The sequence below is a fragment of the Symphodus melops genome, assembly GCF_947650265.1.
Source record: "Symphodus melops genome assembly, chromosome: 16".
NCBI classification, from domain to species: Eukaryota; Metazoa; Chordata; class Actinopteri; order Labriformes; family Labridae; genus Symphodus; species Symphodus melops.
Window position 1 is genome coordinate 1736411 of NC_136706.1, and position 69776 is coordinate 1806186.

The 69776-nt window shown below is 43.8% G+C and overlaps 5 protein-coding genes across 9 annotated transcripts; 2 read left to right on the forward strand and 3 right to left on the reverse strand.

Moving 5' to 3' along the window:
- Nucleotides 1-12151: 12151 nt before the first annotated feature.
- enc1 (ectodermal-neural cortex 1) lies at nt 12152-23773 on the reverse strand. The gene is made up of 2 exons (XM_079364418.1): nt 23400-23773; nt 12152-15546 (listed from the first exon to the last, which is right to left on the reverse strand). The coding sequence occupies exon 2, from the start codon at nt 15538-15540 to the stop codon at nt 13765-13767; it is 1776 nt and encodes a 591-aa protein (XP_079220544.1). The 5' UTR covers nt 15541-15546; nt 23400-23773; the 3' UTR covers nt 12152-13764.
- A 4280-nt stretch (nt 23774-28053) lies between these two features.
- On the forward strand, nt 28054-35777 carry hexb (hexosaminidase B (beta polypeptide)). 3 transcript variants are annotated; one of them, XM_079364601.1, is made up of 14 exons: nt 28054-28389; nt 28540-28691; nt 30580-30645; nt 30816-30862; nt 31318-31428; nt 31521-31622; nt 31710-31842; nt 32052-32232; nt 32327-32413; nt 32940-33012; nt 34498-34678; nt 35048-35138; nt 35235-35339; nt 35474-35777. In XM_079364601.1, the coding sequence occupies exons 1-14, from the start codon at nt 28127-28129 to the stop codon at nt 35535-35537; spliced, it is 1656 nt and encodes a 551-aa protein (XP_079220727.1). In that variant the 5' UTR covers nt 28054-28126; the 3' UTR covers nt 35538-35777. The 3 variants fall into 3 exon arrangements, 2 of the variants coding, with proteins under 2 accessions (XP_079220727.1, XP_079220728.1); XM_079364602.1 differs by lacking the exon at nt 34498-34678 and adding an exon at nt 33515-33689 and having other exon boundaries at nt 28055-28389; XR_013780868.1 differs by lacking the exons at nt 35235-35339; nt 35474-35777 and adding an exon at nt 33515-33689 and having other exon boundaries at nt 35048-35137.
- Nucleotides 35778-35798: 21 nt separating this feature from the next.
- Nucleotides 35799-41367, reverse strand: gfm2 (GTP dependent ribosome recycling factor mitochondrial 2). Of its 2 annotated transcripts, XM_079364600.1 has the most exons (21): nt 41029-41367; nt 40751-40886; nt 40586-40670; nt 40369-40414; nt 40186-40283; nt 39978-40103; nt 39809-39897; nt 39443-39531; nt 39283-39343; nt 38935-39120; nt 38776-38856; nt 38538-38686; nt 38032-38172; nt 37837-37936; nt 37561-37747; nt 37407-37483; nt 37198-37336; nt 36706-36891; nt 36422-36537; nt 36162-36344; nt 35799-36074 (listed from the first exon to the last, which is right to left on the reverse strand). In XM_079364600.1, the coding sequence occupies exons 2-21, from the start codon at nt 40790-40792 to the stop codon at nt 35946-35948; spliced, it is 2310 nt and encodes a 769-aa protein (XP_079220726.1). In that variant the 5' UTR covers nt 40793-40886; nt 41029-41367; the 3' UTR covers nt 35799-35945. The 2 variants fall into 2 exon arrangements, with proteins under 2 accessions (XP_079220726.1, XP_079220725.1); XM_079364599.1 differs by having other exon boundaries at nt 40751-41367.
- Nucleotides 41368-41459: 92 nt separating this feature from the next.
- Nucleotides 41460-43723, forward strand: nsa2 (NSA2 ribosome biogenesis homolog). Its single transcript, XM_079364603.1, has 6 exons — nt 41460-41612; nt 42186-42373; nt 42469-42619; nt 42755-42934; nt 43072-43264; nt 43429-43723. Exons 1-6 carry the CDS (start codon nt 41610-41612, stop codon nt 43494-43496), a joined length of 783 nt encoding a protein of 260 aa, XP_079220729.1. The 5' UTR covers nt 41460-41609; the 3' UTR covers nt 43497-43723.
- Nucleotides 43724-45656: 1933 nt separating this feature from the next.
- tor1 (torsin family 1) lies at nt 45657-49470 on the reverse strand. 2 transcript variants are annotated; one of them, XM_079363944.1, is made up of 5 exons: nt 49248-49470; nt 47806-48071; nt 47548-47723; nt 47056-47183; nt 45657-46965 (listed from the first exon to the last, which is right to left on the reverse strand). In XM_079363944.1, the coding sequence occupies exons 1-5, from the start codon at nt 49444-49446 to the stop codon at nt 46721-46723; spliced, it is 1014 nt and encodes a 337-aa protein (XP_079220070.1). In that variant the 5' UTR covers nt 49447-49470; the 3' UTR covers nt 45657-46720. The 2 variants fall into 2 exon arrangements, with proteins under 2 accessions (XP_079220070.1, XP_079220071.1); XM_079363945.1 differs by lacking the exon at nt 49248-49470 and adding an exon at nt 48503-48836.
- Nucleotides 49471-69776: the final 20306 nt, after the last annotated feature.

Here is a 69776-nt window from a genome sequence, read left to right on the forward strand (position 1 = left end):
ATCTGCTCCTCCATCACACACACACACACACACACACACACACACACACACACACACACACACACACACACACTCTCCTCAATATTCCCCAGGAGAGTGTTGAAAATTCAAAGTTGGAAATCTAATTTTTCTGGAATCCTCTCACGATCATTTTCATGGTTTAAAAACATCTGAAGCTGTTTCATGTTTTGTTTTTTTTCACCAACCGTGAGAGCACAATTTTAAGGCAGAGTTCTGTCTCCTCGGCTCGCTCCTCCTGAGACAAAATAACGCAGAAGAAACATCTGTAGGGAAACTAAACATCTGCACGGAGAGGCAAAGCTTGGATGTGGTCACTGAAGCCACCTTAAACTTGACGCGATGAAGCCGCTCTCAAACGTCCGCCGGCATGTGACGCAGAGCTTCGTGTGTTTTGAGACGTTTTCACGGCACGTTGGGGGACCGGGTGTCGGAGTGACTGCGGCTAAATGAGTGTGACTGTGGCTGTTTGGATGTGTGTTGAAGCTCATGTGCGGTTTGCAGTGTTTATGTCTAAGTGTGTGTGTGTGTGTGTGGTCCAGAACAAAAGCGGCGGACACTCATCAGCGGAGTTGGCGTGTGCACAACACATTGGGAGCAGGAAGGAGAGGAAGGCTTTCATCTTCACTCAGGCTTGCTGAGACTCCAATGAGGACCACATGCTCGAGTCGAGAGAGGAATCCTTTTGTGTGATTATTACTAAAAGTTTAGGCCCCCCCACCCTCCCGCTGTCGGAGCCTGAGATACAGCTTCGGGGGGGGGGGGGGGGGTCAATGAAATCTCTCTGAGGCAAAGATAACAACCTGCCACGGGGGAAGGCGAGCAGAGGATAAAACCAGTCAAAATCCTAACCAGCTGTCTGACGTCCCGCATTACTCGGCTAATTACAAACTCCCCTCTCCCCACCTACTGCTGTCCCGGCCTCACCTCCGCTCCGTCTTTACGCCCGGCGTTTAGTGAAGGAGGCTCTCCTAATTGATGAAAGAGGACTTCAAAAACCGCAGCCTGACTTCAAGTGCTTATAAAAATGCCAGAGAAATTGGAGTTCTTCACAACCGTGGCGCTCATTCATTAGCAGCGGCGAGGCGCACAGGGTTTCCATCCCTTCAGCTACTTTTTTTTTTTTTATTGTTTTCTTGATTCCCTCCTCAGTAAGCTCCGTGTTTTGCTTTGCAGATTAAGGTCTTAGCCCCGGAGTTGTTTTCGCAGACATGCCCGTCACAGTTGGAGCAGAGCTGGCCTTTATCTTCCAGGTAGTTTCCAGGGATCAGGGTGGGTCTCTCTGCAGTGCATGATGGGTAATAAAGAGTTTGGATCATCTCTTGTTTCTTGAGGATTCTTGTCATCTGCAGCGCGTGAGAGATTACAATGATCGCGACCTTCTGGATGTTGTTTTTACAAGATGTGCAAAGTAACTTTTATTTATTTATTCATGTATTTCACAGCTCTTTTTTTCTTTGTCAACGACGGGAACTGAGTGAAACTTGTGAGGCATTATTTGACTCCCTGCATGTCAATCCCCTTCTCTCCACTTCGCTGTCCAACAGAGGAAGAAGTTCCAGAAAACAAATAGTAAAAATAAGAGATTTAACTTCCCTCGATCTGCTCCGAACAGCGTCATGGCCACACAAATTCCTCAAGATCAAATTTGATATCAACATCAAGATCGTCAAGATTGAAATCTTTAAGTGTGGGTTCGGCTGTCGACCTGACAGATGAAAATAATAAAAGATTGATGAGTTGTCTTTTAAAAAGCGACTGAGCCATGACATTCAGCTCCCTGTATGGACAGTGTTTAAGTTTATTTGAACATATTTGTACCATGAAGACTCAAAACGTCTCGACAGTAAAGACTTAAGTCACTGGTTATCTATTTAAAGAAAATTTTACATTAAAAGGAATTACATCTTTCTAACTAATATTGTTTTCCAAGATCTAAGGTTTTGTATCACTTCCCATAACGTCCTTGTCTTTTCCCAGGAGATATATTCTCAGGTTGCTTCATAAAAAAATAAAAAATATCTGATGCTGCAAACAGGAAAACAGAAAAAATAGAATTAAATCTCTCAAACGAGCACAAACCGGTGTGACTGAAAGGTTTTTCCCTCCATACTCTTCCAATAATCATCCCACGACCCCGAGGATTATTCTCGGGACCTTTCGAGGGGCTTGACCCCCGAGGTCAGGACTCAACAGACTCAACTACAAAACTCCAAGTGAAGTGTTTAAATCCAGCTACAAATTGTCTAACTTTTTAACCGACTTAGCAGCTTAAAATATCTGCAGACACTTCACCCGTCTGATTTTATAAATGTTATCAGCGAAGTCATTTGCATGTGAACTTTATCGCTTGTTAGTTCAGTCATTTTTTTCGTGCTTTTTTTAAAATAAATGCTTCGACTGTTTCGTGCACTGCTGATTATTCTGAAGGCTCTCTAAAAGCACACATCTCGTCAGAGTGATATAGGTCAACACTGACGTATGCTATCATGCCAGTTCCCTTTGTTGTCTGTTTGAAAAGGGCAGCCGATGAAGGAAGGAAGGAAGATAACAGTGCACACTAAGACCCAGCCACCTCTCTCGTGAATTCCCTTCTTAATTACAAGGATGAAGTTAATTGATTGTTTAGGCTTCCCATTCACGTCAGGAGAAAATAATGTTTAATGTGGAGCAGACTGCACTCGAGGTATGCATCCCACCTTAACCACCGAGCAGTCCTCGTCCTCCCTCCTTCCTCACCCAGCGTCTAACCACACCCCGAGTGAAAATCCTTATAACAGCAGAAATTGCAGGGCAAATGCCTTTCAGCTGCACTGATTAAAAGACCCAACAGACCAGTTTCAAAGAGAATGTAAATAATGTTATGAGCACACAGCGTGCAGTGACTCACCCCCAAACTGTTATTACATCTACCTTATGAGGCCGCGTGGCGTTTCATCTCTCGGTGGTTTTCAGCAATGAGATAAGCCTGAGATCGCTGAGGGAAGCTAAGTGGCCTTAAAAGCACCACTGAGCGGTTAATAAGTATGTGCTAATGACCCCCAAACACATCTTATCGACATGAAAAAAGCCTGATAAAGCTGGCGGATATCCAAAGGGTGAACTGTTGTTTTGATCCACAGGCTCGTAAATCTGCAGCTGTCAGAAAAAAATGTGAGCTAGTTTTCGAGACATTCCCCGATGCTCAAACGTTAGAGATAATTGGCAAATGCAAGCCTGCTAACACAGTTTTTATACCTGTTAAACATCAGCATGTTCGCATGAGGAGCTTAGCATTTAGCTTCCTGCCCATAAGAACAGCTGTGTGAAGCAGTTTTTATGGCGTTGTGAGCAAATTGTGCTTAAACCTGCAAAAAGTGTATGTGCAATGTGCTTGAGCTAGCTAGCGACCTGATAGCTGATGACACCAGCAGTTACTAGCTCAAGCTAGCAAATCTGTTTACCAGCAGAATATTTACTACTGCAGGTGTGAACCACTACCAGTTTCTTCTGTGCTTGTTTTAGCCGCTGAAAATCAAACTTAATATCACAGTGCTGATCAAGTACAGACTCACCTTGGTACCCAGGCTCGAGCCCAAAGTGTTATCTGCTAACTTTTGTTCGCTAACTCCCTAGCATCCCTGAAATGCCACCTCTAAATCATGACGCTTCTGGATCATGTTCCTTGTTCTGCCTTTTTACTTCACGTTTTAAACAATGAATAGTACCGACACTTTAAAAGACCTGTTGTGTTTTTTTTAAAGCAAAATGTCAACCAACGTATTTCTGCAATTTAAGCAGTGTGCTGGAATTTGCCTGCAATTTTAGGTAAATAAAAACATTGGAAATATTAGGGTCCTAGGACTTTTATTTTGGTTGCTGTGATGTCTCAACGATTTACAGTAACATTGGATTTTGTTCGTAATCAAAGATGAATCGTTTGTATTAACAAACATCTGCATGTTAGCATGCTAATTATAGTCTAGCCTTGTGAATACAGCTCTCAGAGCAGCTAGCATATTGACTTTTGAGCTTGAACTTTCCTAGTTTTGATAAATTGAAAATAGCTGTCTTTTTAATCTCCAATGGAAGAACGAAAGTGAGACTATTTCATCACTTTTCCTCCAAGTTTAAGTTTGTTGCCTTGAAAAGTTAAGTGTCCAAAATCGGTCAAGAGGAACGCCGTCAAGGTCGGTCACGTATTTGTTGCTCCCAAGTGTCCTGTTAATTACACCGCTTTACTAAATGTCCTAATCTGATGGGACTCACTTCAGGTGCTCTTCAGGCTGTAAATTAGCTTGTGGCTGCAAAGTTTGAAAAAAAATAAAAAATTCCTAGGGTAGCTGCACATTTTTTAAGGAGGTGGGTCAGAAGGGTTATCCAGGGGAGGAGGCTTAAGTAATGCTACAAGAGACAAAAGGAATGAGTGAAAATAATGAAAAGAAGAAAAGAGAAGCCATTGTGCCTCTGAGCAAACCTCCTCAGACCTAATTACCTCTCATCCATTTTCACGGAGTATTCTCATGATAACACGGGGGGGTGGTGCTCATGCTGTGAAGGAGAAACAGAGGACTTCTGAAGTCACGCACCACTAAACAGTTTAAAAACCATGCAGTGACACAAATGAATATTTAAAGCAATGGAAACAAACCTTTACAAACAAGTGAAACATCTTCTTAGTCCAACAAGGCTCTGTGTTTATCTGCAGGTTAGATGAAGCTCTAATGAAAGACGGCTTGGGTTTAGTTTTAGGCTACTGTTATTTTTGAATATCTACTGACTGTAGTCTTTGTTATATTGCTATCATGTTTTTTATTACTTCAACCAATATAGACTCTAATTAAATGCTTTTATTTTATTTACATGTGGACATTGTCTTTGACTTTTTCATGTTAGAACCTTTTTTGTTAAATTTTGGATTTTCTTTCTCAGATAAATATATTTCTGTACACTGTGTGCCGAACTATTCAGAACCAGTTTATTTCTTCTGTAAAAAGTGGCTTTTTAAAAAAAAGGTGTTTGTGACTTCCTTGAACGTGGAGACAGCCTCAAGATGACCCTCGATGAACTGTAGATTTTCACTTCCTTATTAACTTCAATACCAGAGATTTCCAACGCTCTGCATGACACGGTTTATTTCAGCTGCTGTCTCTTTAAGAACCCCCCTCCCCCCCACGTGCCATCTTCTGATTGGTTACTTCTCTGGAGGCCTTTTGACTCGTCAAACGATCAGGAACATCTCATATTCGGATCAGTAAAGCACAGTTTAAGAGTTTAATAATGCTGCTATATTACAAATTCCTTATCACAAATAATCCAGACTCGCCCTTTACAATAAGACGTGAAAAATAATTCAAAGGATTCCTTCACACAGGCCGGGTCCAAAGAAAGTACTGGAGCACATTCATCACTTTTCTAAGGTGCAGCGATTAAACAATGAGATTTTTTCTACAAGGCATTCAACGTTGGCCTTGTGAGGATTGTGGCCCAGTGGAAACAGAAGATGATCTTATATCTAATTAAAAACTTTTCCATGAGATCTTTGCTTGAAATTTCAGCTGAGTTCATCATACAGCGACACACCGGCCCCCCGACACAGTCCCCTTGCCTGAGGCCGATCCGGTCCTCAGCTGCCTGCTTGAATGCTGATGTAACTCAAAGGTCAGCGTGAGCACAGCCCAGCGGACGGCTCTCTCATTCTGAAAACATTCTGACATGATCACAGTGTGTGTGTGTGTGTGTGTGTGTGTGTAATGGTTTAAACCAGCTCCACCCTGCAGTATGATTTTTGTGTATGTGTGTGTGTGTGTGTGTGTGTGTGTGTGTGTAGGCGGGTGGGTGAAAGCTCAGGAGCTCATAAGGTTTCTTCAGCGCCTCGGGAAGTGAAATCCTCAGAAATCCAGGGGAAATAAGCTGTTTAGGATCTTCTCTCTTCATGCAATATAATTACAGAAATATTTAAAGAATGTGTAATATTTTTGTGGGGTCTTTCACTAACTTGCTTTTTCAGGTTTTTATTTAGATGTTGGGGTTACGCCTGAAGCTTTCTGGTGGAGCTAAAATTCTTCAGACTATATGAATGACACTTTTTGGGTTCATAGTTGATTTTTCACACACTCTTTCTGGATTTTATGACATTGTCGGGACTTTCAACATCAGCTGAATTGTTGAGACGGTCACTGACACATAAGCTACTTTTGATATGTTTGTTGGGACTTCGATTGATGCGTTCAGTTTTTTTTTATATCATGAAAGCGACTGACTGATGCTTTCTAGTTTTAACATCGTCATGGGGACCTTTCCTGACCCTGCTTCCGGTTTAATCCGGACTGTGGGGACACGAACTGACACGTTCTGGTTTTATGTCCTTATAAAGACTTTAAAGACACGTCCTGACTTAAACTGACTTTTTTTTTTTTTTTTGATGATGATGATTGACGCGTTCTGTTTTTCCAAGACAGTGGGAACGTCTATTGACAGTTTCTAGTTTATTGTCCAGTTTGCCTCTCGGACCTTCAGTGGTTCAAAATCATTGTCAGGACTTTTTTTTTATGACACTTGATGGTTTATTTATCAATGTTGGGATTGTTGGCCATCTTAGTGGTTTAAATATTGATGGGGGGAAGTTTGACACAAGCTGTCTCGTTTGTTTTGGGGTTTTTTTATATAATAATTTTAAGGGAATTTTACTGACACACATCATCCTTTTTAAATATTGTTGTGTGGACTTAGACACACTCATTCTTTATGTGTTTCGGGGACCTTTAATGACAATATCTGGTGTAATGGATATACTGTCTCTCATTGGAAAATTTCCTCCTGAATGTGTGTGTGTGTGTGTGTGTGTGTGTGTGTGTGTGTGTAAGGCACTCGCATGACTGAGACGGGGATAATGCCTGCGTTGCCTAGCAACGGTGACATGTAGGTACATTGTTTTTATCACACTCGACCACACATGCAGACTGCCCACACAAAAATACTCGACTACAGTCTCTTCAGCCAAGCTCTGCATAAGCTAACAGGACCCAAAGGATTCACAGTGTTGAAAGGGCTGAACCATCAGCGGTATGTTCTTGGGAGGGCGAGGGGGGGGGGGGGGGGGGGGGGGGGGGGGGGGGGGGTGGCATGGGATAAGACCTACTTCCTGGCGGACAGGAAATTCAACTTCCTGTCGTGATTAATGGGGGGACTGTTGGATCACACGGAGGCGCTGAGGGGGCCTCTACGCACACAAAACTCCCACATTTCACCTCGGATGTCAACCCTTGTTTTCCTCACTTGCGAAACAACAGCTTGGGGAGTAATGTAGATAAGAACAGTTCATTTAGATGTGCCAGCACTTTTGCGACAGTAAAAAAAAAAAAAAAGTTTCTCCCTCGACTATTTCCCCTGATGTATGGGTGTATTTTCGTTTGTGCACGCATCAGGGTCAGGATCCTGTAAAACTGGTGTTTCTCAACCTCAGGAGTCACGTCAGGGCGAAGAATGTAAACAGAGCCGGACTCCTTGGAGCTGCAGGAATGCAGCGAGTGGCCGTGTGCTCTGCAGTCACTCACTAATGGGATGTTAGACTTGTTACAAACCAGAGGACGTCAAACTGAACCGGCCGGTCGCTTCACAATGCATTTCACTGATGAAAAGTGAGAGGGGGGAGGGGGGGGGCAGAGGAAGTGAAAGGGTTGGAAAGGCCATGGAGGGAGGGAGGGAGGAGTAGAATAGAGAAAAGGTGCTTTTTAGGATTTCATGTTCTCCTCCAGCCCCCACAGTTTGCAGATAAAGGTTGCCGTTGCCAAGGTGACTCGACGGAGAAAGGGAAAGTATCTGGCTGTGTTTTTTTCGCCTGCTCATGTGCAGGAAGCTTAGAGAGCCAGAGGCACAGATAAGATGATTTCAGTCCCTCCTCCACAGAACAAAAGCTGTACGCATGATATACTGCCTTAAATACCTCAGGACTCTTCAGGCTGCTGCATTCACTCCGAATCGAGCTAAATATTCGAAAAATGCGGTAATGAGAACGCAGTGCTGAGACTTAATCACGATTAAGTTCACACGTATAACCAGACAAATCAGAGACGTGGTGTTACAGTCAAGAGGAAAAAACTCTTATGTTTATTAGCCATGAATTTCACATTGTGAAAAAAATCACATGTACAAAATAATGCCATAAAAATAGAAATTAAACTCTTACATGACAAAAAAAAAATTTAAACTGACGCACACTGACAGTGTCTTTTTTTTTTCCCTGTCTAATTTACATCATTACATGAGGCAAAGTACTGGAGCTGGATGTCCAGATAAAACACAGGATAAGAGGAGGGGCAAGAGCAGAAATAGGGAAATACCTCTCAGCAATTAGGTGCAAATTGAAGGGGGCATTCATTACTCGCTGTTGCCGGGGAGACTTGGGCTATATGGGAAGGAGACGCTCTTATCTGATTGGTTGGGGCCAGAGGCTCTGTGTTCAGTGGTCGGAGGAGGTCAACATTATAGAGCCACAAGGGTCCCTATAGAAGCCCGGGAAAAGGCCAATAAAAGGAAGAGCTCTTGGGTGGCTTAAGGAGCCGAGAAGGAATTTACCAAGCTTCTTTTTTGTGTGTGTGTGTTTCATCCCCACAGATTTGATTGGTTTCATGACTCCACGAGGAAAAGACATTTAAAAAGTATGTACATATAACCCACTGAAACATTACCTCTTACATTGAAATTCAATGATTTCATTAATATTCAAATGCAAAACGTCAATGTTCAGGTCACGTAGACGGACAAACAGACAAAACACTGATTAGAGTGAACGACTATGAAAGTTTGTTTTAAGACATTCTCTCTTTTTTGGTCTTTAGGAACTTGCAATTTTTTTCCTTTTTTTTTTTTTTTCTCCTCGATGTGCATTATCGACACTATGGTAAAAAGCACTGCGGTGTCTGCCCTTATCAATGCACAGCTTACTGGATTCATCTCCTGCTCGGTCTAATGGTGAGGAAGACTGCGGGTTAACGCTCTCTTTAAGAAGCCACGTGAGACTCCCAGCTGTCTGGACGACAGCTGCACAGACCTTCACATTCTTCACCGTGTCAGGGTCGCTCCCTAACATCTCTGATAAACACCCGATCACACACACGCTGCATCAGTCCAGCAGCCGTATCTGTTTATGGTTTCATATCTGCACGCTTTGTTGAATCAGTCCTGGCCCATTACGGTACGACTGGGAACGACCAAAGCAGTCATTTTGACTCCTTTTAAAGGCGAGTGTGTTTGTGTCTAAGTTATAAAATAAAAATAAAAAAAAGTTAGGGAACTTCTTCATATAGCCTTAACTGCTACCTGTTACTTGTCCTGCTACTGAAAATAGGCCAAACTATTCCTTTAACTTGTAACGACCTGCTGCTTCCAGGTGTTGGAGGATCCTGCGAGGATCTTTGGATTTTCATTGCTTTCTAAATCAGCTTTATTCTTGCTCATTTTTATTGCCCGTTCAGTGGATTTTGCATGACCTGTCCAAGCATCAAATATCTTTTTCTTTTTTTGATTTCATTTCAATTATTGCAATTCATGTGCAAATAATCAGTTAAAAAAAAGTCAAAATGACCAACATGGGCGTTCCGGTCGTTTTATATTTATGGTATTTTAAGTGATAGGTCATGTTTGGACTTCTTATTTGAAGCTTCACACCATCAGTAACCCGAGCCCGTCTTCCTCTTCACATCCACACTCAGACATGAATAAAATCCTGGAAGAGGATTTATGAAAAAAAATAAAAAACAACAAGCTCCTCTTAGGAAAGACTGAACTGTGCAAAATGCAGCCCAACTGAGATTTAACAAAAAAAAAAATACAACACCTGGCCATGCATGACATAACCCAGACGTACATTCACATAAGAATGCAGGCAGAGAAGAAATAAATAGGATTAAACATATTAACATAACAGAGTTATTATTGTCATATAAATTAAGACTACATTGCAGCAAAAAGAAACTGATTCATCCTCAGTTTAGGGGTTAAGGTGACAGTATTTCTGCGAGCACAGAGAAGAGTTCATGCCGGTTTCACTGAATCACTATGAGTGGACATGCTCTAAAAACCATTCAGCTGTGACTCAGCAAGCGAGACGCAGCTTTTTTTTCTCAGAATAACAGAAGCACAGCCGGTCTATTACAGCAATAAGCATACAGCTGAATGCGACAGCGTTGAATCCTGACACTTAATACCGCCCCTGTGTGCAAAGTGGGTTAGTTAACCGGCGCTCAGCGGGCGCTAATGCGTAGCTGCAAAACAGCAAACACGTAAAAGGTCGTAACCCCGAGGCGACTCGACCTCCTGCCGTCCTCCTCAACCTCGGCTGGTGTCGCTCACCGACACCACAGACCGCCAGAGCCGTCATGAGAGGAACACTCGGAGGTGTGTTTTTGTGTCGAAGCTGTTGGAAACGTGTCTTTGAAGGAAAATAAGAAACTAAAAGGGTCAAAAAAAAAAAGAAAAAAAGAAAGCTTATTAGCGGAAAGTTAGCGGGGGAGATTAGCTCCTTCATTGTGCCTTTTATAAATCAGCTACACTCACTCAAACTAAGTCGCTTAAAGCACACCAATCACTGCCTTCTCCTCCCTCCATCTACATAGAACATCCATCATGCTTTACATTGCAGTCTCTATTAAAAAGAGCTTCTTTTTCTTCTTCTTCTTATTTTATTTCGATAAAAACATTATCCTCACAAGCCTGTGATGACTAAATGGGAATGTGATGTTTGCAGTCCTCGTACGGCTGATGTGCCACACAGTCGGAGTCTGTGCCTTTAAATAACAAGCAGCAGTTTGTTTGGTTTGTTTGTTTGCGTGTGAGCGGCTGTACTGTACGCCTCCTTCTCTCTCGGTGGTGGTGGTGGGGGGGGGGGGGGGGGGGGGGGGGGGGGGGAGAGACGTGACACCATTCCAGTAAAGTGTCCGGCTGTCTCCGTCTGCGTCTTTCGCAGCGTTTGAGATGGGATGCGGGTGTCTGTACATCACTGCTCGGCGTCTCTCTCTCGGAGAAGGATGACGTGCGCTCTCTTCACAGTCGGAGTCCAGTAGATGATGCAAAACGGGGGGGGGGGGAAATCTGCGGAGGAGAAAGGAGTGGCTTGTAAAAAATAAGCAGACGTGGAAGCGTGAAGACGTCGGACAGAGACAACGTTGACAGGTTCACAGGTGACAGAAGACAGGAGGACAAAGAATGCATGATGCTCATTGATCAACAAAGCAACTTCCAAATGGTTTTTTTTTTCTGGCGCGCAGACGGCCTCGTGGTTATTTCACACCTCATGTATGGAGGCGTCACAGTAGTTGGTTGACTCGGGTTCAAATCTGACCTGTGACCTCCTTCTCCTGATTTCCTTCTCTACTCGCCACATATTTGAAAAATGTTTCATCCACCTTCTAGAGATCTGAAGCCTCCTACCGTTTCCTCCGTCTCGCCTTGAAACTTTCAATCTCCAACCTACAACTCCGTAACACACCAGAATTTCAATCTGACCTTTTTTGACTTTTACAGCTTTTACTTACTCCATGAGCCTTACACACTTTGGCAGGTCTTATATGTGTGGTTAGTGTGAATGTAATATAATCAGCTGTCTCTGTACAGGAGGTCTGTGAAGAGTACTTTCTGTCCTCCTTTAGGACTCGGCTTGTTTGCTGGCTTCTTATTCAGCAGCATATTTCTTTAACACTGTGTAAATGTCTGAGCCAACTCCTTGCTTATTCTTTTAGCTTGTGATTGATTTGAACTCTCGTGCTAAAATGAAACCAGAGGATGCTAAACAGGAACAAAATCACATGCAGAGAACTTTTTTTGTGCTCGGCCGACTAATGTTGCCTAAAAGATTAACATTTTTGTTCAAATACTTCCTAAGAAATGATTACATGGCTGTTCATATGATCCACAATACTCATAGTGTGTGTAAATACTTTCCAAATCGAACATCACCAACAGTCACGCTGAACATATGACTTTTTAAACAAGGATGCAAGTGAAGAATTCTGCTTTTGTTTTTTTTTTGTTTTTTGAAGCTTTCCAAGGAAAAGGAGGAATCTCAGACAAAGATGTTCCCCGGAGAAAAACTAAGAACTTCTCTTTTCTCTTCTCCGTCTGTGTGCTCCTTTTATCCCTAAACACTCCGCTTTTTTCCCCTTCCATTCCAACAAATTTTTCTTTTCACAGAGAAGACTGTCAGTTGCAGTGACAGGCAGGCGCTCCAAAAATCATATTCTGTATTAAATCAGTTGCAGGATTAAACCCCTTCACTGAGCACTGCGTTTCATTGGCTTCCAGTTCGTTAAAAAAACGTCAATCTTGTCTCTTACTTTCAGGGATGAGTCACTGAAAAGAAAAGGGAATAATGACTCGTAAAAAAATATTTCATCCTGTGGAGAGGATGAACATCACAGTCTTGCAGCAGCGAGTTTTCTCCAAGCTGTTTCCTGGCATAATCAAATGAGAGGCTGTGCCGTGCTGGACAGCTGGAGAGTCACTCCTAATTCCCTCTTTTTCCCTTCCTCAGGAGCCGAGGGCCTTCAGCCACTTCAGCCCAAACAGATATATGAAAAGGACAGCCTTCATGGATAAGTGAAGGGGGCATCAGTGTGGGCTGCAGAGGCGGCCCGATGCGATGTGATCGGGAGCCTGCGGCGTGAGGAAAGCTCAGGTTTGCCAGCTGACTACCCATGCTCCACATACGTCTGGGTTGTTTATCATCAGAGACGGAGAGAGCAGGGTTTGAACGAGGCCAAGAAGGCGCGCATGGAGTCGAGTTAAACGGTACATTTGCAAGAGCGAGACCGCTCGCTCTGTGGGATGATGCGCATCTGACCGAGCAGAGGAGGTAGCGCTCGCGCGTTCTAGCCCTCCTCGCTCTCTCTCCTGCTGCCACTTCTCTCAGACACCTCTGCTTGGAACCCATGATGAATGGTTTCCGACGCTGCGTGAGTCGCTGGCAGCCTCCCTCTCACCCAGCGTAAAGACCATAACCTCATCAAAGCAAGGCGACTGAGAGTGGATTATCCTCGCCGTGGTGTTGTAGCCTGCTGCTGTGTGGCTTGTCTAATTGGCAGACCCTCTTTTTACCCGCTTAGAGGGATTTCCCCCACAGGAGCAATAAAAGTATCCTATTCTCTTTCAATTACCCTCTGTGTCCTTCGGCCCATCCCCACAGCTACATAACTCACTTAACTAACGCACACAAGCCTCTATCAATCCCCCCCCAGCGCCCCCCCCCTCCCCTTCCTGCTCTGATGGTACTTCCCCTTCTTCTTCTCGAGGACAACGCTTCTCCTGTCTTAATCTGTTTCACGCTTAAAATCCAAAAAAGCCTCTGAGAGGCATCAAACGTACGTTAGTCGCAGATCAATAGGCCTCATTGATTGTCGGCTCGTCTGTGAGAAATCGCAGCAAACACTCGTGTTAAATTGGCTAATTCCATATGTGTCCTTGCCAGATCTGAAGTATCCCTGCCAAAAAGATTTTGTTTTCTGTAAGGTGTTTTTTTTTTTTTTTTTTAGAAGCCAAGAAATCTTACTTTAAAGTTCACACAGATTGGTCTATCCACTAAACACATGAGAAATGCAACATGATATACATGTTTTACAGATGGCTGAGAGAAAAGGGAGAAGGTGTTGATGTCTAACACTTCAAAGAGAACGACATTATTATACCACTTCTACAGCACTGTCAGTAAAGCTAAAGCTTAAGAATCTGAGTTCTAACTCACCTCATGAAAAGGGTGTCGGGAGGATTTTGGGCTCAGGCAGGCAGATGTTTCCAGGTGCTGACAAAAGCAGTGGGAATGAGCGAGTAGGGCACAGTCGTGATGCTGTTCCAAGCATCCAGTGTTGGGTCGTAGCAGTCCAGAGTTTTACACCGCTGCGTGCCGAAGTATCCACCCACCACGTACAGTTTGTTCCCGGATGCGACGGCCTGGCAGCTCATACGCTTGGCCGTCACATCGCCAACTTTAGTCCACTGGTAGGTATCGCTGCTGAACTTATAGGCCGAACACGCCGAGAATTCGGTATCCCCGCCCATGACAAAGATCTGGTTTCCAAGCACGGCGGCGGCGGTGTAGCGCCAAGGTTGCGGGCAGGAAGCAGGGACGGTCCATCGGTTCTCCTGGGGATCGTAGCACTGCACCTTCGGCAGCTTGTCGTGGGTGACGCTGGTTCCGCCAAACGCAAAGAGCTTGAGCTTGACGCTGACCACCGCTGCGTTGCTCACACCCTCTCTCAAAGGAGCGACCATTGTCCACTTGTTTGCAACCGGGTCAAACTGCTCTACCTGTTTTAGGGACACGGACGGAGATGCTGGGAGACAGCCAGTTGCGGCGGTGTGACCTCCGACCACGTAGAGGCAGTGTTTCAGCTCTGCAGAACCGTGGCCAAACCTGGCAATAAGCATGGGCGCTGCCTTGGACCATTCCTCGTGAACCGTGTCGTAAACCCACACATCTTTGGACACACCATTCTCCGAGCCTCTCCCACCCGTTATGTACACCTTGCAGCCGATGGCGCACGCGCTGAACTCTTTCCTCGGGCTGGGAATGTCGGCCTTTGGGATTATCTCTTTGGCTTTCTGGTCCACAAGGTACAGCTTGTCACACATAAAGGTCTGCCCACCCAGAAGAAAAAGAGCATGGCTTGTTTTTCTTGGCCTGGCACACGGGCTGTTAACAACGCCATCGTTCTGCAGGATCTTCAGCTTACACCGGATGGCTTCGTCCACCAGCTCCTTGCTCTTGGCCTGGGCGTTGATCAGCTCTTCTGTGGATACATTCTCCATGAGAAAGATGGCCGGCAGGAGAGCCAGGCGAACCGTTCTCAGGAGTTCTGGGAGGTGGCAGTGCCTCTTTTCCAGGTCGTAATTGATCCAGTTCAGGGCAGCTTCATAAACCAGTCTCTCGTCTTCTGTCTCAAGCTCCTCATGTGACAAAAGCTGCACCACCATGTCTTTGGGCAGTTGGAGAAAGTCCTCTGTCTTGCAAATGGCAGGAAAGTTGCTGAGGCACATGCCCCAGGAGAGCTCCGACAGCTTGGTGCACTGGTGGGCATCGGACAGCAACAGCATGCCGAGGCAGTTTGACGGATGAAGGTTCCTCTCGAGGAATTCAGCGCAGGCATCGCGGATGTCCTGAAACTCCAGCATGTCCCCAGCCTCCAGTAGTGACTCCGCGTTCTCTTCATTGATGACCACACGTGACGAGTAGGCGTAATCTAGCAGGAGCTCTAAAACCTCTGGGTGGATGGAGTCTCTGAAGTCGACCTCGCTGGCCTGGCTCTCCCTCAGCCCACCACTGAACATGGCCTCAAAGTATCGGCTGCAGGCGGCCAGCACGGCGCGATGGCAGGGGAAGGAGCGACTGCCGGCGTGAAGCAGGACGTCTGTGAAGAGCCTTTGCTGCCGCAGCGAGTTGAGGTGCATGAGGACACTGTCCGCATAGGACGACTTGTGGAACAGGTAGATGTTCATCGAGCCGGTGCTGGCTCGGGATTTTCGGTTCTCATGGACGCACACGGACATTTTCATTGAATCCTGAAAAAAAAAAAGAAAGGACAAGAAAAAAATCTCCCATCAATGCATTTTATACGGAAATCCCATCATACAAGGTTCGACTGTTTTCTTTGTGGTTGGTGAGTCACAGTGTGGGTTGTACATGGCAGATTTCTATATGCATTGCTCTCCATACAAACTGGTCAGAGTCATCTTTTATATATGCTGCTGTTTCACATATTTGTGCAATCTAGATGGGGGGAGTTTGGCTGCAATTTTTCGTAATCGAAACCAAGAAATGATCCAACATTTAGCGCCTAAAGCTTCTATTTTTGTTGCAATGGTATTAAGACAGGTGTGAGTTTTACCTGCATCTTCTGGTATCTCTTGTCACTAGAGGATGCACTTTCACTTCGGCCTCAAGCAATGACAGTCTTACTATTCAATGAGAGAGTGTCTTTTACCCTGCCAGGAAGACACCCGAGGGGGACGCTCCTCTGTTTAAAGAGTGACTCACTGCAATTAGGTCTGCTGTAGTCGAGTAAGATTTTTAAATTCTCTTGGTGGCAGTCGAGAGTTTAACAGCAGAATAATGAGTTTCCCGTAAAGACGGGGCAAACTTTCAGTAAATTGTGGGTTTGTTTGATGTGAGGACACAGCATAAGGGAAGAAATTAGATCATGCAGGGGGGAGTGGGGGGGGGGGGGGGTTCAAATAATTGTTATGCTTTCATTTAAAGTCGACCTAAATTTTCAAAAGATTTCCAGTCTCTTTGCTTCCTCTTCTGTCATTTAACTGTCAATTTTATGCTCCTCCGTCTCTAATTGATGGCTCAGCTATTCCCCCCTGAGATTTGAAAAGAAAACGCAATGGACATTTGTTTGTTTGAATGCTTAAGCGGCATCTTAAGAACTGTGAATTTAGGCTTAATTAGGTCCCCCCCTCCTCCCAGAGAGACTACGCTGTTTGTCTTTAAGATTTAGAAAGTCGTGAAAAAGCAGACTGCTGGAGTATTAAAAGACGCCTGATCAAATTGTTCCCTGAGCTGATCTACTCTGCATGCACACACTGTGATATCAATGCTGAAGCATTGCATCTGCAGCTCAACCATAATGTGATGAATGATGTGCATTTTTCAGAGGAGTATTGCAATCCCTCCCCCTGGAGATAGAGAGACATTTAGCAAGAGATCCAGTGATTACAAGTTGCAAAACAGCATACTTCTGGGAGTTAGGAAGGTCAAGTAGATAACACTTGTCTTCCACGCAGACACTGGGAGGCTTTTCCATTTCAATCCCAAGCACTGCTAATCCCCTTCCTTTTTTGAGATAGCACAATTTACATGCAAGAGTCCCTTTGCAGAGCTCTTTAAGAGAAGAGGAAAGAAAGAGACAGCAGGAGTCTTTTAAGCCTCTGAGATATGCACAGAATTCACTCCACTCCCCCTCCGGAAAGTCGCAGCTCCCATCTTCTCTGTCCTTGCCTTGTCCTCGCTCAGAGCTCGCTTTCATTCCATCCAATTTCCAGACATGTCGGGCGCATCATGTACTCCATTTCCATGAGCACCAAGTCGCCGTCTGACCTTCTACATCTGTCAGATACTTTGAGGAGACCAGACGTAAAAGACGTGTTAAGTTCTCCTCCAGTGCTCTCAAAATGTATCATCAAAAACAGCTAAATGTTCGACCCCAAATCTGTTTTTTTTACCATCAATACTGAAGTGAGTTAGCTAAACGACTGTAATAGTTTTCTTACTGAAAGCAAAGACCTGAGGCTGTGATGCTGCAGGTTAAACTTTAACGCCGACAGTAAGAAAAAAAAAATGATGTAAAAACATCCATTTAACTTCTTTAACACTCATCAATGTTTGCTAACTATTCTGCTAATCTGCGTGCCAAAATACAATTATTACAAGTATTGGCTTTAGCAGAGACGCCGTCTCTTTTTCAGTTCTGAGGGAGATGTGTGTTTTAAAGGGATTTTTGCTGCACGCTGGGAAAGCTGGTTGCAAACCATTAAAACTGACTGGCTGGCGTCAAGCTAACCAGAGCTGCCACTGAAAACATGTTTTACAAACCTCCAGGTGCCGAAATAGATTTTGTGTTTTGTGAACCTTCGCTTCAAGCCAAATGGAGTTCAAACGCTCGAGCGGGTCATGAATGATTCCTCGATGCAACTGAGAGGTGAGGACCTGTTTAATTTTCTCCAAGTTGCATCATCTGACCCCAAAAAACCCTCTCGATGCCGTCTGCTGAATAGACAAGCAGGTGTGAACTCTGCACGTACAGACGACCAGGCCGAAGACGCCTTCTTATGCACGTGTCTTTGTTTCTTTCATAGACCCGACAACGCTGGTGTTAAACTCTCCAGAAGTTTAACTCCCTTATTTGTCCCAATCATCCTCGAGCCTTTTGTCAGTTCTGCTCTTGAACGCGTCGCAGTCTCCCCAAGTCTCCGCCTCCGACTGAACACAACAGCCAATGAGAGCGAGCAGACGATGAAGCATCACTAAGCGGATGTTAGAGTGGATCATGAACACCAACGTAGAACTTCTACATTTTCTTCCCAGCTCGGATTTCACACATTTCCTTTTTCTCGTTTTGCTGTAACACAGAGCGCACGCCATGACGGCCAGCTGACGACACGCATCGTCTTCAGTGTTCGTTTATTCCTCTAAAGTCTGATCACCCAACTTCCTGTGAGATCTCGTGTCCGTGGAACCACAACTGTGAAATTGATACTACAAACAGCTGGTGTGTGGTCTCGCGGTCTGGCCGAATGGTCTCTCTCTCCGTGTGTTCGGAGGATTCTATTGTTAAAGTTACACAACACCAAGATAACCTAAAATAACATGAGACAGCAAAAAAAAAAAAAAAAAAAAAAAAAAAAAAGCCAAGGCCAAAAATAACCCAACTCACAAAATCAAAAACCAACAACACAAAGAGCGAGCTTCATAAAAGGAGACCAAGAGGAGCGAAGACGTCAGATCAACACGACTTCAACTGAAGGAAACTGAGAGACGGCCTGAAACAGAGCTGAGGCCTCGAAGTCACCTCGATGACTCATCACAAAATCTGCTTTAATGTCCAAACTCACTCACTTGTACAGGAGGAGTGAAACGCTCCAAAGAGCCGACAGAATAAACAGTCTAATGGGTTCATGTTTCTGCTGCAGCTCGAAGATTCATCTTACTCCTAATAAACTCTTAGAAATAAAATTTTAAAAAAAACATTTCTGATTAATCAAAGAAGAAGGAAAACAAGTTATCACAAGTTTAAAAGAAAAACGATGTTGATTCAACAGGAATTATTACATTCCTGCTCTGACAAAAACTCGCAAACCCGTCATCTCGTGGCCTCTGGCTGAGCTATAACGAGAATCTCTCACCTGCATGTGTCACCTCCCACACACACACACACACACACACACACACACACACACACACACACACACACACACACACACACACACACACACACACACACACACACACACACACACACACACACACACACACACACACACACACACACACACACACACACACACACACACACACACACACACACACACACACACACACACACACACACACACACACACACACACACACACACACACACACACACACACACACACACACACACACACACACAACAAGCACACACACAAGCACACACACACAGAAACTGCAGCTTATGTTCTCTAATTGGAACTTGTAAGCGCTTGAATTTGATGAGCGGTCCTTCTGAATGAGTTAGGGTTAGAGTTTTTGCGTATGCTAATAATTAGCATGTTAGAAGACAAACCTTGAGCAGTGCAGGTTCTGAAGCACAGACGCTGAGAGACACATAGACGCACTGATTGGTCCAATAGGATCAATTTGATATATGTGTTGACTATTAGAAAGTTTCCCGCCCATTGTAGAGATCAGAGCGTCTTTATGAGACGTCAAATTCATCGAGGAAACGTCAGAATTTGAATATTTGATATTGAACGGGGCGGCAAAAACAGAGATTAACCCCCCCCCCAATCTCTGACTCTCTCCACTGTCCTATCTCTAATATAGAAAACCAAACAAATAAACCTGATAAGAAACAGGTGGTATTAAAAAGAAACTGATGGATCAATGATTTCACAGTAAGAGCAGAAAACCAGCACAAAGACAAAAGGCAGAAAACCAGATACTGAAACTATTTGCATACTAAAGGATAAAGCCTGGATTACCAAGTCAGCCTGCTGGTCCTGGATCCCCGGCCTTCATATATTTGTTATTTAAATGAGAGTTTGTCCTTTGTTAAAAACGTGCCGTCACCCAACATCTGTGCAGTGGAGGGAAAGTTGTTTTTTTTTTAAACAAGACAAGCAGCTGTATTTAACACAGCCGGCTGTAGACGCATGGAACTGTCGGGGAAATCAGATAACTCAATCCTGTTTCAGAGCTCGGATCACATTATTGCTTCAGTCTGTTCGTTCGCAGCAAACGAGAAACAAGTCGGCGTGAAATTCCTGACAACTGTCTGGCCGACATTAACGTCTCACGTTTCAACAACTCCCCCCTGCTTGAAAAGAAAACAGCTCAGAGCTGGAATAATCGATTTGTTGACGTGTAATAAAGCTGCTTGTTTGGCTCGTCAGGCGGGAGACTTGAGATCAGTGGGACTTTATCGTCTCTGGGAGCGTCGGTAAGGTCGGACACGAGCCTGGACTCAGACACTGTGATGATGTGGTGTTCACCTTTCTGCTCAAGGAGAAGGTCAAGTTTCCTTAAAGAACTGACTTTACAAAACAACAGACGTTAAAATACGGACAAAGATGCCGACCGATTAAATCTTCAGCTGCTTTAAAAAAAAAAAGTCCCGTCTCCACAAAACCACCGACAAACGAATATCGTGAAGCATCGAGGTCGAACCTCTGAGAAAGTCAAGACTTTTGAGAAAAAAAAAATCTAACTTTATTCATATGTGTTGCGTTACCATGGCAACAACAACAGTAGTCCTAGACAGCCAATGTTGGGTAATTTTTCTTCTCGTTTCCAATCACCAAAGTATTGCAGGCAATCCCCCCCGCACACTGTCTGAGTTGCACAATGTAAGAAACGTTGCCAAAGTTTTTTTTTGTGAAATTCAGACGTTTGACCCAAACCTGAGAATCAGCGCTCTCTCGTTTCTTCACTCGCAGCAGCTTTAGATTAAAAAAAAAAAAACTTGACAAAGAGATCTAACTTTTTTTTTTTTTTTTTTTGAAGATTTTGTTCTTTGGATACTTTCGATCATTTCAATAACAGTCATGGTGGGTTTTTTTCTTTTCTCTCGGGATGAGTCGTACGACCTTATTCAGACTCCTTCCAGCCCGCTCGCTCGGTTACTTTTGCATTCAGGAACATTCACAGTTAGCCCATCGTGCTCTCTGAACACGCCGTTAAAACTGCTTCTTGGTGTTTTCCGTTTGCCAGTATCTTCTTTTCCTGCTCTTTTATTGATATTGTGAATAACGTGAAACGGCGTGTAGCGCTGATGTCATCACAGCGTCTGACTGTGTTGTTGCGTCGTTCTTCTACGTCATGATTAAACACGCACAGATTAAGACAATCAGACTGATTCTGATGTTTGTTTCATGACTTCTTTTGACTCCAACGATGTTGACATTTTTTCTCATGTTTGACGATGAAAACAAGTCAGACTTTGTTCATCAGGTGACCTCTCCTCTGAATCAGTCGCCACCAGCATTTCATTTATCTGACACACAGAATTGACGTTCATGCCACATTATTTGCAAAAGTGAAAATGTCTGTCAACGGCCAATATCAACCGATACCAAACATGGGAACGAGTCAAAATAAGAGTAACTTTATTTATAAAGCACAGGTTTACGACTCAGCATCAAAAGTACAGAGCGAAACAACCCAAACACAGAAGAATGTAAGCAACTGAAAAATAACCCAAACAACCAAAAACAACAACAACCCGACAACACACCGAGCCCAGCAATCATGAGACGCAACATCACGCACCGACATCCTGCCTCGCCGTGCACGCTGCCCCCGGAGGTTCATGTGTGAACAACCAGCTCGAGCGGCCTTCCTGAACTCATCCAGAAACCTTCAGCAGCGTGTGTGTGTGTGTGTGTGTGTGTGTGTGTGTGTGTGTGTGTGTGTGTGTGTGTGAACAGGGCTTCTGTGCAAAGTGACCATTTAGACAACAAGTTGTGTAACGTTTACATAACTCGTGTTGGGGAATATAATTGGCAGAAAGTGTGAGTCATTAAGTGATAGCTGTTAAAGTGGCGGCATGATGATGATGTTGTTGTGGTTTTTTAACAGCATGCAGGAAAACATCTTCTCAAGTCGCTGATTTCAGCAGCAATTAAATTCCTCAGAGATCAACAGAAAAGAAATGCGACTTTTTTTGACAACTGATTGAACCTTTGATTCAGATTTAAGCATTTTTTTTTTTTTTTTTTTTTTTTTTTTTAAAGACATTTTCTGTTTTAGCTTCAGAAATGTGACGCATCCTGTCTGTCTCATGGATCACAGCAAACGGACCTCGTTGAGTGTTTTGAAGCAGTCTGAAGACATTCATGAGGATTCAGGAAACATGTGATTATTTTTTACAGACGTAATAGATGAAATAATTTTCCGACATGCACACATACATCTTTACAGACTCTGTGTTCCTGTGGTAACAAGTAAATATCTGGTTGTTTTCTCCAGAGCTTAACTCATTTATCTCGTGTCTGCAGAGTTGAAAAAGAAAAACAGAAACAGAAATGGGCTCAACTTATCTCATCAGTGAGGACAAAATGATCCCGTTATCTGGAGATAATGAGAGCGATTACTGCGTCGTTTTGGAAACCTGATTTGTTGCAGTGATGCAAAAATAAAAAAAGACGAGATGTGTAAAAGAAGTGAAATGAACTCGCAGACACATGAAGGAAGAACATGTACCGATGCATGTCCACAGGGAGGAATATTTAACAAGTCACTCAGACTGACGAGGAGTTTAAGACGACTTGTCATCCATCTGATCGGTTAGAAGGAAATGTGTTTTCAGTGTGAGCACGAGTGTCTGGGTTTGATGTTTTCAAGAGTTGTCATCCTGGTCCCCTCACAGAAAACAGATCCAGAACCGGAAAGCACATACATGCCACACTCAGAAATCACACAGAAGAAAGGCAGACACACACACACACACACACACACACACACACACACACACACACACACACACACAGCAGACTGCTCTCCATCTGAGGGCCTGGGCTGGCTCTCAGTCTGTTTAAAATCATTGCCAGGTGTTCACAGTCAACCAGAGAGACTCATGCAGGAAGAGGGATGGGAGGGAGAGACTTCAAAAGTAAACACCACAGAGGCTTTTTTTTTTTCTTACATCTGCTGCTTGAGAAGAAGAGGGATGAAACAAGATGCAAAAAGCAGAACAATCCGGCAGCTTATTGATCTGAACATCGGCATTCATCTAAATCTCTCATTTATGCCCGTCCACACACATCTGAGTGATTCACAGCCACTTATTAAACGCTGCCGATCGATTTATAGCACCAAGAAGAAGAGCACGTGATACCTGGTGTGCCTATTAAAATATGTAAAACATCTCGAGCATGCATGGGAGTGCAGGAAAAAGACGCACAAAGGAAGATAGGAGATCCGGAGGATTGTTAGTTTAAATACACATCAAACTGCTTTGTGTTTGAGAAAATGATAGAAACGAGATCATACTGATGCAATGAATGGATGTCGTTAGGAACACTTAGTCCTTTCGCCTGTTTTCTCTTGTAGATTTGTGCATCATGAGGTGATCAGAAAAGGGTGCAGCAGGTGTTCAGGTCCAAAATATGAAACTGTAGTGTGCACAGGTAGTATTGAGAGAAAATGTTACCTCTTTGGGTGAAAGCAGGAGTTCAATAGTGCCCGCAGTATCCCTCGAACATGCCACTTCTGGAAGAGCCACGATGCAAGCCTGCGCCCGGGGAGCGCGTACAACTCCGCGGATATTTCCAAGAAAGGCAGACCGGTCAGGGTGAGGACGCTTCGTGCTCAGAAAGCGACACACAAGGAGATGTCTGCAAACTCCGATTCAAACAAAAAAAACGACGTTTATGAGCGTTAAATGGATGAATACAGAGGGAGAGATGTTTGGAGGCGTCGCTCGTGCGTCGCGGCTCTGCTCCTCAGTGACGGTCCTCCTCCTGCGCTCCCAGTCCTCCTCTCACTGGAAGCGATGGGTGTGTTTACAGGGAGAGGGGGAGGACCGTCACCCCGCAGGAAATGAAGAGAGAGAGAGAGAGAGGGAGAGGGAGAGAGGGTGGGTGTAGAAAAAGCTGTGGAGTGTCTTCCCACACATCCTCCAAGGACCCAAAATATTCATCTTGAAGTTTATCTAACTGATGAAAATTGTTTCGTAAAGTTTATTCAAATTCAGATTTGTAAAAAAAAAGTCCTTAAAGGTCAAAGTCCCACTTTCTGTAACGACTTAAGAAAGTGTAAAAACTTTGAATTCATTAAGTTTCCTCGTTTCGTTAAAAAAAAAAAGTTTGGAAGCTGTTGAAAGTGAAAATATAAACACATTACAATCTGATACACGTTGAAAGTACACAAAGACAAGACATACCACAGAAAACTAGGAAATTTAATTAGTTTAAGGTAATTATGTGTAGCCTACATTTTGAATTTGATACCAGATTTCTATAAAAGCCACATCAATGTGAAAGGTACGGTTTTATTCATCTTTTATTAATTTTGGGGTCACACGTCCTCTCCATGAAACCTCCGAGAACCTCTTTAACAAGTTTTCTCTTCAGTAGCATTCACACAAACCTCTTTTTTTAACAGACGATCCTGTGAATAACGTCCACTTTGTCTGGGTTGTGGCGCCCCCTGTGGACAAACGTGGTATGACATGACTCTTAATTGATCTTGTCCTGCACATGTGTAAAGTGTATTTATAATGAAAAATCTCTTTGAATGTTTCGCTTACTGTGAACTCTGGAGAGAAAAAAAATCATTCTGATACAAACCAGTTAAAAACACACTTGTGCTTTTATGCCCACCTGTCTTAGACACCATTGTTGACCAGCAGAAGATGTTGTGAGAAGATTCATGTAAACAGACAAGGTTCAGTAATATCACCAGATTCAATCACCCTGGAGCCCTGACATCTGGAGAGGGCAGTAAGAGCATCAGGTCAGATCTCGCTCTACTTCAGCCTCTCCGCTAGGCCACAGCAGTATTTAACACACTGCTCTGATTACCCTTCTCTGATTCTGTCGTAGTCTTGTACTCGGTCACTCTCTTCTTTTCTTCTTAGCTTCATCCATCACCGTCCTCTTCAGTCGTTGTACCAAACAGTACGGAGATGTGCTACAGCTGAAAAGAAGTGTAAAGCTGTACGCACTTCATCTGAGAAAACCACAGCCCAATGCCATACATTCATAGTGCTATAAGCGGGCACCATGGCGCTCTATGGACGTAGAAGAGACCTTTATCTCCCTGTTGAAAGTTATTGTACCATTCAAACGAGTTACATAATGTTGCTTTAACGGCCCCCTTCCTCCATTTGGGCCATGGGTAGTCCGTCTCCTCCCTCCCACTTGAAGCCACCCCAGAACAATGGGCAGATTTTTTTGTGCCTATGGTACCAAGTAAAGCTAACACAGTCTGATTTGAAAGTGTGACTTTGGGATTAGTCTGACTTGTTTTATTTCTAATCCAGTTAAAAATCTCCAGTATGTCTGGTATGGTTTTATCCTGAAGCTGAATGTGCCACAGAAGCTGATGAGAGGTCACCATGATCCGATTGTTTCCAGTGTGGATTAACCCTTTAATACAATCCAGCACTGTGACCATTCATGGCACAAAGACATGATTCTTTGTTTTGTGCTTCAGGGACTTGTTACAATAAGAAATCAGTACACTATAGAATATACGGTACAGTCTGAGTCAGAGTAAACACAGACGTATCTTAAATCCTATAGCATTACAAAGACATTGTGGTTTTTGGTCGCTGGGAACGGGAAGTCCATTTTTATCCCGGGTCATCTTGTGTGAGTCAGTTTGTTCTCTTTAAACCAAACTCCTCAGCCGACCCTCCAGGGCACTGTTTTATTATTCTGTTTGTTTTTATGTGCAGTGTACTTACATTGTGGTGATGAGAGTGTTCACACGCTCACATCAGGGTTTCTTTTCCCAGCAGCTGTTAGCATGAAGGAGGAAATGACTCTGTTACAATACAATACAAGCTTCATATTAAAAACAACACCACACTGTGACCCTTGGAGTGGAGAGAATAAACTCGTTACAGAAGCATGTGGCGTCATAGATAAGACAAGAGAGACACCTAGTGGACAAAATGTTCATTACAGTAAAGAGGAGTGGTGAAATGATTGGAAATAAACAATAGATAGGACAGTACTTCCAGCTGAGCCAAAAATATTCTGATGCTTCAAGGTGAAAGGAATAATGAAGTTCATCATTTTGTTTTTTCACCATCAAACCAGCTGATACCAAACCTTCAGACTGCCTCCGACTAAGGGTCGAGTTCATTTTAATATCTTAATTCAATTCAATTCAAAAAACTTTATTTGTCCCCGGGGGGCAATTCAAGGGCACACAGAGCAGCAGATAACGACAGTGCAACTATACTAAAACATTTAACCAAACAACAAAGAATAAAGTGTCAAAGAAGAATACGTGGGTGTTAGTACAGATTAGAATACAGTCACAGATTAATAGATAGATGGATGGATAGATTTATTGATGGATGGATGGATTTATTGATGGATGAACGGATGGATGGATAGATTTATTGATGGATGGATGGATAGAGGCTCTATCCCCCATGGAGTCCAGACACTGGTGGTTGTGGATGTGTCAGCTGATGATGTCACCTGATGATGATGATGGGATGAAGACCAAACTGTGAAGATTAGCCATATTTAAAAAAAGATGGCAGCAATATGAGAGGATAACAAAGAGGGAGTGGAGCACTGCTATTGGATACATGTGACCATGCAGGTGATGATAATGGGTGCACATGCGTGGACGAGCGACGTGTATTTACCGTGTTCTGAAGTAGACCAGCAGGTTTCTGGTTAGCTTTGAATGTTGATAATTGCAGAAGTTCTCTTCCTGTTTGACAATTTCGAAAGTTTGCAGAAAACACAGTCATGGTGTCGGTTCCAGGAAAGTGAGTCAGTGCAAATGTTGCAACCCAGATATTTTAACCGATGTTATCAGGCAGATACAGTATGTTGGTTTTCCTACTGTATGTGTGCTAACTTGTTCTTTTTTTGAAGAACAAGTTACACAGAAAACAAAGGGAGAACTGTCTGCAGAAAACTGACAAAAATGTAAGAACATCTATCTGTGTATAGTTTTTTATACTCCTTATTCTGCAGTAACTCTCGCTTACTTTTACTTCAAATGCATTTTCAAGACAGCCTGGTCATGGCAGAAGATGAGAGGAGTCAGAAGTTTATCAAAGAAATGAAGATAAATACTTTTTTTTCCAAAAATATGTAGATTAATTTGTATGTGTGGATATATGTGAAAGCATAATGTGGTGTCAAATGTTAAAGAGTGCACTAACTCTAATTAAGTAAGAAACAAATGTTCAAATGTTGGTCAGGCTGAGGGAGATCGGACTTCAGAGACCAGAGTGCACCAGGCCCGGGTGCACCAGGCCCGGGTGCACCAGGCCCGGGTGCAAGACTACGAGCATCCTGGCCCTGACTATTAACATTTTGTCTGCTTGACATTTCCTCTTTAACTCTGTATTTACAGACATAGATGTTAGGCATCTCTGAGCGGACAAACATCCATGCTTTTTATTTGACTCCATTGTAATGTGCAGTTTCAGGTTGTTTTCTTAAGATCTCCATGTATATGTAATAATCTTTGGATAACAACACTTTTCCTATCGACTGAATAAGAAATTGTTAATATCATATGCGATTCCTTTGTTGAGATCTTGTGGAAAACGGCTGACATTAACTCATAATCGCAGGAAAACCAACAATGCTACCCCGAGAAAACAAGATAAAAAAGTTGAGATCATGAGCTTACAACAAAATGTACTCAATATTACAGGAAAATCCCAAAACCCGGCGCTTTCAAGTCAGACAATAACTTTTGTGCAGAAGAAAATATTTTGCGCACAAGATAGAAACCTGTGAGCACAAGATGTAAATATTTTTTACTTCAGCAAATGTATGGGTCTCTGGGAAAATATATAAATAATGTACCTTATTAAAAAAACAAAAAAAACAGTGTTGTAATCACAAGATGAACAGTTCTCAAGGAAACAACCGGAAAACAACCGGAAAAATTAAGTATGTTAAATGTACAGAACCGTGGTAGCTTTGGACCTCAGGTAAAATAAACCGCTGCATTTAAATAGTTGTCACTTTACAGTTAATAAACAGAACCCCCCCCCCCCCCCCCCAAAAAAAAAAAAAAAACATAGTGATTCCCTCAGAGGAAAGTGCTACTGTCCCTTTAAATCTTAGGCCACCCTGTTTACTTCCTTGTTTTAAGCCCCGCCCACTCCGGTTTGAGCAGACTCCTGCTTCACCGAGCGGTCTCGTGACTCTGCAGTCTTCTGTCAACATGAACGCGTCCCTGACGGTCTCTGTCCTGCTGCTGACCCTGTCCTTAGGTGTGGGGGGGCTGCAGCCGAACTTCATCGATGAAGAGTCGGACCAGGAGTCCGTGTCTGCGGATTCAAAATACGGCTCTCTGTGGCCTCTTCCACAAAAAGTGCAAATGTCTGAGATTTCATTCAAGTTGACGAGCAACAGCTTCAAAATAGTTGACTCTAAATGGTCGTCCGCTGGTCCGAGCTGCAGCCTCCTGAAAGACGCCTACAGGAGGTAAACAAATCTATTTCTATTTTATTTATATTCTTTCACCTGGACGCGTTTTGTTCTGATTCCGTAAACAGTCAATGCACCGTGCTGCGTTCAGGGACCCGACACTCAGCCACCCTCTCTCTCTCCTGTGTGTGTGTCTGTGCTCAACAGGTACTATGAATACATGTTTGGCAGCTCAAAAAGGCAGCAGCTTAACAGAAGCAGAAAAGCCGGCCCCTCGGAGCTGACGGAGCTGCAGGTGTGGATCACATCACCTGACTCTGAATGTGACAGCTATCCCAGTGTGACTTCTGACGAGTCATGTGAGTCTGCTCTCTTCCTCAATTATTAATCACAATCTTTTCTACAAAGATATTCACTCTGTTGACTCTGTGTGTACAACGGAACTGAAAGAGGATTTTCCCCAAAAATGAAGAATGGTTACCTCTCTCCCCTTGTTTTCACCACACACACCTTTTAGGAAGATACCCCTGAAATTGATTTCTTAAAGTTAATTTAGAGACAAAGTGGGGGGTTTTCTGTGATAGTAATATTTGAACTTTACAACATCTGTTTGTCGTTTTTCTTTTTTTTTTTTTGTGAATACACAAGTTCTGTGTCAGGATCATTTAAATTTGTATTTTTGAGAAAGATTTACAGTCATCAAAGATTGAGAATTAGGTGTTGGTCCCTTAAGTTTGATCCTCCTGTTGTAAACGCTGATAAGTGATGTGATGAATGAGTGGCTTGTCTTTACATGTGCAGATATAATTTTCTTCATGCTTTTTTTCCTGCTGTCAGTCAGAGCTGACACAGCCAAGCTGTACGGGCCAAAATAACCAAACAAGGTTGTGATATTGAAAGTGAAAACATTTGTAGCACGCTGTCAGGACGGATGTGGTTTTAGTTCACAACTAACTGCTCAAAGATATTCTGAAATCCTGGATTGAGTCATAATCATTTAAAGTTTATATACTGAATAAAGTCTACAGCAGGAGGGTAGTCAAGTCAACTTTAATGAGCACATCTGTAACAGCTGACCAAAGTGCTGTACAGTAGAACACTCGGGTTACTAATTGGCGAGTAAATATGGTCACTGATAAAAGTAGAGGTTTCCACCCTGTTTGTTATGTTCGGATGCTCGCAGATAACACCGTCATAGTGAGCGTGTTCCGGGGAATGTGATTCAGCACATCAGTTTATAATTTAGTTTGATGTTGTCACAGCTGTCACTGTACATGTTTAGCCTGACTATAAACATGTACTCTTAACGCAGCTCTCAGGGACTTTATTTCTGCACAATGCAAACAACTTCATTTTTTATGCTCAAAAACTTTGTATCCTTATTTTTACTGACATTGCATTTTTAGGGATATTTTGTTTTACTTCTCGTTTTTCGGTGCTTTTCAAAGGTCACATTTTGTCCTTCTCCAGTTTAGAGAAGTCTCAGCGTTCCTCTTCATCATGTGTGTGAAGTGTGTGGTTGTAGATCGTGTCTATAACCCCCTCTACTTCAGCCCTGCTCAGAACAGGCTGTTTCTGTGTCTGTAGCTTTAAATATGTAAATGAGCTGTGTCTGGCCACGCCCCCTCTCTGGAAGGGCTCGGGTGTTCTCTGGCTCTCTCGCTCCATGTCCTATTGTTTCAATGAAAAGGCCGACTCAGAGGGCAAAACAAACACCTAGCTGTGGGAGTGTCACCCACCTGGGGGAGGGGCTACTGCCCTTTGTGATGTCATGAAGGGAAAATCTCCAAATAGCCTGTTTGAGCTCATATTTACTGAAAAGTGGAGCAGGCAGAAGACGGAGAGGATGGACTTTTCTCATCATTTGGGGGTTTGTAGACAGATTAGAGACACATTAAAGTTAGAGAGTTTATTTGAGTATATAGACACGTTAGTATTTTAAGTTTCTCTTCTTTTTAAGCTTGATGTTCATTCCATAACTCACTTCTTATAAAGACAGTGTTTACGGCTACTTTCACATTAGGAAGGAATCTGAATATTTAGATTATCTGATTAGTAAACGTCATCTGTAATGACTTTAATGTGCTTAGTTGGATGATAGTGTAGGTACGAGGATTAACACAGTTAACACAGAGAGTTCAAAGTTCCCCTGAGTGTTTAAGACCCTTACTCTAACTCTATAATAACCCCCTGCAGAGCTTCAACACTGACAGGACACATGCAATGAACAACCGTTTGTGTCCACAGATGAGCTGTCAGTGGATCAGCCGTACGCCATCCTGAAGGCACCAAAGGTCTGGGGAGCCCTGCGTGGTACGATCACTATTATTTTACTGTTGTTAAAACAAAGCAAAATGTGAATTGCTTTCCCTTTTTTATGAAATTAAAGTCACTCTTCAGTAACCAATGGGTGACGTCCCTGAGAGTGTGTCCATGTTTGATACAGACTGTGCAGACGATGTGTTTGTGTTCCCGAATTTTAGGTCTGGAAACTTTTAGCCAGTTGGTTTTTGAAGATGATTATGGAGCTGTAAGTATAAAACAACTAAATAAAGAGGTTTTTTAGACCATTTTTTAAATAAGAATTGTGCTATATAAAAACTTTGTGTTAATCTTTACTTTGTGTTTGAATAATGATGGAACTGAGAAAAATAAAGTTCATGTATTTTGGGCCTCTGTTTAATGGGTTTGAAGACTTAAAAAAAAAAAAAAAATATATATATATATATATATATATATATATATATATATATATATATATTGTCCAACAATAACAGAACAAACGTCACACAATAAAATTGCTAATGTGATTATTGCAGCTAAAAGTTATTTTTTTTCCCAAAATAACATCTAATATGTGGAAAGTTAATAATACAGTACTTTATGGATTATTATTTGCAAGTCTCTTAAATCTGTTATCAGTTATCATCTGTCTCTCTATCAGCATTTGTTATCAGGCTGATTTTTAAATTTCCGATCTTTCAGAAAAACATCAATGCAACACAGATCAGTGACTTCCCCAGGTTTGCACACAGAGGAATCTTACTGGACACCTCGCGCCATTTCCTGCCCATCAAAGTCATCCTCGCTAATCTGGTGGGTCACTAATGCCTTCCAATGATGTTCTCTGTGTTTTAGATGATGCATGCTATTTTCTAAAAGCCTCTTGACGCTGTTTGTTCACGCAGGAGACAATGGCGATGAACAAAATCAATGTTTTCCACTGGCACATCGTGGACGACCAGTCCTTCCCTTACCTGAGCCGAACGTTCCCACAGCTCAGCCAGCAGGTCAAGAAGAACGATGCCTCGAGTAGATTCTTTAAATGATGTGATCAGATATTAGAGCTTGAATATTTTTTTCTACCTTGTCCACAGGGAGCCTATCACCCTTACACACATGTGTACACCCCGGCTGATGTGAAGATGGTGATTGAGTTTGCCCGTCTGAGAGGCATTCGTGTCATCCCTGAGTTCGACACTCCAGGGCACACGCAGTCTTGGGGCAAAGGTGAGTTTGTTTTGCAAGCGCTGCTCAGAGAAACTTTCTCCATTGTGACAATTTTTCTGATTTTTGTGTGCATGACAATCAGGGTCGGAGGCATAATGTTTGCAGGTTGCTGATGAACCCGTCTCTCCGTCCATATGTCCCATTCGATGCAATAAACTGTAGCGCCTGAACGTGAAATTAAAAACAATGTTTAATCCGTCCTCTTTCAGGTCAGAAGGATTTGCTCACACCCTGTTACTCCGGCGCTTCACCGTCCGGCACCTTTGGACCGGTCAACCCCATCCTGAACACCACCTACGACTTTATGAGCCAGTTCTTCAAGGAGATCAGCACTGTGTTCCCTGATGCCTATGTTCACCTGGGGGGAGATGAGGTGGACTTCACCTGCTGGTGAGACTGTCACTGGCACAGTGTGAAAAACTGTCTATCGAGTGAAAAAGATGAAATCGATGTAATTATTTGTTGCTGTTTTCTGCCCCTGCAGGAAGTCCAACCCGGACATTCAGAAGTTCATGGCTCAGCAGGGCTTTGGACAAGACTTCACCAAACTGGAATCATTCTATATACAAAAGTGTGTTCCTTATTTCAAACTTAAATAGGATGCTAAAAGATTAAGCTCATTTTCACCTTTCATGTTGTGTGACACGTTTAGAGTAGCTTTGCATGATTGCAGCTCAAAACATTGATCTCATACCGGCGTCTGTAGCAACCCTCATTTCAGCGTCTGCCTTAAAATGGTTACTACTGCTATCTCTTTAAGACTCCTCCCCCCACGTGCCTACTTTCTTCTGATTGGCCAGCTCTCTGAAAAGGTTTACGGGGGCAGAACGCTGCAGGGGTGCCAGGGGTGGGCTGCTCTTCAGTGCTTGGAGAGGAGATGCTATGTAACATGTTTCAACAGCCTATATAGAGGCTTGAAGCCGCCTTGTGAGTTCAGAGAACTATTGTTTAGCGCCCTCTGCAGACTTAACCTGGGACTACTCCATCAAGCATTATAACACAATATGTGAGTTTTAAAATGGGGAAAGGAATAATGGGTAAAAAAAATAGACTTTAAGTTCTCCTCTTTATTAAAAATATTTTATTTTATTTCATAGACTCTTAAATATCGTCACCACGACCCAGAAGGGCTACATGATCTGGCAGGAGGTCTTTGACAACGGCGTTAAGGTAAGCAAAATATTGTCTATTGATTTACAGCATATATGGTGTTAAAACATTATACATACAAGACTACAAGAGTCTGAAAATAATTATTTTTAGGTTTTCTTTTTTTCATAATGGCATTTTGTGGTTTTAAGAGACAAAAGCGTGTATTGCTAGCTAGCTGGCAAAGTAGACTTGCTAACTGTATAGCTGCCACGTAATGAGCAGTTAGCTCATACACAAGTTATTGTACACATAATTATTAATTGTGTGTCAAGTGGTGAATGCATTATTTATGAGTTTTATGTATGTAGGTAGATTTGTCTTTTCATAAACATGCTAGTTGTTTCACCCTGTTTAAATTCTTGCAACGTCTAGCTAGCTAGCTAGCTTATTTTATGCCAGCTTCATGGCAGAAAACATGACAGTGGTTCTCCTTTAACCTTAAGCAAAAAGTGAATACAGTATTACCCATAATTCCCCTTGAGTGTGTAACAGTAGGTAGCATGGTCTGTAATTATTCCAGCTGCACCCAGACACGGTAGTGCATGTGTGGATCGGCAGCGGCTCTAATGATGAAATGGGCAAGGTGACGGCTGCAGGGTTCACCACCATCCTCTCCGCCCCATGGTACCTAGATTACATTAGCTACGCTCAGGACTGGCAGAAGTACTACAAGGTTGAACCGCTCAACTTCAACGGTCAGTTTTAAACAAAATATTGCTTCTTGTGACGAATCAATGAATTTGGTGGAGGGAAAAATTCTGATTGGGATTTGTCGTGGGGAAAAAGTATGCAGATTTTGTTCAACAGGCTTACACTGAAATCTGCACTTTTGTGACGAGGAGAGCAATGATGATGGGGCAGTTTGGTTGGTGGTTGTTAAATGTATCGTGGATAATCGTCCTTGTCCTGAACAAGCGACAAAAGCCTGAAAGAAATGTCAACTGACAACGGTATCAGACCTTTTATCAGAATCAGGCAAAAAAAAAAGGAAACGTTTTAATTTCAGTATCATAGGTTGTTTCTCAGTCTCGTTTCAAACAAGTGGTCCGGTTTGGCTCAGTACAGTTTTGGTACCATTTCCACAGCCAACCGTACCTTTACTTGATAAGAGTGTGAGTCGGAGGGGCGGTATCCATTTCTTCTTTTGACCAATCAGTGGACTGCAGTGTGTGTAGCTCCAGCCTTTAGGGTCAGATTGGTATGCTTGGCACCCCAACACATTGGTAGCTTGGTTTCGTACCACAGTGCAATAAATGCGTCCCGAACCGAACCGTCATCAGCCTTTGTTTATTTGTGTTGGCATCAGTCTGACCATTTTAGAGACTGTTATTTAAGGAAATCTGCTGGAGAGTCGGACCATACTTATAAATTAAATACGTTTCCTTAAAACAAACAGCTGAAAGAGTTGGGAAATCCTTGTCTTCATTCCATCCCCATTTTTCCCCCCCTTTTCATCTTACCAGTTCTGACACTGATCCATGTATGTGTGTGTGTGCTGTGTAGCTCAAGCCAGACACAATAATCCACGTTTGGAAAGGAAACCAGCTGCAATACCAGAATGAGATGGCAAATGTTACCGCAGCAGGGTACCAGACCCTGCTGTCCACTCCCTGGTACCTGAACCGTATCTCCTACGGCCAGGACTGGAGGGGCCATTACAAGGCCGACCCTCAAGATTTCCATGGTTTGTGTTTGCATTATTGATTGTATTTAAGCTTGGCTTTTTTTCCCCTCTTCTGCCCATTACAACCTTTGATGTGCAGTTTATGCAGCTCTCCATGCTTATATCATCACATGACTGTTTTATTGGTCTGTTGTTGATCTGACCCAGATTTTCATAGCTGGGTAGTTTGACTTTGGACGCCTATTGCAGTGCTTTAAAGTCGCTCCTGTGCAAATGTGTGTAAGCCTGCTGAACAAAAAGAGGGAAGAAATCTAAATGTCTGACTAGTAGAGATCACTTTTTCTATTGTTTAATTCTTTTATTGCTCTTTTTATTACGAGTTAAAGATTAAATAGACCCGCTGATCTTGTGACGTGGCATTCAAAACAGGAACTGACGAACAGAAGAAGCTTGTAGTTGGTGGAGAAGCCTGTCTGTGGGGGGAGTATGTGGACGGCACCAACCTGACACCCAGACTCTGGTACGGCTCATCTGATTCCTCACCGAGCTCTTCTTCGATACATCACATGATGAAAGCCTGATGGGTGGTTTCTTTTTGTTCCTCCGTCCCTCCCAGGCCTCGAGCCAGCGCTGTGGCCGAGCGGCTGTGGTCTGCCAAGGACGTCACGGACATCAACGACGCCTTTAACAGACTGTCTGTGCACCGCTGTCGTATGGTGGAGTAAGTATCTGAACTCCATGTGTTCTATCTGCAATGTTCGCCTGGATTATCAGATTCTTTTCCTGTGGTAGTTTTGTCTTCCAACACACTACATATTCATCATCTTATTATTTTTTATTATTATTCCATCGTAGGCGTGGGATCCCAGCTGAGCCGCTGTTTTCCAGCTTCTGTCCCCGTGAGTACAAAGGCGTCTGAGAACGAGCGAGCGACCGCAGGATCACACGAAAAGGGAAAACAGGAAGAAGAAAAAAGGCACCAAATCCATGAACAATCAACTCTTATTTGTACCCGGAAATCACGTGCTAAGCTACATACTGTGCTGATAATCTGAGACTCATCAACCTTCTGATCACAGCCACTGTCATGAATTCATGAATGCACTGTTTTTTTATGAATGTTTTTATGATGATTGTGAATAAAAAATGTACACTTTCAGACGCTGTTTAAGAATTTATTTTAAAAGTATTTTTCACGTAGCTACGACATTAATAAATATTATTTTTATGTATTTTCTCATTCACTCGAGCTCCTCGAGCTTGAAGTTGAAAGTACAGCCTCCTCCGTCCATTGTTACTGAACAGTCTCTCAGTGTTGGCGAGGAAATCACAGCAGACCAGCCATCCGTTTAATGAGGGTGTTCTGGTCCTGAGAGTTCATGGTTTCATACGTGTCCAGCGCCAGGGAGAAGGTGGCGTTACCGGACGTTAGCGTGCGCAGGACGGTGGAATAGCCCTTTAAGAGGAAAATGGGTGTAAAGAGTGAGGAAATGATGAGGTGAAAGAATCAATAATCATCTTCTGAAGTGGGTTGTCCGCTCACCATCATGTCTGCCAGCGGTACAGTCGCCAGAAGCACCTTACTGTCATGGCGGCTCTGGATGTCTCGGACGGTCCCTCTTCTTTGAGCTAAGTCCCCCAGCACGGAGCTGAGGTGCTCCTCATCGACGGTCACCTCCAGGGACATCATCGGCTCCAGGACCTGACCTCCTGCTAGCTTCATGGCCTGTGTCCACATGAACGAGACGCTGTTATCAATCACCCCCAGCAGTCCTCCAGTTCAGCTTTTAACATCACATTTACCTTGAGCATGCAGCGAGACAGACAGGCCGACACCATGGTGGGAGACGTTCCTGGCTCCATTGTGACACTCTGGATGAGCGTGGACACACCGAGCAGAGGATAACCTACCAGAGGACCTGAAGAGACGCATGAAGAACATTTAGTGTTTGAGTAACAGCCGAGCTGAACATGAAACATCTTAAAGGGAGTCAGATGCTTCAGATTATCCATGTCGGATAGACTTTAGTTTGATATATTTTAGAGTCTTAGTTAGTTTGTAAGACAGGTAATCAGGTCAGTGATACCTTGAAGGTAGGAGCTGTTGACGCCGTTCTCCACTGCCTCTTTAACTTCTGGAGACAGCTGAGCCTCCAGCTCTTCAGTCAAAGATACTTCACAGGACGATCCAGAAGAGGAAATGTGCACAGGTTTGACCGTCAGCTCCACGCTCACAACGTGTCGTCTGTCCCCGACCGTGCGGTCCAGAGTGTCTGTGTTAGGAGAAGAGACCGACAGAGATCATTAAAGAATCCTGTCCAAACTGTTTGTTGGTGAAATGGTCGAAAAAAAGTCTATTTTTGTGCTTTTTTTATTTTAGAGATGAGACAGTGGGCGGAGTCAGAATCAGAGATAGAGGTCAGGGAGTGGCATGCAGGGGGGAAAGGGGCCTCAGGTCGGACTTGAACCCAGGCAGGAGGGAGGACTGCAGCCTCCATACTTTCTGTACCTGTGTACTGTTTCTTCTTTAATATGTTTAGTAGCACGTGTTTTAAATATAAAGGAGAGGACCGAAGTACCTGTAGTGGAGGCCTCATGCAGAACGGTCTCTCTGTAGGCCACCTGCAGGGGGCCCAGGTGAGTCTCTATGCCGTACTCTCGACGGATCCGATCGTGGATGATGTCGATGTGCAGCTCGCCCATCCCGCATAAAATAGTCTGAAGACGGAGAGTGACGCACATTCAGTCGACTCACACAAAGCTCAGGATAATCCAATGATGGTCTTACCTGTCCAGAGTCAGGGTCCACCCTGACCTTGAGGCTGGGGTCTTCTCTCTGGAGGCAGTTTAGTGCGTTCTCGAGATCTTTCAGGAAACACAAACACCGTCGGTTATTCATCTCCCGCTGACTCACGTGCAGTCCTACAATCACAGTTACTGACCGGCCTGTTTGGACATGGTTGGAGGTTCGATGGTGCAGAAGAAGACCGGATCGGGGACCTCCACCCCTGAGAGGATCACACTGCTGTTTTCTCCGCGTTTCTTCTCCGCTCCGCCGTCGCTCTGCGCTCGGCGGGCTGCAGCCGCTGCCGACGCCTTGGAGGACACGATGGTGTCGCCTGTGACTGTCTGAGGTCAAAGTGAGGGACACAAAGTCAACCTTCCTCCGCATGAGAGGAAAAACAAAACGACACGAGATGACTTTGTGAGAGGTGTACCTGCTTGAGTCCGACCGTCAGAGCGATGTTTCCCGCCGTCATCGAGGAGATTTCCACGTGTTGATCAGCAAACGGCACCAGCAGCCTGCTCATGCGCTCACTACACACAACAACATCCGAGAGTTTTTTTAATCAAAGATGACTTCAGTCGTTATACACTGGCATGTTACAGGAGAGTCAGAAGAAGTGACCTACATGCTGTTCCTGTTGATGTTGTGGACGGCTGACTGAGGCTTCAGCGTGCCGGAGTAAATCCTCAGGAACACCAGCGGGCCGCGCTGCTTGTCATGGAGGACCTTAAAGGCCAGCGCACACAAGTCGTCCTTATACCACCGCCTGAAGGACGACGAATTATTCCCTGAGTTTATGGTCAGAAAATAGTTCATGCATGCGCACAGAAGTGTATTTTATGAGTCCATCTCGCTCACGTTTTAAATCCATCTACCGATCAATCAACAGATTACTTGTTTGGGTCTGAACATATTGAGTTACATTTCATGTATATATTAGTTTTTGTTACCTGCCAAGAGACTGCAGGTGTAAATCAGTCTGAGGCTAACTCTGGTGAAATGCACCACATGGTTGTTTATGTTTTAATTGCACATGGTTACATTATAAATAAAGACACGATGGATGACAGTCCTGCCTTCAATCAGCAGCCCTGCTCTGAGTCTGTTAAAGAGGTTGAAGAGTTCACTCACACCAGGTCATGGTGCCGCTCGTCGGGTGCAGGCAGGTAGGCGTTGATGGCGTCTAAAAGAGGCTGAACGCCTTTGTTTCTCAGCGAGCTCCCGCAGAGAACCGGGACGCCTTTACGGGCCAGAGTCACCCGCCGCACGGCCTCCTGTAGCTGAAGAACAGCAGAAGGGTTAGCTCAGTGCTCACTGACTCTGCTTTCGTGTGGTTACGTCGTAGTGCCGTGCATGAGAGGCTACTCACTTCGCTGGAGGGAACGGCGTCGAAGTTGTCACTAAAATCAGTCAGCAGCAATTCTGCAAACTCGTCGTCCAGATCGGCAACCTGTGAACAGTGAAGTGTGAACAGGAGAGTGAAACCTGGAACGTCTGTGAATGCTGCTGTAAACGTCGGGACACGAACCTGCTCTATCAAAGCTGCTCTGGCTTCAGCCACCTCCTGCAGGAGCTCGGGATCATCTGATTGGTCGACAGGTTTGCTTTCAAACATCCGTCCGTCCTCTTCCACCGATCTTTGCTTCCATATCAGCTTCTGGTTTGTTAACAAGTCGACCACACCTGAGAAGTTTTTCCCACAGCCGACCGGAATCTAAAAGGTGAGGAACAGAAATCCATGTTAATGTTTACGCTAACCCTTTTAAAAATGGAGTCAGACCACGTCCTCAGCTGCAAAATCGATCAAAGTCATATTTCTGAGAGCATCTATGAGTCACTGTTTCTTTTCTTTCATTAAATGTTTCCGTTGTCTTACCTGCAGGAGGACTGGATTGGCTTTCAACTTCCTCTTTATGCTCTCAATGGAAAAACTGAGGCTAAAAGGGGGGGAAGAGAGGTGACAGTGATTTAAAAAAAAAAAAAAAAAAAAAACCACTTCAGAGTGTTGTGTTTGCTCGGACTGATGCGTCGCTCACTCTGCTGCAGGTTTATCCATCTTATTCAGGAAGCAAACGCAGGGAACGTGGTGCTTCTCTGCTTGCCTCCACACCGTCAGAGTCTGAGCCTGTCGCCGTGTTCAGGGGCAAAACACACAAGTCAGCACCATGGTCAAATAAAAACACTTTGGTTTCTTTACTGCCTGTTTTGGAGGATGCCATACCGACTCTCCATAAGAGGAGAGAAAAATATAATAGGGCAGCCGAACTTCCCCGAGAGGACCATAAAGTGTCTTGTGCAGGAAACGCTCCAACATCTGCTCAGCTTTTATGTGTTCAGAATGAAAATGACTCTACTGCTTTAAATATGGCGCCACATGATGAAAAAAAAAAAATGAAGCTCACCTCTACCCCAGCAGAAGCATCGAACACGGCTACGGCCCCGTCTAGAACACGGAGCGCTCGCTCCACCTCCAGCGTGAAGTCCACGTGTCCTTTGATCCAACACACAGGAAGTCACATGTGAGCATGTTTAATCCACTGCAGATGCTGAGGTGAATGCTGCCGTTTGTACCTGGGGTGTCGATGAGGTTTATTCTGTGACTCTTCCAATCGAACGTGACGGCAGCCGACTGAATGGTGATGCCTCGTTCCCTCTCTTGAGCCATGAAGTCTGTGACTGTGTCCCCGTCGTCCACATCTGGAATAAACACAGGAATCAATTAAATGAGGGAGGAGGAAAACAATAAAGAATGCAGATGTGTACGCAGCACGCCACTCACCTCCGAGTGATCGCGTGTAGCCAGAGTAATACAGCATCCTCTCTGTGGTTGTTGTCTTTCCTGCGTCGATGTGCGCCATGATGCCGATGTTTCTGATCCTGCAGATACAAAACGTTCACCAGTCAGCTGAATGTAAACAGCTTCCAAAGGAAACCAGAGACCGAAGAAAGAGAAATCTCTTACTTTGATATGTCGGGGTTGACCACAGCGCGCAGTGATTTGACATCATCTAAGACAGTGAACATAAAAGTGCAACAAGGATTATCTCCTTTGTGCTTCATTAAATCATCGTGTAAAAATATTTAAAGGAAAATTCACACCAGCTACTTTCAGATGTTTGAGCAATCAGTCAACGAGCTCGAGCATGTAAGTCTAACTAGATATTATGAAAACAGCTCACCTGGGAGGAAGCTGTAATGTCTTATTACATGTCTGCTCACTTTCCATCTGCAGCACTGAAGTCCAGCAGCCAGTAACATCTTCCCCTGTTGATAACAACAAGCATCTTACATACAAAACATTTAATGACACATTCAATGTTTTACAGAGAGCACTTGAGGCTTACCCGGATCATCCTGCTTACTGTCCAGGAGGCTCTAACATGCATGTTCAGGTTTTTATCTTCCTTCAAGTGTTTATCCTGACAGTCAGTCCGAGTCTGAAAGGAACCATTGTGGTTCAAGAAGACTGCAGCAAAGGTGCTAAAGAAACACCTGAGAGGATTTAGTTCACAAGCCACTAAAGCGTTAAAATGTCCTTTAATACAATAAAAGTCTTTCTAGCAGTCAAGTGTCACACTTTCATAAGGTACAGCCCCAAAATACATCCCCCGAAAACATGTACCGCCAAGCTTTTCATTCCGGTGTATCGTTTTGACAAGTGACCGTGTTAACTGGAGACTCTGTGGTTGTCATAGTAACAGCAGCTGATGAAGACGAAAAGTGACCTAAAAGAGAATAAAGTCCGATATGGCTTCAATGAAAAACTAATCAAAGAGCCATTTGAGCACTCAATGTACGTTTTCGACGTCTTTTGTAACCACGACATCCACTGACAGATTCTGCCGGAAGTCACCAGTTAACACGGTCACATTTTAAAGCGATACACTTGGGGGGAACCTCAGTTGATTCAACAAGCGTAATTTAAAATTTGTTAAATAATTTAGTATATTTAAATATATCTATTTCAAAATATAAATAAAATCCTTTTTAAAAAATAAATAAAAATAAAACCGACGCCGTTCATTTAAGAGTAACGGACAAGATGTTACGTCTTTGTGACGCACTTCCTCTAAGTATCGGCTTCGGGGAAAACAACATCTATAGCACCCCAGCCCCAAGTCAAAACACCAAGTATTCATCGCCGTTACCTCCTGTTGTCATCTTTAAAGTATTCTCTGTGGTCTTTAACTCCTTCCGCACAAAATGGTAAGAGAGAGCCCGAGTTTAACTCATTTATTCCACTGTTATCTGGAAGATTCACGGTGTAGCATGTGGTGCTAGCGTTAGCTCTGGTTCACATGTGGTGGAGTGACGTGCTGCTCTGCTGTACTGTTTACTTATCCTCCATAAGCAGGTATAAAAAGCGTTGAAGTGTAAAATAAATTAACCCTTTAACAGCTCAAGCTCAAACAGGTCACCTCGATGATTTTTATTTTCTTATTTTGGCAGTTTAAGACAAGTAAAATCTTCTGTTTTGCTCCTTTTTCATTTTTGATTTGGGTAATTTGACATTGCTTTCTGTTATGACGATGTAATGAGAGCTCAAATTATTAATTCAAGGTGTCCACTTTTGTTTTTTAACTTTTATTAAAGTGAAAAGTTAGTGTTACATTTTTAACAAATCCTGACTCCTGAGATGTGATCATATTTCGACATGTATTTTGTTTTTTGGGGGGCTATTTGCACTGAAATGGAAGACAAGGTAGATGCCCCTTTGTTTTGGCTCAAAGCAGGTTTAAATTGTCCTCATCAGAAGTGTGTTTTTCTTGTTTTTTTTAGCCTCAGAACGAACACATTGAGTTACACCGTAAGCGGCATGGCTACCGTCTGGACCACCATGAAAAGAAGAGGAAGAAGGAGAGCCGTGAGGTTCACGAGCGCTCGCACAAAGCCAGGAAGCTGATCGGTCTGAAGGCCAAACTTTACCACAAACAGAGACACTCAGAGAAGATCCAGATGAAGAAGACGTAAGTGTAAACACTGGGTGACCGTGTCTAAAAAACAAACACTTTACTCCCCCCAAAAAATTACAATCAAACAATTCTGATTCATTTCTGCGCAGCATCAAAATGCACGAACAGAGAAAGACCAAGCAGAAGAGCGACGATAAGACCCCAGAGGGAGCGGTGCCCGCCTACCTGTTGGACAGAGAGGGACAGTCTCGTGCTAAAGTCCTCTCCAACATGATCAAACAGAAGAGGAAAGAGAAAGCTGTAAGTACCAGATCAACAGCCCTTTTTTTTTGTGTGGATGTTGTCTTATAAAATGTCCCCTCGATTTGCCTTTAATTGATCGCCCAGGGTTTTTTGTTTTTGTTTTTAAAACAAGGGTGTCGTGTTTTCGTTCAGGGCAAATGGGAGGTCCCGCTGCCGAAGGTTCGAGCACAGGGAGAGACCGAAGTGCTGAAAGTCATCAAAACCGGAAAGAGACAAAAGAAGGCGTGGAAGAGAATGGTCACCAAAGTTTGTTTTGTTGGCGACGGCTTCACTCGTAAACCTCCAAAATACGAGCGTTTCATCCGACCCATGGTAAGACAGAGTGTTTAATTTGTTATTGAAGCCAGGTTACATTATACATCTGAACTCTTTAAGTCTCCTCCTGCTCACACACACACACGTTCAGGATTAATGTCGAAATGATGGCCTCTCTCTTTGTTCCACTTCAGGGTTTACGTTTTAAGAAAGCTCACGTCACTCATCCCGAGCTGAAAGCCACGTTCTGCCTTCCCATCCTCGGGGTGAAGAAGAACCCGTCCTCTCCTCTCTACACGTCTCTGGGAGTCATCACCAAAGGGACGGTCGTGGAGGTCAACGTCAGCGAGCTGGGCTTAGTCACACAGGGAGGAAAAGTCATCTGGGGTGAGTCACTTCCTTGTTTATCGTTCGGTTTTATTGACACCATCGACAGGTCGCTGTTTTCAGAAACAATAAGCTGCGTCTTCAGTGCATGAACTTGATAAATGCTGAGATGAGGAAAAAGTTGAGAGATAAGGTTGTAAGTAAAACTTTGTGTTTCTTCTCAGGTAAATACGCCCAGGTGACGAATAACCCCGAGAACGACGGCTGCATTAACGCAGTTCTGCTCGTATAAGACTCTCCACTTTTACACAGACTGTGTCTGCTCACTTGTATTTTTACTCGAGTAGCGTTGATGACTACAAACTACACAAAGATGTGAGCTTCATGTTTCTGGGAACAGCAAGAAGATCTCCGATGCTGCACCGGGTGAAATGTTTTCTTGTAACAGGAGGAGCGAAGGAACGGACAGAGTGATAATGATGTGTTAAATATGATTTAAATAAAACAGATTTCACTGAACATGTGTTGGATTGTTCTTCTTACCATCACAGTTGAGCTCTCTGTACACTTACAAACTGTGACACATCAGACACAAGCAGGTGGATTAAAGTGAGTCTATGTGAGGACCATGATGTAAAGTGAGGGGGGACAGGAGAGTAAACCAGCGGTTCTGACCTGGTGGGTCATTGTTGTTGAGTGTGAAGAAAAGTCCATTTTAAAAGTCCCTGACCTGCTTTTTAAACCTGGTTTTCTTGTTCTGAATATTTTTTCCGTCACAAGTTTTGGACACTGCCGAGGTCGGGCGATGCAATCTCTTTTCTCTGATTAATCTGACTGGTTGAAAAAATTTCAGAAATGTGGGCTGTGTTTTTTTTTTTTTTTTTCATGTGGTTGATGTTGGTGTGTTCTCCTGAAAATCAACCAACAGAACCAGTGAGGTTCTCAACAACAAATCAACACAAAGCTCTATGTTTCAGACAGACGACACTGAACCCTGCAATTTAAAAAAAGTGTTTTCAGTTTCCTGCTCACATCACTTTAGAAAACAAGACAGCAGCGTCATGAGACCTGAATTTATCTGAGCAGCATCATCAGACACCAAGACGAGTGTGAGTAACATCAGACGCTCACTGATTTCCCCTGCTGTGTTTTTGTGTTTACTTCTTTTTTTCAAAATAAATGAAAAACCTTTACAAAAACTACAAACATAATCCTGAAAAATAAAACCTGGCCACCAACTTTAAGCTGATGACTAGTGAAAAACTGAACGGTCATATTTATATAAACCAAAAGACAGAAGCTGGGCAGAAAGTATCACAAACCAGACTCGACTCATCTCTGCACTTTATGGGACAAATAAAAATCTCTCTCTCTCTCTCTCTCTCTGACCTGGAGCTGCACTTTGCACCGTTTGGCAATCGACTAGATTCTTACATCAGATATACGCTCACTGAGTGAAGCGGCTTTTAAAATAAACTGGATCAAAGTTTATACAAACTCGATCATGCACCATCAGGTCTTTGCTGATCTCTCCCTCGGTCCTGTGTCTGAAATAAAGCTGCTTGAAAGGTTCCTCCTTTGGGTTTCGCCATGTCTTAGTTACTTTACACATTTCAGAAACAGGCTAAACAAAACTCATCTTAACTAGTGAAGCTGTTAAGACACGCTGGGGATCGAACCCACCACCTTCAGTGCAGAGGCGACCCGCTTTACCACTGATCCACAGCCGCCCATGTCATCCCTCTTTGGTTTAAAGTTGTGTTCTTCTTCTCCTTCATCCTGAAGCTAAGTGAACATCAGACACAGAAACGTTTTGAAAATGTTAAAATTTTATTCTGTGATTTTTTGATTTTGTTTGTTTCAACAGCAGAAGTTTGAAAGATCCTTCACATACAAAAGATTCACGACGTGTTTCTGTCGTTTTCAAACCCAGACAAGACGACGCTGAACAGCTGAAGATCAAATCTTACACATGGAAGGGTCTGTGTGTGTGTGTGTGTGTGTGTGTGTGAGAGATGAGAGAAACAGGATCCTGAGTTCATACTCTGGATCAAAGGCAAAAAAAAGAAAACAGAAAGGCAAAGATCACCGACAGCCTCAGAAATGTACAACCAAGATCAAGATTTACACGCACGTACTCAACACCCAAGCGTTTCATTTTACTCTGCGTTCCCATGGTAACGAGTCACTTCTAGTGTTCATTTGTCCTCATCCTCGAGATCATCATGCTGTTTTTTTTTTCCCCCTGTGATAATGAATTTGTTTGTGGAGATCTCAGGGACTGAGAGTCGTTTTCACCGGAGGAAAGACGGCGTTATAATCCTGAGATACGACGAGTCGAGAGCGTAAAATCATCAACCACAAGTTAAAAGACTTTGGTGTGAAGACGCGTGTTAAAGAACGATCTACTGGTGATCTTCTGAATCATTTGAAATCAATGACGTGACGAACGTGACTGATGTCGGGTTGTTTAATCATACTCTGAATCTTTAGGACGCCACGTGTTTAAAAACATCATGTTCACATTTCACTGATCATGATCACTGCTCATCAGGCGGACTGACACAAAGCAGCACTTTTTTTTTTCTTTTTTTTTTTTTAAATCCTACAAGCTAAACATTTAAATCCTTAACATGTTTCATACGCGTTGGTTTGTGATCATTTTGTGGAGTCAGACTGCAGTGAGGTGACAGAGCGCTCTAAAACATGAATCTGTCCGTGTACAGACGGACGCAGGTTAACACCTCTGTTTGACTTTAAAAAAACAAAAACAACAAATTAAGACATTCAGAGAAAATAAGGCAGGTGACCTGAACGCAGGCTGTGGTTCAACACTCGAGGAGACCCGACAGGTCTGCAAATAAAAGATCTTCAAGTCTTTTTTTTTTTTCTTTTTTTTTTTTGCATCTCATAAAGACGCAGAAGTGGCGTTCACGTGTCTTACAGACGGAGCAGAGAGGACGTGACATCGTCCAAACACGTGGGCAACAAATGCACGAGTGCAATGTGAGACCGCGTGCAGGACACCTTACCCTACATTTAGGACTTTTTATTTTTGTTGCCGTGGTAACCAACGAGGTTTGATTCATCGTTTGAAATTCACTTAGCGTTGTCTCCGAGTGTAAGAGTCTGTCGTCATGACAACCCCATACTAAAATGGTTAAAAAAAAAAAAAAAAAAAAAAAAAAAAAAGCACATTGAAAGAGTTTCACAGATGGAAGGACAGCGACAAAACGGGGAGAGACTCCGGAGCCTTCGAATCAGCGACAGAAGATTGGATTTCCAGTCCGATTACTTTTTCATTGAGCTGGCGCCGCGCTCTTTTCCCTCTTCATTCAGTGTAAAGAGAGAAGCGGCACCGGAGACCTGAGACCTCCAAACGAGAGCTCAAAGTCGGGCAGATAAAACTCTGCAGAGTTCAGTCAGCTGAGAGCGTTTCTCTCTCTCTCTCTCTCTTTTATTTTCTTTCTAAAAAGTGCACAGTGTTCGATGTCAACGCCCCCTCGCGGGCCGGCGTTATGTGTAGTAGTCCAGCTTGCTCTCGATGGTCTTGCAGCCTTTGACGGAGAACACCCTCTCGGCTTTGGGGAAGTAGACCAGATCTCTGGCCACCTGTTCGGCCACGCTCAGGTCCGGACGGACTCCTCTCGCCTTCATCTCGGCCATGGCGCACTGGACGATGTGTCGGTACTCCAGAGGCAGGAAGGGGACGAAGAAGTCCACCAGGTTCTTGTCGATCAGACTGGTGTGCCACAGACCGCCTGAGAGAGGGAGGGACAAATGAGGAGACCGCATCAGAACCGTGAAGCTCCCGTCTGCAGAGACACAACTCAGTCCACATTCACACTCACTCTTCTTGTTGTTGAACACCGACAGGGACAGCTGGGTTTCCAGGTCCTTCAGCTCGATCTCTTCTCGATTTCTTCCATCTTTCCAGAACTCTAAAGCCGTCTGAATGATGCTCTCCCCTCCAGCGTTGCTGAGAGGACGATGAAAGACAGAAAACACACCGACTGTTTCCAGATACTAAACGTTACATCGACGTCTCACTGATGCACGTCCTGACGTTAACAAGTGATCACACAGACATGATGTCATTTATAAAGATATCCCGACATGCAGACTGCTGGTAAATTGTGTTGTGTAAAATCATGAAAGAACAAACAGGGCAGGAAAGACAAAGACAAACTAGTGTACGCCTCGCTCTGTGAGGAGGACAGATCAGATCAGATTCCTCAACACGACAAGGCTGGGAATGCAGAGTGCCTCTTATAAAAAATATAAACCCAATGTTTTTACTCTAAAGGAAATGTTTGACTCGGGGAATGTTGTCTTCTCCTTACCTGAGGAAGATGAAGATGGCTTTCCGATACGACACTCCGTCCAGCTTGTCGTAGTAGTCCAGGTACGGCTTGATGCTGTCGATCAGGCCGGGGTGCATCTTGTCCATCTCATCGAAGATGAACATGGAGCGGGCACAGTTGGTAATGTTGCCTTTGATCCACTGCTGTAACTGAGACTGAGGAGACCAGAGACACATCCATTCAAGAAGAGACAGAAAAGGTTTGTTTCAGACGATCAGCTCGCGTTCGTCTTCGTACCTTGTAGGTGTCGAAGTGACTGGCGTGCGGGAAGTGAAGCTCTGAGGTGAAGATGTGAACGAAGCTGCTGTCCATGCCCTCTTTGTAAACACTCTCTGCAATCAGCTGGCTGACAAAGTTCTTCCCCGTGCCGGTCCATCCGTGCAGCGAGAGCACCAGGGGCTTCTTGGGGTTCTCGTTGCTCATGAATCCGTTCACAGCTTTCAGGACGATGCGTGAGGCGATGTGCTGTCCGAACAGTTTTCTCTCCAGGTCTGCCTCCAGAGCTGCAGAGTCAACAACAACAACAACAACAACAACAAATGAACAAAAACTATTTAACTATGTTGTATCATTGGAAAGAGCATGTCAGGAAGCCTTAGAGACAAAAACATCTTTTGTGGTGTCTAAACTGCTTCTGGCTTAAATCTGGAGCTTTGGACCACTAGACATGAAATTAAAGGAGCAGCACTATTTGTCATCCAGATCCTGTTTACTTAATGTCACACACCTTGAGTCTTTCATTTCCGTAAAAAGGCTGCTGCAAACCCTCAAGGAAATAATAACATAAAAGTATCCTAACTCTAACTGTAATCTAAATCCAGGTGTAAATGAATTTTTGAAAAAGAGACAAAAACAGCCCTCAGGTCGTTACCATGGCAACGTTCAAAAAATGATCTCTTCGTTATTTAAAAATAAACTTGTTTATTTTGCTCACCTGTGGCATTAAAGGCTATCCATTTCTGATCACAACTTTCATGTAAATAATTGTAAATAGTCCTGCCCAGTGTGGCGCCGAGTCCTAACACCACGGTGGTGGTGAACGGGTCGAAGGCGTTAACCGTCCAAACGGCAGCGAGCAGCAACACACACAGGTGGGCCGCTTTCATCGTCACAGCTAAGTAACTCCTGAAAACTACCGTAAATACCGCCGAAATGAATCATAACAGCACGGAGAAACCGCGCTGGCTAATCACTAGGCTAGCTTTTTTTTTTGTTTCACTTTATAACTTGGAACTTCCGCATACGTCACACACGAGCGACACTGCCGGTCAAACACAGCAGCAGCAGCAGTAATAATATTTGCCATGCTTAATCAAATATATTTAGAGTTAAATTAGGTATTTTTATCGGTAACTTACAATGTATGAAAATATATCCACTCGGCAAAACATTACACAAATAAAAACTGAGTCGATGTTAGAGGAAACCGATGAAAAGTAATGTACAGGTGTTACGGTTTAAATGGTTACCTTTTTAATTGGTGACACTCTTCGGTGATTAAAATACACATTTCACAATTATAATTGTGAAATGTGTATTTGATGACAAACTACACAAACAGACTTTAATGAGGACTGGTTCAGTTATTTTTTTTTTTGGACAATGTCATCCGTCAACACGGTCACTCTTTTAATCATAACACCTGCTGATGTGTGTACGCTTCTTTTTTTTTTCTTTACCTGTCCTGTTGAAATAAATCCACTCGGGGCGACAGCACTCGTGGAAATAGTAGAAGATGTTCTGGTAGCTGGCTAGAAACCCGGTGAGAGCTGCAGCCATGCCCACCGCGATGCTGGTGCTGATGGGCTCGATGGCCTCGGTCCTGAGTCCGGAGCAGCAGAGCAGCATCCACAGGACGAACCTTTGCTTCGGGATCATATCGCCTCAGAGTCAGACCTGAATCACACCTGGCATTAAAAACTACAGAGAGAGAGAGACTGTTTGACAAAGTGGACTGAGTCAACACACAGAGGGGCGCTATGATTGGTTGCCAAGACGAGCACGTATGGAAGCGTGATGACGTCAGAGTCCAACGGTGAGATTTGTTCGATTCCATGATTTTTTACTTTGCTGTAAATACCTCATTAGCCTAATAGACTAGAAAAAGGAACATATATGACTTTGCATTTGTTTTGTCTTTATGCGATATTATATAGATATTACTCTATCGCAACTTGAAAAAAAAAAGGGATGTAAATTAACTGTGAAAAACAATTCAAAGGTGTAAAGATTCACATCGGTACTCTGAAAAATGATTCGCAATAATGTGGTGATGAAGTGCTCCTTTTGTAACACTTCCACTTACTCATCTCGAACCTCCAGTGTTGCATTATCCTAGCAATAATTTACATCTAATCAAATTACAGCACAGAACAATAAGACCTGATCTTCTGAGCTTGGGGAGGAAAGGTTTGCTCCACTAAAGTATCAAACTGGCCACTAGAGGGCGCTTTTACCCTGCTGGTTTCTACACGGGGCAAATTGCATGAGTTTGGACTTTTAAAACGGATCATGGGATTCATTCCTCCTTCTGGAGAATCTTTATGTGATGCTTGATGAAGTTTGATGTGTTGTTTCATATGATGGCATGATTGACTTGAGCTGAATGTAAATTTACAGGAAATATAGCCAAACCTTTATAGCCCTTATAGTTCATTATAGATAAAAAAATAAAAAATAAAGTTCATACATCATATCGCTTTTCATTGGGAGGGAGGCGGGGTTACAGCCTGGACTGTTCTCCAGTCAATCTCAGGGCTGACATGTAGAGACAATTTAGAGTCAGCGCTTGACCTAATAAGCATGTCTTTGGACTGTGGGAGGAAGTCGGAGTACCCGGAGAGATCCCCAAGAACATGCAAACTCCACACAGAGACGCTCCGGTCAGACGGGGATTCAAACCAGCAACCTCCTCGCTGTGAGGCAATTAACATCCCTAACCCCTGCAGCACTGTGCAGCCGATAAATACAACCACAAATATAAAAGAAGAAGGAAAAAGAAAAGACAAGCCACCGACTTTAAAGAGATCCCATAATTATGTTAGTTAAGATTAATTTACATCAAACGTGGTCACAGAAAGACGCTTCAACTCAAGCAAGACGTTTTCCAACTTTTAAAAATGCTCTCTGACTTTAGTCGGTTGTGTAAGACCAGCTTTAAAGATACAGATTTATTACTTTATAAAAAGCCTAACGACAAAACCTGAAAGATTTACAGCCAACATGCTGATCAGTTTAAAACACGTCAGAGTCCTTCCTAAAGTTTGAAATGGTCGTTTTAAGTTTCCTAAAGGAGCAGGCCGCTGCTGGTTGTTGGTCCTCGAGGTAGGCGACCCGGGTGTAAATCCAACCTGTGGCTCCTTTCCCACATGTTGATCCCTACTCTCTCTCTCTCTCCCTCTGTCCACTTATATCCCCCCAAAGCAAGCCCCGAAATAATGATTTAAATTCCCTATAGGAGCGAAAAGAAACTTTGTCTAGTTGTTTTGACATTTCTAATTCATAGATGTCCAAATATAACTCTCAAACTTTTCATATGTGGGATATTGGTCTTCTTAAAAAGCTTGTGTTAAGGCAGGAACTGTGCTGCTTTGGCTTTCTGAGTCCATTGTTTGCAGTATTGGACTAAACATGTCAAATACTTCACATGTTGGACTTGATATATTTGAAATGGCAGATTTATTTTTGGGAAATATTTTGACATTATAAGACAAGGAACTGTTTTTTTCTTCTTCTTTGTGTCCTGGGGTCATTTCCTCAGTGAACCCGTCTTTACCACATGTTTATGTTTTCATTCTCAGGATCCGACTCCATTATGAGAAAGCGTAGTTTATAGATACCAAATGTTTTCCTCCCGTTCCTCGCCCTGCTGGTAGCCTCTGCAGCCTCTCAAAGTTTTTGGCACACTTAGAGGAAAGGATGTGGAGGGTGAGACAGAGTAACCCGGAGCAGAGTTTAAAATGATCAGTTTGATTTGAAGGTTTAAAAAGCGATGTGATTGTGAAGAGGAAAAGAGGGTTTGAGATATAAAGTGGATCGAAATTGCTAAATGTTTATAAATTAAAAAGAAATGGGAAATTAGCACCAAACATAAAATTTCAGTCGAGATGGTCGATAAGCATCAAAAAATAATCATTCTTCACAACTAAAGCTTGACGTTTTATTCTGAAAATTCAGAGGAATGTCGAGCCATATTTCAAGATTTAAAAAAGCTAGTTAACTCTTTAGCTCTTCTTAGCTCACAGTGTTTATTGCCTACAATTTAAAGATACTTGTACATTCCTCTGCAGCGATCACGACACCGGCTCCTGATCAGAATGGTTGCAATCTGCCAAAGCAGACGTTCTCAGGGGACTCAAGCCAAACAAGGCGCCTTCATTTTCTGTTTTTGCTGCTGCTGCGTGGTGGTGATTTTCCTTCCTTTTCCTCCAGCCTGTCACTGTCATGGCGTGTCTTTTCCTGTTGTGGATGATGGGGGTCAAAAAGTGGTCCGATTCCAGATTCAGCGTCTTCTTTCTTCCTTGCGGGGTCACTCATCTGGGAGGGGGGAAAGAGAGGGGGCAGCCAGGGTGGGAGGCCGTGACTCCTGATGAAGCCCAGGCTCCCTAATGGACAGAGATAATTCCTGTGCTGGGAAACAGAGAAGAGCTAACACGACCCTTCAGCCCTGACTGGTTGAAGACCTTTCGTTTTATCTGTCTCTATTTATAAACACAATGTTGAACTCATCTTGATACAAACCACAAATGTCAAACCATCAGGTCGTTGAGGTGTTTTGATTCCCTCCCTTAAAGGAGCAGTCTGTAACTCTGACCCCTAGTGTTTAAAATGGGCACTGCAGTCTAAATTCAAACCATCGTAGGAGCTTTTTAAAAGAATCCCTCAAAGTCGTACCCAAAATACATTTACAGTTTTTTTTGTTCTTTTTTTTTTTTAGCCCTGTCAGTGTAGCCATTGTAATCGTTCTGCTTTTTGTAAATTATGAGTGTAGTGTTATGTAACAGGATTTTCCCCACAACTACCTCTGGGGCCTGCAGAAGTCTGGGCAACTTTTCAGCGTTCGACAAGTGAGAGTAAATATGTCAATTCACTGCGCAAGTTGGAAAATAATTTGGCAGCTGACGGAAAGCAAAAATATTTAGCTTGTCTGCTGATGTTTACCAGTCAGGAAACTTTCATTTTAGGGCCTGATTGAAGGTCTTTTTCTTTCTCTTTTAATCCCACTAATGTCTCCAGCGCTGCTTCATTCAGAGGCTGAAGAATAGTGGAGAGCACTTGTGAAAAAGAGCGAGCTTTGAGGAGGAAACAAAGGGGATAGGTCACCCCCCTAATCTCAGTATAAACACACTGAACCCCCAGCCTGACTCCCTCTACCTCTAACTTTAACCCCCGCCTTGTGTTATCCAGGCTGACACTCAAACCTAGAGGGGGGGGGGGGGGCTAAAGCACATTCCTGTGAAGTCAACCAAGACGGGATGTGCAGCGTGAAGATTATGGAATAAATAAGGAGAAGAGATAGATACAAGTCAGACATTTAGAAATGTACATCCAGTTAAAAATGCAGTTGTCTGAATTGTTGTACCCTTTAAGACCACCAGGGGGGGCTCAACACTCTTCTCTGTCGGTTGAATTCCCTCGAATGATGCCCACTTGATGCCTTTTGGGAGGCTTTCACCACACACACAAATATAATGAAGATCAAATAAAGAGGATGTGAGGATTTTGGCGCCCCTCCCTTCAGTTTTCTTACTCGCTGTGATTTTTCCCTGAATGAGATTATGCTGCGTTCACAGTGTTTCTGAGATGCTTTTTTTTTTAATGTGATACTTACATAGTTAAGGGTTCAGTCTTTCAGTCGCTCCATTGAAAGAGATTATTGTACTCAAGTAAAAGAATTATTATAAGATTTACTTACCTAAAAGTAATGATCTATAAATCAAGTAGAAGAACAATTGATTTGTTTTCTCAATATTTTTAGACTGAAGTATGAACTTCAATTTGATAATTTCCTAACGTGCAAAATATAAACGAGTTAATTGAACACCTTTATAATGTAATGCGATGGTGAGAGGGGGGCGTGGCTTCAGACGGAGCGCTGAGGGAATGCTACTTACAGAGTCATGCTAGTTTTGGAGAATTACCAACCCTGCCTTTAAACGATGTCTCCCACTACAGGGAAGAGCTGACATTTTTAGGGCCTGGTTATTTGCAGCAGACACCACGGACCGTGTAGATAAACAGGCGAGCGCCTCCTCTGAATACATTTTAATGCAGGTTTATGAAGTGTTTTATATCAGTGCAGGGAGGCTGAACACACTATACAGCGTTTAAGTTTTACTACCTTTTGTCGTGAAGTGTTTTCACACAGTTATTGTCTGTCATCTGAAATGGATTGTGGTCACTGAGGTTTCGTGTTTTGCCAACCAATGGACTCTCACCGCAGGGGTAGATCTGTTCCCTCGTTTAAAACATGGTCCAAAAGTCACCCAAAACACTGGATCCTTCTGTAACCAGAGGACCCTAAACTACTGCGTGTGTTGTCCTGTTCTTGGATTTATATCACACAGAGTAACCGAGATGGCCGAGGTGAGCGGATAGGTCCATCATGCAGGCCAAGACGCTGACAGACAGAAAGAAAGGAAGGAAGAGTCACATTCGACACAGAAAACGTAAAACACCTGCTCCCACGTCTGCTCAACTGAACGTCATTTAAAAGCAGTGTGTTGAGCTGTGTTTGAATCCAGATTATCGTCTGCTCTTTGCAGGAGGGTTTTTTTTTCCACTAGCTGCCAAGAGACTGTGCTCGCTCTCCACGTAGTCTTCTACAGCACCCTGCAGAAAACACAAATATGAGCACAGGTATCCCAGCATGCATTGAGGACATGCACACATTAAAAGGCTTACTTGTACTTGTACTTAAGATATTGAGAGAGCGATGAAAAGAGAGGGCACACACTTCCACAGGACAATGCCCGTCGTCATCCAACAAACATGCTCCGAGCCTATTGTGTCAGAAGCCCCCCCCCCCCCCCCCCCCCCCCCGTCGTATGTAAACATCCCCCCTTTTGCACCCCATCATGACTAAATTCAGACCCTGAGCAGGAAGTGATTTCATTTCCAACGCCCGCCGCAGACTTCCTCTCTCAGGTGGTCAACCTTCCCGGCAGCCGCCCTCCAAATGAGAAGGAGAGGAGAACGAGCAGAAGCCACCGCCAAGAGAATTTTATTTATTTTGTATTTGTGTATCGTAAATGTAAATATGCTGGAACTAGCATAGTGGTCCTGAGGCTGGAACTTACAAAATATACCAACGATTTATGTATTACCTGTGATGCAGCTTTTGTATTTAAAATAATAATAATAATAATAATAGTAATAATAATAATAATAATAATAATGATAATAATAATAAACTATCATAGTCTTCAGGGATATCATCCAATTTTTATGAACAACCATTAAAAGTATTTTCATCAAGCTGACAAAAAGTGGCGCCATCAGTCGGGTACGCTTCGTTATGTATCCCAGCATGCTTTGCGACAGCGAAGCGGCTGCTTGTGATACACAATGAATGGACATGAGTTGTAAATCGTGTCATGTGTCTGCTTTAGATAAAAATAAAACACACAACTCTCAGCATTAATGTGCGGGTGTATTTCGTATTTGCACATTCTGAGATGAAAAAAAAAAAGGTATCTTATTCACCAAATGTTACGGTGCCATGTTCTCAACTTTTATAAATAGTCTCATTAACAAACGTCTCAGCGTTTTACTTTACAAACAATCCAAAATGTCTCTTGGCTCTACAATCATTTAAGATCAGAAACAAACACACATGATATCCACTGTGGACCTGTGCTGTTGGCAAACACATCCAGCTGCTCTGATTACGACAGAACAAGTCTGAATTGGAGCCGAGGAACCTGCAGGGAGCCGAACCAGCTAACGAAAAAGACTTGACATGCTTGGCTGACAGTCATTAAAGCTCACGAGGTTCAAGCTGGACTCAAGCCAGAAAACTTTATTCATACTATATTTCAACATACGTCCCAACACACACAAAAACAACACGAGCGTTACACTTAATATTGTACATTTCCTGTGTTTTATAATCACGTGTGATCAAATAAATGTGCGACTTTGAGAGACTTGTTGTCTGACATTATTATCGTAAAGCAGCTGTTACTTTAAATCAAATGTACACATTTCCTTTACAACACTTTAGGGAGGGTTTATGTTTTTGTACAAGAAAATCTATCACTCCTAGATTACCAGGCCGAGCTCCGAAATGAGCCTCGACTCAGCTACTCAATCAAGCTGAGCTCGTTCTTTTTTTTTTTTTAATTTCACTTAAAATCTTCGAGGAGGCATCACGAGCAATTTGAGCAGTGAGTGTGACTGTTGCCATCATTTTCACGTGTCACCTCCAGTGTTTGGAGGGTCACGAGGTCACTCGCGAGCCAAACAAACACGAGCGGGAGTTTCAAGGTGACAGCTGCCGCTAAAAAGCTGTTTCTCATGTGTCGGAGCAGTCAGAGGAAAGGAGAAGCCAAACACACCTGTGCTGACCTTCGAGGTAACTTAATGGTGGTATTGTTTGCTGGGATGTGTGTGTGTGTGTGTGTGTGTGTGTGTGTGTGTGTGTGTGTGTGAGTGAGCGTGTCCTTCCAGGCTAAAAGCTAAATAAACACTGAACTGGGGTCACTGATTCTTAAAACAGGTGTCTGTGAGGCAGCTTCTGTTCTTCTCTGTTAAAAAGATGTCACACCAAAAAAAATAAAAAAACACACACTATGATGAAAGCATACGATTCGAAACAAACGGTCAAATCTGCACGAGTAGGTGTAACCGGACTGATCCAGAAACCGGATCAGAACAGGAGCGGGTTATCTGTCCACCATGTGTGGATCCCTGCTGTGAGAGGGTCTTGGGAACAACCTTTACCACTCGACAGAAAAGTGGCGGATGAAATGAGGAAACTCAAAATAAATGAAAGGAGGAAGCAGCAGCAGGTGGGGGGGAGACGACAAACAAACACAGGGCTTGTTTTACACCCACCTGCTCCACTGGCTGTCCTCTATCAGACTCTGACAGTCTGACAGCTGGCAGAGGCCTTACTTTATTTGTACCTGTTGGTTGATGAGGTGCAGAACACCTCAAAACGTAAAGAGGAAAAATAATCCAGAATCTCTGCAGCACAACAAACCCTTCATTCTCCTCCGGCTTTGTTTTTTTTATTTCCAGCTCTTCAAATGAATTTCGATCAAAATAGTGAAAATAAAAGCTGCGTTGCTGCATTCACAAGATGAACAGGTTTTTATTCTCCTCCTGCACACTTTCATTTCTTACAAGCACGGGTGGAAAATCCATGACATCAAGTACAAAACCCAAACCAAGCAGAACTTTCACGCTGTCCAGTCAGGCGAAGGAACTGCTGTCTGAAACAGATAAGTCGTCTCTGCACACACACACACACACACACACACACACACACACACACACACTCTCCCACAGGCTCGGCTGTGAGATAAGAGTTAATTGCTTCAAGTTTCTTGACGAAGACGGAGAGCTCAAGGTCTCTGGAGCTCATCTGTAACCTTTACACCTCGCAGCTCCGGGAATCCTTTTCATTTGACTCTCGCTCGCTCGCCCTTTGACCCCCGTCTTCAGACAGACACACAAACACACAAATGAGGATAATAAATGCTGCTGCGGGAGGAAGGAAGGGAGAGAGGGAGTCACAATCTAAAGAGTGCTGATTGAACCGTGAAAGTGACCCAGTGTAGACAGAGCTGATCAGTGATCAATGGACAAACTGGACGAGGACAAGTGAGCGTCTGCTTGTTCAAAACTCGCCATCGTCTTCACAAAAACTCCAAACAACATCATGCAAATACCAGAGCGTGGATGATGTCCTGACACGCACTGTTGAATCCTCGCTGTGTAGGTTTGCGTCGCCCTCAGAAGCTAAATTAAGCTACACGAGTTAAAACAGACCAGTAGCCTGCACAGACCAGAAACCTGCACAGACCAGTAACCTGCACAGACCAGTAACCTGCACTGACCAGTAACCTGCACAGACCAGTAACCTGCACAGACCAGAAACCTGCACAGACCAGTAACCTGCACAGACCAGTAACCTGCACTGACCAGTAACCTGCACTGACCAGTAACCTGCACAGACCAGTAACCTGCACAGACCAGAAACCTGCACAGACCAGAAACCTGCACAGACCAGTAACCTGCACTGACCAGTAACCTGCACAGACCAGTAACCTGCACAGACCAGTAACCTGCACAGACCAGTAACCTGCACAGACCAGAACCCTGCACAGACCAGTAACCTGCACAGACCAGAAACCTGCACAGACCAGTAACCTGCACAGACCAGTAACCTGCACAGACCAGTAACCTGCACAGGCCAGTAACCTGTACTGACCAGTAACCTGTACTGACCAGTAACCTGTACTGACCAGTAACCTGCACAGACCAGTAACCTGCACAGACCAGTAACCTGCACAGACCAGTAACCTGCACAGACCAGAACCCTGCACAGACCAGTAACCTGCACAGACCAGTAACCTGCACAGACCAGTAACCTGCACAGACCAGTAACCTGCACAGACCAGTAACCTGCACAGACCAGTAACCTGCACAGGCCAGTAACCTGTACTGACCAGTAACCTGTACTGACCAGTAACCTGCACAGACCAGTAACCTGCACAGACCAGTAACCTGTACAGACCAGTAACCTGCACTGGTTAAACAAAGTGGTAGGCCAAGCTGCCCTCCTGAGTGCTTGTCTTCAGCTTTGCTGTATCCGACGTTTCTGTTTGTCTGGCTCAGTATGTGAAACTGAAAATGGACTCTTGCATTGTGCAAAGTTCTTGATATTCTTTGTTAATTGTTTTGCACGTATTAATTAGTCCGATGGGTAAAATGTTCTTGGTCATTTTTAAATGAATTTGTGAAATGAATCTGGAGCTCTTTGGAAGACTCGGACTTCCTCTTTGTCATGACAGCTGCAGCCTCCGTGTTGTTAGGGAGCGGGTCATGTTAGTAAAAGCTAGCTGTTGGTAAAAGCTAGCCGTATCGACGTGAACTCTCTTATTGGTTAAAAGTAAAACAGCAGCAGCCTTGGCATAGACATGCGTTGACATATACAGACAAATCGGTGCTGCAAGCATGAAAGCAGGACATGGACCGTTCAAAACCGAGACAGATTAACGGGACTCGGGACACGTAACGGTGGGACGTACGGTAGGGTGACCAAACGTCCTCTTTTTACGTCCTGTCCGGGGTGTCCAGGGGTTTTTTATAAAATCATGAAAATGTCCGGGGTAAGTGCAGCTTCACAGATGAACGACAAAAACAGTGTAAAACACTGCAGCAGCTACACAGCAACAGCAAAGAGATGTCTTGCAAAGACTTTTATGCTTATTTGTTGAGCAACTGGAAACTGCTGGGAAAGATCAGCTCTGCAGAAAATATGGATGGTCAGACAAGGAGGATGAAGAAGAAAAGCAGGATGAATGAGACAAAAAAAAAAGATTAAAAGTAGATCATTTTTGTTTGTTAAGTTAGTATTTTTGTGAGCATTCTTTCTAAATGTATTATTTATCTTGTTACCTTGAAAAGGGATAAATTAAAAGCTGGATTTTCTAACACAAAGAGTTCATATTTTCACATTATTTGAAAAGAGAGCTATTATTTAGTTACAGGTAGTTACATATTTCATTTGATTTCATTACAGAAGTTACATTTGCACCATTGAGGCAGAATAAATCATGATCATAGACCTCTGAGAAGCCTGTCTGAATTTGTGTCTCATGGCCGTCCCGAGTGTCCTCTTTTTTTGGAAATCAAAATATGGTCACCCTAACGTACGGTCACTCTACTAAACAACAGGAATAAGAAGTCGTAGGTAAACTTGTGGTTTTCACACAGTCTAGTATCACCTCTGGTGACAGCAGCATCCAACAATCGTGTTGGGTCCCTCAGAGCCCTGCAGCCTCACATGCGCCTTTTCATGTGAGAGCCGGTTCATTTTTCAACCAGATAAATCCCTGAGCGCAGACTGACAGGCTCTCTGGGAAGACGGATGGGCCTGCAGAGACTCCTTAAAAGAGGGGGGGGGGGGTCGCTCAGGAGGTCAATGTCCCACAAATTAGCCGCCTGTAAACCTCAAAAGGCAACATGCACTCCAATAGTTTCTCCCAAGGGGAAGCTGAACTTAAACCGATGTGCATGTTTGCAGGGGTTCCCCGTACGGGATGTCGGCACGTCATGACGTTTCTCATTGAGGCTGTTGCTGTTTGTGGTGTTTTTCAGTGTATGCATTACATGCAGGGAAATGATGCAGATGGTGTCGATGAGAAAAAAACAGACCCAGGAGGATGATTAAGAGGTGGAAGGACAAAATATCTGCATCCGTGTGGCAGGAAACAAGTCATCAGGCTTGTTTTGTGTCCTTGAGTGCAACCTGATCTGGACGCAGCGGAGTCGTGGAAGAATTTAATTTATTTTTGTTGAGTTATTTTCTAAAATAAACCGACGGCGTGTCCATGTACCTCCTGTGGTGGGATATAGGAAGTGTTGAACATTAATCTCTCTTTTACTCTCCGGGAGGTTTTGGAGCTCAAAATCTTTTCTGACAAAGTCCCCCACCCCTCCCCCCCCCCCCCCGTCCCCCCCCCCCTCCTGCAGGAATCACAACAAAAAGACCCCATTTTCTACTTTCTCACTGTGGAATGATACTGCACAAACAGACCACCCTCTCTGCTCCTCTAAATCACAGATTTCTAATGCGGCCCCAGCGTGCTTATTTACGCCTTTTATCCACAGTCTCAGTCCGCCCTTCCCTCCTGTGCATCTCCCCATCTATCAGCCCGCGCTCTGACTCATGTATTATTGTAACGTTAACGCAGGGAAGCACCCGTCAACCCGGAAGATCTGCTTCTGGAGATTGAGGCAGCAGCTAAAATGACGCTTCCTGTCTCCCAGCCCTGATTCCCCGTCTTCTGATGTGGCCTCACAGAGCCGTTCGAGCGACATCAAAAACTTCATCCTTTCAAAAGTGTAGATTCATGCGAGATGCTTTTATTTATTTGCACGTGTTTGGGAGCACGCAGAGCTGCCAGGAATCAAACGCACAAAAAAAACAACACACAGTTATTCATCGCACAATAATAATAAAACCTGATATCATCACAGCTACATTCCCAAACCTAAAACAGACCACACACACACACACACACACACACACACACACACACACACCTGAAAATGACCTTCTATGTTTAGTAAGAAGCGATGAGAAGACTCAATCAAGAGTAATGCACACATGATTGTTTTTTCAGGATCCATGTTTTAACTTATCGGGTCATCGTTTCTTTATTCTTACTCTTTTACCTCGTTCAGTTGGGTTCTTTTGAGTCCGTTTGAAGAGTCGGTGTGATTCAAACCGAGGTGTGTACTGAGACTGCTCGATAAGGCGGGTCTCAGGATTCTGTTGCAGTTCATTTTGTAGTAAGAACACAAACCGACTGAACTCCAGGAAGCGAGCGGTCGTTTCATCGTTGAAGCCCGCAGGCAGACCTGATGGATCTGCAGAAACTATTTCAGTGGCAGAGCGGCTCATCAACATCCTCTTTCTCCTAAACTGTCACCTAAAACTCCTTTGGCTTCTTCGGTGCATTAACTAATTATTTTCAAGCTGCAATTGCGACATCATGCATCATTTACCGAATACAAACAATGAAAAAATGAAGAGCAGAGCCAACATCAGTCCGTGTTGTTTTCTCTTTATTTAGATATTGTAAAGTGTCTTTGCAGCCAGGCGGGACTTAACTAGACTTCGTTTTCTTCTGGGATTTTTTCTGCAAGAAATTCTGAACAACTAGAGAGCATATTTTGTTTAATCGAAAAATATCAGGCTACAAATTTCTTTTTTTTTTTTTTGTTAATTATTTTTAAAACATTCTTCTAGTGTGAAGAAACTGCAAGCTTGCAAATCTGTGCCGTTAATTCCAGAGCACTTTAAATAATCGACATCGGAAAGACAATCATGTCATTCATGCTCAAGCTCATTTATTATACGCTGAACCGACTGCACGTGGAAGAGAAGCTGATCTTTTCCATTTCGGGTTCTGCTGAGTTTTGCATATTTTCCTAAAAATAGTGAAAGAAAGTCGTTTGCATGATGAAAATGTGTCTAAATGAATCGTGACAAAACCAACAACTCCCGAGGAAAGAACAGCAAACCCTGTTCAGCTCTGCCAAAGACATTCTGCAACGCTGCCATTGGCCGCTGATGTCCCTGCAGCAGAATGCCTTACTGTATGACTCAGGGGTCAGAGGTCACAGCAGGTTTGCATTGAATCAAGCACCAAACACACCCTGACACATGTTACAGATGTATCCTCCACTTCTCAGCATCGGTGCATCTACATTTACGTCAAGGGAAGGAGGACGAAATTCACGTTTGGGCCAAACAGGACGTATAATCACATCCAGGCTGCGGGGACGAGCGAAGACTCGAGACGACGAGGATCAAAGAAGAAGAACAATTGGAATATCTCCCCCGCTGGATGTTGAACGGCGGGGTCGAACTGCACTGAAGTGCGAGGATTGAAGGCTAAGGCGGCAAATCTGGGCCGCTTTTCTTAGCGTTTGTCAGGGCGGGGCCGGGTGGGAGGCGAGCGAGTCTGCAGGATTGAGATAAATTCAGAGGGGAGTCGAGAGGAAGTGCTCTCACATCACTTCCTGTCTTTGTTTCAGGCGCTATTTTCAAGGCTTTGGAATGTAGTTCCTGTCAGGAGGTGAAGGAATTCAAAACAAGTTCATTAACCTCGGCCGAGGTGGGAAAGGGTGTGTGTGCGTTTGTTTGTGAATGAATGAATGCATGATCTCCCCTCTGTCCCTTCGGCTTTTTGGTAGATTTTAAGTCTTGACCCATGCACAAATGGTTTCTTAACAAAAGTGTGTGCTGTATGTCGAGTGTGTGTGTGTGTGTCCCAGGGTCTGTGGGAGAATGAGAAAACTCGGGCACCACACCCGCCTCACATCCTGTGGCAGGCCTGTCCTTGTGTGTCTCAGGCCGGGGTCCAGAGACATACCAAAGCCCTGCAGTCCCAGCACACTGACATAAACACTGAGCCAGAGAAGGAAGTCTGTGTGTACTTGTTTGTGTATGTGTGTAGTCGCAGCGACATAAACGTAGCTACAACCACCAGTGTGTGCAGCAAGATTTTTTTTTTTTACGCCCTTGCAAAATGGTGAGAAATGATCTCAAGAGTAAAAGAAGGACGTCTTTACAGAACACGGCGGCTGGGAGTCAGGCGGCGGTTTGGGACGACACATGCCGATAGTGGAGGAAGAGTTAGCAGGTGGTCGAAGTTCTAAATAACCTCGCGGAAGATTTAGTTTAGCATGTTGATTGAGTCGTCAGGGGCCGTGTATGAAAATGAGAGAAGATGCTTTGCGCCAGATTAGAGCAGTTTGCTCTTTTCGAATCTGCAGGTCAACACATAACACACACACAAGGTTCAGGGAGCTCCGTCTACTCGAGAGCCCTCTGCTGCCAGGACAACGCTGCGTCATCATGGAGAGGCTCGGGGTCTGTAGCAGCAACTGATGAATATGAGAAAAAAAAGGGGCAGAATTTGTGTTTTTATCTCTGCTGTTCAACTTCTTCCTCATTTATCTCGTCGTCATTTTCTTCTTTGCACAACTTCTCCTGTTCTGTTTCCTTATTTCAATTAAAATATCAGTATTTGATTTGATCATCGATTCCCTTCGAGTCAGAAGGATTTTTTTGTCTCCACCCTTGCAGGAAGTAAACACCAGATAACTTCTGAAGAGTTCGAAGGAGGTTGATGTAAATGTAAATCACGTTTCACTTTTATTTCACTTTTCGGCACGTTACATAAAAGTCACATATTCTCTGCAAAAGCGTTTTCCAAACACCTGGCACTTCCATTGTGTTGCATCAGTGAAGGCAGGATGTTCGTCGTGCCGTGCTTCCTCGCAGTATGTCTGCAGGCTTTTATTAGTAAGCTGGTATTTCTCTCCGGGGACGTCTCAGTAATGCCCAGTTCTCTGCTCACAGACATCCGGAAATCCACCACTTTTCTCCTCAAGCCCACTAATGACTCTCGAGGAAACGACAGTCAGCAGCAGAGGGATTTGAAGTGAAAAGCAGCAAACCTCTTTTTTTTCCCCAAATGCAGTTTGACGCGCTCTCGAAGGTGCACGCATGAAATCCACAGCGACTAAAAGAGACGATTTTCAAAGCCGCGGCTCGACAGGTTGACACATTTTTTTTAGGACCCTGAATTTGTAAAACTATCGAGTTTGAAAGAAAAGCAGAGCCCTGACATTGCATTCATTCAAGACTATTAGTGTGAATACGCTTTACAAAAGAGGACGTGTGATTTAGACTTTCTCCTTCGTGTTCCTCGTGTCCCTGTTGTTCCTGGAGGACGGAGCAGGCCCATGAATGAGGACACCGATGGGTTTTAGGGGACGACCCAGTCCGAGTCCGAGGCCTGATCACCTCACTGAAGGTTAGCGTAGCTCCGTCTCCTCAGCAGCAACAATCCCGAGGAACAATTTGGGATTTGTAGACTTCTTACCGAGGGTCTGGCAGACTTTAATAAAAGTCTGATTAAAGTCAGGACCGTTTGGGATCACACATGCAGCTCAACGTGTTTAACGGGCTTTAAGCGACTTCTTTTAAGAGGTGCAGTTTAGAAAAAACGTTCTGCAACAATTCACGTGGCTGCTTAAAGTTTGACACCGTAAGATGAATGATGGGTTGGAACTGAAAGTCTGTTTGGAGTACATGTGGAGATAAACACTTTCGACCTAACAATTGTTTTGCTGATGGTTTGTTTATCTCACAATCAAGCTCCGCCGACCTTCCTTTGTTTTATCGCCCTGCTTTGCCTCCAATTCTTTGCACAGTCCGTCCCGTCCTCTTACATTTCCTCCGTGCTCGCCCCGCTCGGTGTCATCAGCTCTGCTGCTGCGTGGACACTTTGGTAATGGTGCGATGCCACTCACACTTTGTTAGGGCCCCGCTGCTGATGTATCTGAGGTTAGGGAGCTCCCCTGCGTGCAGCTGCAGCAGCGGCGTGCAGTAGCTGTGAGCTCCCGTCAGTGAGAGGCCCATTTGTCTGACTTGTTTATTGCCGCGGTGCATGCAAGGCTCACCGAAGGTCAAGGAGTCACCATCTCTGTTTTCAAAGTCTCTCATTAGAATGATTGACACTTACTGTGCAGAAACAGAAACCGCAGGTAGATGTTTTGAGTGTTCTCCAGTCTGTGGAGATAAAATATCTGATGGTGCGTTTCAGTTCAACAGACACGTTTATAGAAAATCTGCACAAACTGTCGCTTTCGATTTGCCTTGATTCGCTCTCCGTAATTACACACAATAATCGCATTTATGTGAAATGGACGTCAAGGACGGCGAAGCTTTGGATCTGTAGAAAACCCGAGGAGATCAAATAGCTGTAACGTTGAGACTGTTGCTCAAGGATCCCGGGGTTCAGCTGTGGTTTGGCATAAATCTCTGCCAGAGTCGCTGTCTTGATAAGCCAGAACGGCTTCTTTACCATCTGTGCTGAGTTAGAGAGCTACTGTACATACTCCTTTAATGAGGCCGCCATTAAGACTGCAGGAGGTTGGTGTATCCTTGAGATGCTCTGCAGGTCTGCGTCAATGTAAAGGAAGACAAAAGGAAACACATCCAAAGAGTTCTTAAAGTTGAAGACGAAAAAATTGTCCCAAAGAACGACACGTTGTTCAGTCTTTTTATCGTAAAATCAAAACTGCAGTTTGCAAATTCCACCACCAGGGGCGCTCTCAATCAAAACGATAACAAAAGACGACTTTGAGGCCGGCGGGGAATCATGGGAGTGATTCTCTCTGTGTCTCCAACCCCTCAAACCCCTCAATGAAAATTAACTCTGAGATGACCGTCGTCATGACGACTGTTTACCGACGATCTAATGTATACAAAGTATAATCTTTATGACGTTTTTTTTTTATCACAGCAGCACGCACAAGAAAAGTAGCAGCTACAGCTTCTTTATGCAGTGGTTTTTTTTGACGTAACATCCGGTGTTTCCATGGCAACGATAAACATTGTGGTGTCTGTCCTGAAAGGGCCGAGCTGTTGCTGCTCAAACTGAGGATTTTTTTTCTTTCTCGCTTTGATAACTGTTGAAAATATTTGATGTTGTGTAAGTACAGACGCCAGCTAACGCGGTCACTCATTAAACCGTTACACCGTTTAACGTTTACGTTAACAGCTGTTCATTTTAAATGGAATCAGCAGATTAACTCATGTTTGATAAAGTGTCCTCACCTCGGGTCGGACCAAACAAACATTGGTTGAAGAATAAAAAATGTTATTTGTGTTCGTCCTTCATTGATTCCTTTCGGATGAGTTCGTCTCACTTGTTGGGAAGAAGCCGTCACTGGGTGGTCTTGGTCTTAATGGACCCAGAGGACAGCTCTGGAGCAGATGGCTCCCCGGCTGAAGATAAACCTCCACCCAGTCTGCTCCTCCCTCATGTCACTCTCTCCCTTTTGATGTCGTCCCGTCCCTGCAGTCAGCCGAGTGAACATCATACTCGAGAGCAGACCGGGGATGCATCAGCGATCCATAAAATTGACTCGTCTGGCTTCTTCGGTTGCACTCACGTCGAGCCTCCGAGTTAAAGCACACTTTCAACAACAAAGACTTCACAGGACAGACAAGTTTAGCGGTCAGTTTTTTTTGCAATATCGTCGGGGTGAGTAAGAGCGGCTAAAAGGGGTCGTCTGAGGATCTCTGAGCAGTGAATAGTTTTGTTAAGAGCTAAGAGGCGTCATCTTCTTGAAAGGAAAATATTTGGTGTAATTGTCTCCAGATTTTGGTTCAAACACGAAGAACAAGAGCAGGATCACGTCTGAGGGAACGAATCCTTAATGATATCCAACAATCGAAGCTAACTTCTCGTCCACTTCTGAGGCACAAAGACTGACCCCCCCCCCCAAAACCCCCCCCCCCCCCCCAATAACAGACATCCAAGCGTGCATTGGTTTGATGATAAACTTTTATTTCCAGCTCTGGAAATACAGTAACACAAACAATCACATCAATTTAGCGCTTGTCTGCATCTCATATTTATTCATATCACAGCAGGTTACATGTGGCAGGTGCAGCGCTCCAAACACCATCAGTTAACTTTCAACACTTTAACTTGACTCAATTCCTCTCTCTCTCTCTCTCTCTCTCTCTCTCTGTCTCTCTCTCTCTCTCTCTCTCTCTCTCTCTCTCTCTGTCTCTCTGCACATTCAATATACATATGTGTCGCTTCGTTTAAATAAAAACCTTTCCATCACTGTTGCTCACCTGGACACGCAGAAAACAATGTATGCACCAGACATTACGTGTGTGTGTGTGTGTATACGTTGCTAGCAAACATGTAGCTGCACCGTGAAAACTTTGAGACGACAATCGATTTAATCGTCCGACGACTCAGCGTTTAATCCTTCTAATTTAAAATTTACATCCGCGGTTCCTCGATGACGTCCCACTGGACCTTTTCGTCTGGCATCAGAAGACGTTTGAACTCTTTTAAACTTCCCAGGTATCAATCAGTTTTATCTGCGAGCCGGGTTTTTATGCCTCTCACATATTTGATTACACGTTAACACGATTATTTTTTTATGCATTTGTTTCATGTCTTTCTAACCGTTACTGAAAAGAGTTCTGTTCTCATGCCAGGATCACTTCCCTGTTTAGTCTACTTCCACAAACATCTGGATAATAAACCACAGCAGAGATCGACAGATACCCTCTCGCCACACATGCAACAGCAGGAAGCCAAAATATGCTGAAAAGTTGGCAACGAAAGGACGAATTTTATAGCCGAGAAATATGACGTTCCTCTTCATGTCCTGTAGCAGCGTTCCTCGCTGTGACACATCGCCGTCGGCCGTCTACGCAATTCATACTTTGTTCCAGAAACATTCAATCATTCTGGGACAGTCGGGAAGAAATATTTGAAGGATTAGCGTCGCAGCGTGGCGAGTGTCCACACCTCACACTCAAATCTGAAGGAGACGTCGGAGCAAAGTCGACTCGCCACAGATCCAAACACTCACCTCAGAGTGGGACAATTTGATTACTATGGTAAATAAGCCAATCAGACTCACATGTGTTTCTGAGGCGCAGAGTTTTCCAGAGTGTGTATAAACTCGCTAATGTCTCTAAAATGTTGATGACAGAGCGGCGAAGAGAGCTGGCAGCGGAGACTGAGAGGCCGTGTAAAGGGATGTTAGACGATTACATCCTAAATTAGACAAAGGACGAAGTTAGTCAGGGATATTTTTGGTTCCTTCGGCTCTGCTACACATGTTTTAAATTATGGATTTGAAGCTAGCTCTGGCTGCTGAAGTGAAGAGCAGCGCTAACGCCTATTGGATGTGCGCTGAGGTTGGAAAAGGAAGTGACGGTATCTGCAGCAGGCCTTGGACAGCAGGATGTCCTCTTTGACCGCTCAGCGTGGAAATACAGAGCAGAACTCCACACTCCTTCCTGGGTCAGGAGGGAATCAGTGACATGCTCTGGAGTCTTTTGACTCTCACAGATGTAAAGTGGTCATCAGAAGTAACTAATAACATATAAACACTTGAATCCACAAGCTGCAATCAAACAGACTTCACCACTGGGCCCACGGTGCCAACCAATCAAGCCCTCGTAAGCACGTGTTAACCCCTTGTGTCTGTCCAGTCCAGGAGCTGGGGATCGAACCCTCAATATTCCAGTTGAGAGGCGGGCGGCTCTACCCACTGAGCTGCAGCCACTCGTACACAAACCCCCCCCCCCCCCTTAACTTTGTCTGGAAGTTTCCTCGCAGCAAGCACCCGAAATATCCCAGAATGCTCAGGGTGAGAACACAGCAGGTCACATTCACGCCGTGAATTTGCAGTTTTATGCAACGTTCAAAAAATGTTTGAAACACTTTGATTGGTGAAGGTGTAATTCTTACGGATTAAACTTCCTGCTGATCTGAAGTCTGAAGAAACTTTAAGTTCTTAAAACATTCCTTTTCTCTCGTGCTAGTTTTATTGTTTTTATATTGTGTTTGTTTGTTTATCTTCTGTAAAGCACACTGGTTTTACCTATAAATGTGCTATACAAATAAAATTGACCTGACTTTAGATAATGTAGAGGGGCGTCACCTTAAAGGATTAACGACAGTACACGAGTGGGAACACAATCAATGCAGATGCTTCCTGTCTCTGAAGGTACAATGGCTACCTGAGTGGTTTGATGATAATGAATTATGTTTAAGGGTTTCTTGATTCAAACCACCGTTTCACCTCCGTGCGTTACAGTTTTTACTTCTCAGAGTTGTTGTTGGGCACGGTCAGCTGCCCTCTTGTTCATGCCCCCTCCAGGGTCACTGCGACTGCCCTTTAGCAGAGTCTGTCAGGCCCTCTCTGACGCAGATCCTTTTCCTGTCAAAGTGAGATTTTTATTGTTCCACGGGAGCGGGCTCCTGAATCTGTCTCCTCCAGCCTTTTCCTGTTTCCTCTCACAGAGGAAGAGCTGCTTTGCTTCGCCCCCCCCCCCCTCCTCCTGCATCTTCTCTGGGACAAATCTGAAACATGGACTGCAGAGACTTTGCTTGTGCGGGCCAAGTTTTGATTTCAAAGAAAGAAAAGAGTTAAAAAGAGAAACACTCCCACGATTAGCTCTGTTACTTACACACACACACACACACACACACACACACCGGCGCATTCACAAACAACCTCACACTGATTTTGCATCCCACATCGATTGCATGTTGTTGTGTGCTCACCTGCGCCTCCAAGTGAAGCGTTCCCATGGTGCCTCAGCACGTAGTCTCTTTGTTATCGGAGAGAAAATAGTTCTTTGTGTGCAGGGAGGGTCAGATTATTCACACTGGAGAACAAACACTTCATCCAATCCAGCTGTTTGATTTGATGTGAAACGTAATCAGGGACCAAAATCACAACAGCCTTCGTACCTTTGTGCACATTTTAGCGAGCGTCTAAAAGTATTCAAGATTCGTTTCGATCTAAATTCTGAAGGTCGTTGTGTCACTTTTGAGATGATACCAGTGATTTTATACATTCCTGTCGTGAAAAACAGTCAGTAGCTTTTACCTACAAATTGAGTT

Coding starts and splice junctions, on each gene's coding strand:
- enc1 (XM_079364418.1), bottom strand. CDS start 15,540: ATGAAAATGTCCGTGTGCGTCCATGAGAACCGAAAATCCCGAGCCAGC.
- hexb (XM_079364601.1), top strand. CDS start 28,127: ATGAACGCGTCCCTGACGGTCTCTGTCCTGCTGCTGACCCTGTCCTTA. Junction 30,646..30,815: donor GGTCTGGGGAGCCCTGCGTG/GTACGATCACTA, acceptor CCCGAATTTTAG/GTCTGGAAACTTTTAGCCAG. Junction 31,843..32,051: donor CACGCAGTCTTGGGGCAAAG/GTGAGTTTGTTT, acceptor GTCCTCTTTCAG/GTCAGAAGGATTTGCTCACA.
- gfm2 (XM_079364600.1), bottom strand. CDS start 40,792: ATGCATGTTAGAGCCTCCTGGACAGTAAGCAGGATGATCCGG. Junction 38,687..38,775: donor ACGCCGTTCCCTCCAGCGAA/GTGAGTAGCCTC, acceptor GCTGTTCTTCAG/CTACAGGAGGCCGTGCGGCG. Junction 37,484..37,560: donor AACCATGTCCAAACAGGCCG/GTCAGTAACTGT, acceptor GTTTCCTGAAAG/ATCTCGAGAACGCACTAAAC.
- nsa2 (XM_079364603.1), top strand. Junction 42,935..43,071: donor AGCGTTTCATCCGACCCATG/GTAAGACAGAGT, acceptor GTTCCACTTCAG/GGTTTACGTTTTAAGAAAGC. Junction 43,265..43,428: donor GGGAGGAAAAGTCATCTGGG/GTGAGTCACTTC, acceptor GTTTCTTCTCAG/GTAAATACGCCCAGGTGACG.
- tor1 (XM_079363944.1), bottom strand. CDS start 49,446: ATGATCCCGAAGCAAAGGTTCGTCCTGTGGATGCTGCTCTGCTGCTCC. Junction 47,184..47,547: donor GCCATCTTCATCTTCCTCAG/GTAAGGAGAAGA, acceptor TCGTCCTCTCAG/CAACGCTGGAGGGGAGAGCA. Junction 46,966..47,055: donor GGTGTTCAACAACAAGAAGA/GTGAGTGTGAAT, acceptor TCCCTCTCTCAG/GCGGTCTGTGGCACACCAGT.